This window comes from Rhinoderma darwinii, chromosome 8, assembly GCF_050947455.1.
Source record: "Rhinoderma darwinii isolate aRhiDar2 chromosome 8, aRhiDar2.hap1, whole genome shotgun sequence".
Lineage (NCBI taxonomy): Eukaryota > Metazoa > Chordata > Amphibia > Anura > Rhinodermatidae > Rhinoderma > Rhinoderma darwinii.
Window position 1 is genome coordinate 61,911,169 of NC_134694.1, and position 62,758 is coordinate 61,973,926.

Genomic DNA, 62,758 nt, shown 5'->3' on the forward strand with positions numbered 1-62,758 from the left:
TTGCAGCATTGGTTGTTGCCAACTGTGCCGACCATGCAAAATGTAATGAACCAATTGAAACAATGTTTACACATAGAAAGATTAGAAGCAGAACGTATGAAAACCAAGCACACTAAGAAATTTTTCACGAAGTGGAAAGCATTTATGGTGAAACACTTATCTGATTCAGAACTTAAACAGGCAGTGTCTCCCTTCATGCTAACTGAATTGTACTTGTTGGAAGCTTTGAAAGATACACTGGGTCATCTACAGCTTATGAGTTATATACAATTTCTTACAGTTGTTGCTCATGACTCTTTCCCGGGAGGGGGGGGGGTTCTTTTCCTTTTTTTCTTATTTCATGTTATGGGAATATACAAATGTGTAATTTCCTGGATTTCTGTATTATTTTCTGATATGTTATTGTTTTGGGTCTGTGTGCCCATATCTGTTGTATGATTTTGAATAACTTGACAAAAAGAAATAAAAAAACTTGTTTAAAAAAAAACAAGCCGTAAAATCCAACCTTCCTTCTGTAAAGGATCTGCCAGGCACTGCTTCGGGGTTAATTCCCAGAATTAATCAGTCAACACCTGAGTGTACATCCCTGAGACAGACACCAGCTTCCTCCACTCAGGCTGGCAGGCTTAGGAGTGGGAGAGCCTATCGCAACCTGGCCAGACTCAGCTAGCTCCCGCCCTCGGTCTATTTAAGCCTGCTCTTCCTGTCCATCTGTGCTTGTGAATTCTTTCCTTGAGGTTTCCTGGCCCAGCTACAGCTCCTGCTACTTTTTGATCCTGCTCCATACAGACCCCGGCTTACCGACTACTCTTCTGCTTTTCGCTTTGTACCTCGCACTCTCCTGGCTTGACTCGGCTCGTTCACTACTCTGTGGCTCACGGTGTTTCCGCGAGCAACTGCCCATTTCCCTTGCTTGTATTCCCTTGTTTGTTTGTCGTGTTTGTCATGCACTTACTGAGCGCAGGGACCGCCGCCCAGTTGTACCCCGTCGCCTAGGGCGGGTCGTTGCAAGTAGGCAGGGACAGAGTGGCGGGTAGATTAGGGCTCACTTGTCCGTTTCCCTACCCCCCCCACCATTACAAATTCACAAGCCCTATACCTAGTCTACCCTGGTCCCTGACACCATTATGGAACCCCGTGAAACCCTGGCTCAGCAAATGCAGGGTCTCTCCCTACAGGTCCAGGCCCTGGCTCAGAGGGTCAACCAGCCTGATGCTACCTTGGTAGTTCCCCTCACCGCACCCCTTGAACCCCACCTCAAGTTGCCCGACCGGTTCTCAGGTGACCGGAGGGCTTTTCTCTCCTTTCGGGAGAGTTGTAGGCTTTACTTTCGCTTAAAGCCTCACTCCTCAGGTTCTGAGAGCCAGCGGGTGGGTATAATTATGTCCCGGCTCCAGGAAGGGCCCCAAGAGTGGGCCTTCTCCTTGGCTCCTGGCGCCCCTGAACTTTCCTCCGTTGATTGTTTCTTTTCTGCCCTCGGACTCATTTATGACGAGACTGACAGAACTGCCTTTGCCGAGAGTCAGCTGGTGACCTTACGTCAGGGTAAGAGACCTGTTGAGGAGTATTGCTCTGACTTTAGGAAGTGGTGCGTAGCTTCTCGGTGGAATGACCCTGCCTTAAGGTGCCAGTTTAGGTTGGGTCTGTCGAATGCCCTGAAAGACCTGCTAGTTAGTTATCCCTCTTCTGACTCCTTAGACCAGGTTATGGCTTTAGTGGTACGACTTGACCGACGTCTCAGGGAACGACAACGTGAACGTTTATGTGTTTTTTCCTCTGACTCCCCCATGATGCCTCCCGAAGTCCCGTTGCTTCGTTTCTCCCCTAAAGACTCAGAAATACCTATGCAACTCGGGGCCTCCGTGTCCCCTCAACAACGTAGAGAATTCCGCAGGAAGAATGGTCTCTGCTTCTACTGTGGGGATGTCAAGCATCAAGTAAACAACTGTCCCAAGCGTAAGAATGCTGTCAGAGAGCTCCCGCGTCTAAGTGATCATCGGGGAGGTCACTTGGGCGCACAGGTATTTCCCGTAAATATGAAACGTACTAAGATATTGCTTCCCTTTCAGGTCTCTTTTGGTGGTAGGTCTGCTACCGGCAGTGCCTTCGTGGATTCAGGGTCCTCTACTAATATCATGTCTGTGGAATTTGCTATGTCTCTCGCTATGCCTCTGATTGATTTGCCTAAACCTGTTCCGGTAGTGGGTATCGACTCCACTCCTCTTGCTAATGGTTATTTTACACAGCATACCCCTGTTTTTGAACTCCTTGTTGGCTCCATGCATTTGGAGCAATGCTCTGTACTATTGATGCAGGGATTATCGTACGATTTGGTTCTAGGTCTTCCCTGGTTGCAGTTGCATAATCCTACGTTTGACTGGAATACTGGGGAGCTAACCAAATGGGGTAATGAATGTTGTACGTCATGTTTTTCTGTTAATTCTATTTCTCCCCCTAAGGAGGTGAATACGCTACCCGAGTTTGTTCAGGACTTCGCTGATGTTTTCTCTAAAGAGGCCTCCGAAGTATTACCGCCTCATAGAGAATACGATTGCGCTATCGAATTGGTACCAGGAGCTAAGCTTCCTAAGGGTAGGATATTTAACCTTTCTTGTCCCGAACGTGAAGCCATGAGGGAGTATATCCAGGAATCCCTGGCCAAGGGTTACATTCGTCCCTCTTCTTCTCCGGTAGGTGCTGGCTTCTTCTTCGTAGGGAAGAAGGATGGGGGTCTTAGGCCATGCATTGACTACCGTGGCCTGAATAAGGTCACGGTAAGGAACCAGTATCCCCTTCCTTTGATTCCTGATCTCTTTAATCAGGTTCAGGGGGCCCAATGGTTCTCTAAATTGGATCTACGGGGGGCGTATAACCTTATTCGCATCAAAGAGGGGGATGAGTGGAAGACTGCGTTTAACACGCCCGAAGGCCATTTCGAATACCTCGTCATGCCCTTTGGGTTGTGCAATGCCCCTGCGGTCTTCCAGAACTTCATAAATGAGATTTTGAGAAATTACCTGGGGATATTTCTTGTAGTGTACCTTGATGACATATTGGTGTTTTCCAGGGACTGGTCCTCCCACATAGAGCATGTCAGGAAAGTGCTCCAGGTCCTTCGAGAAAACAAACTGTTTGCCAAAATCGAAAAATGTGTATTTGGGGTACAGGAGATACCATTTTTAGGTCAAATCCTCACTCCTCATGAATTCCGCATGGACCCTGCCAAGGTTCAGGCTGTGGCTGAATGGGTCCAACCTGCCTCCCTGAAAGCGCTACAGTGTTTTTTGGGGTTCGCTAACTATTACAGGAGATTTATTGCTAACTTCTCGGTCGTCGCTAAGCCTCTTACGGACCTCACTCGCAAGGGTGCTGATGTCCTCCATTGGCCCCCTGAGGCCGTCCAGGCTTTTGAGACCCTCAAGAAGTGCTTTATCTCGGCCCCCGTGCTGGTTCAGCCCAACCAAAGGCAGCCATTTATTGTGGAGGTTGACGCGTCCGAGGTGGGAGTGGGGGCCGTCTTGTCCCAGGGTACCAGCTCCCTCACCCATCTCCGCCCCTGTGCTTACTTTTCTAGGAAGTTTTCGCCCACGGAGTGTAACTATGATATTGGCAACCGCGAACTTTTAGCCATTAAATGGGCATTTGAAGAGTGGCGCCACTTCCTGGAGGGGGCTAGGCACCAGGTAACGGTCCTTACCGACCACAAGAATCTGGTTTTCCTAGAATCTGCCCGGAGGCTAAACCCGAGACAAGCTCGATGGGCGTTGTTTTTTACCAGATTCAATTTTTTGGTTACCTATAGGGCCGGGTCTAAAAATATTAAGGCGGATGCACTGTCGCGTAGCTTCATGGCCAGCCCTCCTTCGGAGGAAGATCCTGTTTGTATTTTGCCTCCAGGTATAGTCATTTCCTCTATCGAGTCCGATTTAGTCTCTGAAATTGCTGCTGATCAAGGTTCAGCTCCTGGGAACCTTCCTGAGAACAAGCTGTTTGTTCCCCTGCAATTCCGGCTAAGGGTACTTAGGGAAAATCACGACTCCGCACTATCTGGCCATCCAGGCATCCTGGGTACCAAACACCTCATTACCAGAAATTATTGGTGGCCTGGTTTGCCTAAAGACGTTAAGGCCTACGTCGCCGCCTGTGAGGTTTGTGCCAGGTCCAAGACTCCCAGGTCCCGACCAGCGGGCTTACTGCGTTCGTTGCCCATTCCCCAGAGACCTTGGACACATATCTCCATGGATTTTATCACCGATTTGCCTCCATCCCAAGGCAAGTCGGTGGTGTGGGTGGTGGTAGACCGCTTCAGTAAAATGTGCCACTTTGTGCCCCTCAAGAAACTACCCAACGCCAAGACGTTGGCTACCTTGTTTATCAAACACATCCTGCGTCTCCATGGGGTCCCCGTCAATATTGTTTCTGACAGAGGGGTACAATTTGTTTCATTGTTTTGGAGAGCCTTCTGTAATAAGTTGGGGATTGATCTGTCCTTCTCCTCTGCTTTCCATCCTGAAACCAATGGCCAAACGGAGAGGACTAATCAGTCTCTAGAACAATACTTAAGATGTTTTGTCTCTGACTGTCAATCTGATTGGGTTTCTTTCATTCCCCTCGCCGAATTTTCCCTTAATAACCGGGTCAGTAACTCGTCAGGGGTCTCTCCCTTTTTCTGTAATTTTGGGTTTAATCCACGGTTCTCCTCCGTTTCACCTGGTTGTTCCAACAATCCCGAGGTGGAGGTCGTTCATCGGGATCTGTGCACAGTCTGGGCCCAGGTTCAGAAGAACCTAGAGGCGTCCCAGAGCATACAGAAGGCTCAGGCCGATAGAAGACGTTCTGCTAACCCCCTGTTTGTGGTCGGGGATCTGGTGTGGTTGTCATCCAGGAACTTGCGTCTCAAGGTTCCGTCCAAAAAGTTTGCTCCCCGGTTTATTGGGCCGTATAAGGTCATTGAGGTCCTCAGTCCTGTCTCTTTCCGGCTGGAGTTACCCCCGTCTTTTCGTATACACAACGTGTTTCATGCCTCCCTCCTGAAACGCTGCTCCCCGTCCTTGGCCCCCTCGAGGAAACCTCCTGTTCCCGTCCTCACCCCTGAGGGGGTGGAATTTGAGGTGGCCAGGATCGTGGACAGCAAGATGGTCCAAGGCTCCCTCCAGTACCTGGTCCATTGGAGAGGATACGGGCCTGAGGAGAGGACTTGGGTACCCGCCCGGGATGTTCACGCTGGGGTATTGGTCAGGAGGTTCCACCTGCGTTTCCCCAGTAAGCCAGGTCCACTTAGAAAGGGTCCGGTGGCCCCTCATAAAAGGGGGGGTACTGTAAAGGATCTGCCAGGCACTGCTTCGGGGTTAATTCCCAGAATTAATCAGTCAACACCTGAGTGTACATCCCTGAGACAGACACCAGCTTCCTCCACTCAGGCTGGCAGGCTTAGGAGTGGGAGAGCCTATCGCAACCTGGCCAGACTCAGCTAGCTCCCGCCCTCGGTCTATTTAAGCCTGCTCTTCCTGTCCATCTGTGCTTGTGAATTCTTTCCTTGAGGTTTCCTGGCCCAGCTACAGCTCCTGCTACTTTTTGATCCTGCTCCATACAGACCCCGGCTTACCGACTACTCTTCTGCTTTTCGCTTTGTACCTCGCACTCTCCTGGCTTGACTCGGCTCGTTCACTACTCTGTGGCTCACGGTGTTTCCGCGAGCAACTGCCCATTTCCCTTGCTTGTATTCCCTTGTTTGTTTGTCGTGTTTGTCATGCACTTACTGAGCGCAGGGACCGCCGCCCAGTTGTACCCCGTCGCCTAGGGCGGGTCGTTGCAAGTAGGCAGGGACAGAGTGGCGGGTAGATTAGGGCTCACTTGTCCGTTTCCCTACCCCCCCCACCATTACACCTTCGAACTATAATAATCGAGTGGGGGAAGTTTTTTCATAATTTAAAAGATTGGATTTTGTTTATTTATGTATACTTTTAACAAAATGTGCTAAATTGCATTTTATTTATTTATTTTTAATGGAACAAAACGGCTTTTATATATATCCGATTTTTTCGCGGTTTTTATATACATTTTGTAGGAAATAGAGGAGAAGCATGGAATATATACAGTAATTTTTAATATGGTAGCTACATAATGTCAGTATGATAATGAGATAGAAATGTTAAATGACTGATTCAAAACATGCATGCAGCCAACCTCTATTATCATAGAGAGGGCTACCACTATACAGCTACCACTATACACTGCTGGATTTTCCACACTAACATTTGATGTCAGCTAATTGGGAAATCCTCACTCCTCCCTTCTTTTTCAAACTGAAGTATAACTGTCATCCGAGAAAAACGATTCCTTGTTGACATCAGGGGCTTCTCTAGGAGCAGAATTCCCGGCCGTAGTGTTGGCAAAGCTCTGCCCGGGGATTCCGGTCCCGGAGGAGCCCCTAACGTCAATGTCCATATATGGACAGGGACATCAGGGGCTCCCTCTAGGAGCAGAATCTCCAGCCACAGCGTTGGCAATGCTCTAGCCATGGATTCTAGTCCAGGAGGAGCACCTGACGTCCCTGTACATATATGAACAGGGACGTCAGGGGCTTCCTCTAGGAGCGGAATCTCCAGCCAGAGCGTCGGCAGTGACACTTGCCTGGATTCGCCCAATGCTGACGCCGGCCCTGCTTGCATTTCCTCTCCTTTCCCATTTACCAAAAACGTATTCCTAATTATACTGATTGAAGAGGAGAAACGAGGACCGCACATCTACAATATTAATCAATGAACATGAGGTTTTTAGTTAACATTTTGATCAAATTATATAAGCTCACTTGCCACTTCACGACAACCTCCGATAATTGGATCTCTACTCTATTAGTAGCAGCACCGCATGGTGGCGCCCGCCACCAAATACGCAGCGTAAATAGAGTACCAGCAAAGTAAATTAGATTTTAAGTAATCTCATCTACATGTTGCGGAATTTATCCGCACGTAAATTGCAGAAAGTAGGGTTGTAGGGTTGTCAGGACCTGGGCCCATGAGTGTTTCCTCTGATTCTTTGGTGAGCCAGTTCAACTCTGGTGACCTATATATCTTAAATAGCTAGAGTGGGCATGATCTTAGAGTTTTATTCACTTTATTAGAACACAGAGAAGACAAATAAAACAAGGTACCATATAATGTAAGTGATCACTCACATAAGACAGATGGCAAATGCCCCACTGACAGATTCACTCTGACGCACAATAAAGGCTCCATCTCGTCCATCTCGGATCAACAGCTGTTCAGCAAAAATTTGGCTTAATTCGGCATGGTACCAACATTCACACATGCTCTTTATGTGCTTTAAGAAAATATTTGAAAAAGTTATAAAATATATTAACTATAAACTATTATAAAACATGTTCTAAATAGTTTTTCTGAATGCTGCATCCCATGAAGGTTAAATTCAGGCATGGTTTAAGAACCCAGGTGTCATATATACATTTCTTTCACTTATTCTGGATGATTATTTCAATGTTTTCACTGATTATAACATTTATGTAAAATGTTATAATCAGTGAAAACATTGAAATAATCAACTGCTCTGAAATTCTCATGTCTCATTAGATGTGACTTAGATGTGATCGATTACAGGTGGATCCTGCTTATCAAACACGCAGGACCCACTGTCAATGAAGACGCCAGTCCTGCTGATCTGACAGATTTGGGTTTCAGTGCAAGATACAGCTGCTCTGTATACACGGTACATAGAAGCTGTATCTCAAAAAGTAAAAACATTTTTTAATAAAAAACAGCTAAAAAGTTGCATTAAACAATATAATACACTGTTTTAGCAAAAGAAAAAGTCTTTAACGTTTTCAATATCCTTGAACCCAAATCAGTGACATTTTCCAACCAATTATTATCACTGACAAAGAGGTTATATACTTTGGGGGATCTCTGACTCCCTTAGGGCACGGCCAGATGTGGCAGAATTGCTCTGGAATTCCGCTGCGGACATTTTCTCCATTGGTTTCCACACCTTTTTAGTTAGGTTCGTGCAGACGTGGCGGAAAACTCCGCTGCGTACTATAGGCTTCGGTGCGGAATTTGGTGTCCGCAGCATACACTGGCTGTTGTAGACTTGTTGCGGAACTTCTCCATTGACTTCAATGGAGATTCAAAATTCCGCAATGACATCCGCAGATGTTATGTGTATTGCATTGCGGATTGGTTTTACGAACAGGATATTTCTTCATTCTGGCTGGACCTATATGTTTTGAGGTCTATAGCCAGACTGAGATGAAATGTTTTAAAAGACAGCAGGATGTACTCTTCACCTAAATACGCAACGGCTAATCCGCATCAATTTACTTCACATTTTAAGCAAAGCCGCAATGGAATCTGCAACGCAGATTATGTGTGGCATTGATGCGGACAGTGTCTGCAGAAATACGCCACGTTTGGCCATGCCCTTACTGTATACCGTAACAATTCCTCTATCGTTGAAAAATAGGTACTCTAAAACTAAACTTTTATTAGTTATTATTAAACAATAATAACTTAATATAAGGAAAATCTTTAAAAAATATTGCTCAGCAGAATGCAGGGCTATGAGGTAGAAATAGGTAACAGTGATTTCACTAGAAAAAGCCTCTATGGAGCTCAAGGTCATTTTCTTTGTCACAGTGATGATCGCTGCCAAGAAGTACTAACCATAAAGAGACTTTGTATGCGATCACCCCTTCTATTCACAAAAGGACCCTAGTTAGGATTGGCAGACCTTGGTCAATAAAGGTACGACCAATTTAGGAGCATAAGGGTCCAGGTAGGTATATTAGGGAAAAAAGAAAAATGGTAACAACAGGGTTCAGGTATAGCTGAGTAGTCACACTCCACTAAGAGCATTAGATGGAGTCTATATTTCAATTTAGATCTATATTTCAATATAAATCCATTTTTCAATTTAGATCGCTATCCAGAGTGTACCAGCTTCAGGGCTGGTACACTGTGGTAGACATCTAAATTGAAATATTGACTCCATCTGCTGCTCTTAGGGGGGGATTGAATATGTAGGGGGATCATATACTAATGCCCCTTTCAGAGGGTGGTGCACATTGGTAGCAATTATCACTGTGACAAAGAAAATTATCTAGAGCTGAATAGAGTTTTTTTCTTGTGAAATCCTTGTTACCTATTTCTACTCTATAGCCCTTCATTCTGCCGAGCGTTCATTTTGCATTCCAAATTTGCTCTACATTAATTTATTATTGAATTGTTACAGTCAAAGGAATTACATTTTTAATGGTACAAAGTAAACTCTTTCTTTTCTTATAATAAAGATACCTTGAGCTGTATATGATAGATATGATGGATATTTCCAAACAATGTATTACACTGTTGTTCTGTTTTCAGGGTTCTCTGAATCCAGGCATGAAATAATGGAAAAGTGTAATGTTTACTTCGATTATTCGAATTATCTAACTTCATCCAAAACTATTTTTATTTTTGGGCATAGACTGACTTTAAGAAAAAAAAATGAGTAACTTAGTAAGATAATTAATAAATACATATATAAATCAATCAATTATTTTAATAATTATTTCCAAGATCTATGCAAGATAATGATATTGCTCTTATTTGGTTCAGGCCTTTCAGTACTGAAACGTTCTAATGTAACTTTAGTGAAAAATCCATACAACAAAGATTATGGACATGCTGTGTACATAGACTACAATGTAGTATAGCCCACTGGAGGATACTCTGGTATTCTGGTGGGCCAGTCTGACCCTGTGGAATTTTCCATTCAACACAGTCTCCAAGATCTTAGCTCGGAGACCAAATTTCCACTAAATGTACTGAACATTACAAAGTCTTAGCACTGAAAGTCCTGAATCAAATAAGAGCTATTCCTCAAACCCCTATAAGCCATCCCAATTCTTGTCTCCAAAGACACATTTCTATTTTTGCAAGCTCATCTTGAACACTAGTTATTTAGTAAATATACTGTAGAAAGCTGCAATGAGATCTCCATAGTATAACTAAGATGAATGCCTGCCCACAGCTCTACTACAACCACCAGGTTCTGCAGCAGCCGCTATGGTTGGAAGATGATGGTGTAGTCATTGCACTAATAGCTGTAAGCAGTAATTTCCCAATTAATAATTTGAGAGCTCCATTGCAGAGGAATGTATTATTGTGGAACATCAAGGGGATTTAACCTGTCTCTCTATAATACTGTACACTGCTGGGTTTTCTCCTATTTTCATACAACTGTAATAACACACTATACACATTCATTACATGGTTCACATCATTGTTTAGTTTATGTAAAGAAAATGTTGGCATACTGCCTGCTTCTATGGAAATTCCCATAGAAGGATGATGTTGCATATGTTTAGATTTAGGCTTACGTTAGTTTATATGGTCTCTGAGCAAAAATAACTCCACTTGATGAATACATGGCCTCGGTTACATTACACAGGATGAAAAATTCTAAACATACTGTATATCTTATAACATGAAATATTTGGGGAATGTAGATAATTATTTATTATTTTCATCATCATCCTTATTATTATTATTATTACTACAATTTTTACAATGATGTAAGCTATTATTATTGTGTCCATAACTAGTTTATCCATATTTTAAAGTAGCGATAGCATGTGAATGTACACCGTTGTGAGGGAATAAAGTCTATTTTCTGTATGCCTTCTTCAATCGTGTTGCCCGTTTACCAGAAATTACTGAAATCCCATTTTCTTGATGTGTTTTACATTTTTGGCCACTTTTCTTACTGTTACTCCAGACCTTAAAGGGGTTTCCCCATCTCATAAAGTTATTGCTAGGACTTGCCATGAATGTCTGATATTTAGGGGGTCTCGCTACTGATTAGAAAATGATGGCAAATTATATAAGTACCATAACTTTATGAGATGTGAAAACTCCTTTAAGAAAAAATTGTAGTACAACATCCATAAACCTGTTAAGCCACATCAAAGCTTTACATCCAGGTAGCAAAGGATTTACTGTTTTGCCCAAAAAAAAATATATATTGCTCTGGTTTCCATTGCTGATATTTTAGGTGGCTAATTACTTTGTCAATACACAAGGAACATCACCATGACACAATAAATCCAAGGGCAAACTTAGCCTCTATTCTTTAATATATATTTTAGTGCAGAGCACATACATCCCCTCCCTCTTTCGGAGTGACAGTCCCTACTTTTGACATAAATCCCTCTTTGACCTGATAAATTGATTTAATTGAACAAATCTGCTGCAATGCTGCAGAAAGCATCTGTCTGGTTGCATATTAGAATTATATATATATATATATATATATATATATATATATATATATATATATATATATATATTCCTACATGCTTCATTATAGCAGGGGAAGAGAGAAGAAAACTGTGATATACTGCACCACAGATGGGCACAAATAATTGAATCAAAATATGAATTAATAGTTGGCCACTAATTCTAATAGATCATAGACTTATTAAGTAATAATAATTGCATGTGATGTTTGCAGTTTGCTTCTGCCCTCTCCTTGTATTTGCAAGCATGAAACACTGCACTGCCACAACTAATGCTAATGCTGTTACATTTAATGCTAACTTATCCTATTTATGTAACATCACAAACAAGAATCATGCACGTGTTTTATATTAGAACGTACGTAGATGTGTGTTCAGAACAATTAATTGTACATATCATTGTCTAGGTATATAAATGGCTGCCACTAATGTAATACTGGAGAGTTTGGAGAAATGCTCACCTGCTATGGTATTGATTTACAGCTGTAAATGTACTCACCCCACTGCTTGTTCTGCAGTAAAGGCATGGTATTAAGGAGGATTGAGTCGGAAGGAAATCATGAGGCGTTTCATAACCCACAGACCTGTGGCTTTAGCTGAAGCATTAAGACTGTGCAGCACGACAGCTCTTAGATAAGACAAGGCAAATTGGCACAAGTAGAGAATAAACTGGTACACAGCAGACTAATGATGAAGATGCAGCAATACAGTTTTGCCTATAGAAATTCCGATTTCTGCAGCTGATTTGCCACCGGATTCGCATGCGAATTAACCCCATTGTAATTCAATGGAGATAGTCCATGGCATTTTTTCGGCGCATTTGAATGGGGTATATAACAGTAAGAATGTTAGTGGATTCTGTCAGGATTAAGGTGCGGAATCCGCTTCTAAATCCTGATAGAATTCCTGTGAACATAGCCTTAAAGGGTTTTTCTAAGAGTGGTAAAAATCTGGCCAAATAGGGGAAACACCTTAAAACAATAAAAGACCCATTACTTACCTGCCTGATAAACCTCCCGGTGTGCCAGCGCAGCCTCTCCGCTGATCCCCGCCACTCTCTGTTTACTGTGCTGCAGTGATGACATGCCTGTATATATATATATATATATATATATATATATATATTTATACATATATATATACATACACATTTATTAAATTTGATTTGAATTTTTAAAAATAAAATATGACATAAACCACAATGTTCATATATTTACGCTCCCCCCGCCCCTCAGCCACTGATTGACAATTCTGCCTATTACTGTACAGGGGACGAGGTGGGGCAAGCATGAATATATGAATATACTTGGACTCATACGTGCACCGCCGGCCGCACACCACAAGTCTAAGTTCTAAAAATTCCTAAACTAATTAACATTACCTAATAAGTGACAGCAGTGGTCTGTCACTTTTTTATGCTTTCCTCAGACAGGACAACATAAATATCTGACCAATGCATTTTAAATACAGATATAAAAATTAGCTCTCCAACAGAAGAAGGAACTCCATCTCTCTCTAGTGCCATCTTTCACAGGTAGCTTCCCTGTAAGTCGATTTCCGACCCAAAGAAGAACCTTGAAATATAACTAGGAATTTTGTTACTACACTCCTGCTCATACATTGACCCTTATCTTGTATCAACAATCACCTTAAAGGGGCCTATACTTTTTTAGGACCATGGCTCTGTTAAAAGGGTTTTCCAGGCATTTTATATAGATGGCCTATCCGTAGGATAGCTCATCGATATCATGTCGGTGGGAGTTCGACTCCTGGCACCCTCTACGATCAGCTGATTAATGGGGCCACTGCTTTCATTGCCGCGGCCTTTTCCCAGTTTACAGGCACAACACCATACACTTTCGTAGCGGCTGTGCCTGGGATTGCAGTTACTGTCCCATTCACGTGAATGGAACTGAGCTGCAATCCCAGGCACAGCCGCTACGGAAGTGTATGGCGCTGTGCCTGGTAAACACTGAAGAGGCCGTGGCGATGAATGCCGCACCCCTTCAATCAGCTGATCAGTGGGGGCGCTGGGAATAAAAAAGAGAGAAGTAGAATTATTTTCTTTATGTTATTCCCTCCTTTTGGATCCACTCCTGACATTTGCTAAACACAAAAAAATAATTTAAATGGCATTTGTGAATCCAGCCTTATATTTATTAAACAGAAATATTTATTAAACAGAAAATAAATGGATGCATAAGTAAATTGCCTTCTTTAAGTTAGTATTTAGCAGTGACATCTTTGGCAGTAATGCGTCTAGTAGTGACACCTTTGGCATTAATAAATCTGTATGGATAGGTCTCATTTTGGAAACTTGCAAATGTGGCTATTGGAACTTTTACTAATTATTCTTTGTAAAACTGTTCAAGTGAACAAATATTTTACAGAAAACTCTCAATTGAATTGATGTCTTTTCTTTTTTGTTAAAAGCTCAGTTTTGGTCTTATCAAACAACAGTAAAAGTTTTTTACTCACTTTTTATTTGTCCCATAAAGTTGCAACTGGTAAAGCCCTGGAGGGTCTCTTCCATCCCAATCACAGAAGCTCCTTGTATCATCACACAGTTTTTGAGGGTGAGCTGATTTACAGCTCTGCCATATTCTTTCTATTTTTTAATGATTTGCCTAAATCCCATGAACCATTTTCATACCAAAGTCCAGAAATTATGTTAATAGCTGTTTTAATGTATTCTGCAGTGTTTCTAGCATTTAAAAATAAATCACTTTCTCATCTTTTTTTGCTTCCCTGTGTCCCCCTTGGTGCTGCTGCTAATCTGTGCTGCTGGGGGTGGGCTCTGAGCAGAATCAGTCTCCTTTCCCCTGAGGCAGCAGACAATATAGTCCCTTCTTACCTCCCCTACAGATAGGTAGCATTGGATCCAAAGTATTCAAGATATATATACTGTATAAAATCCACAGTATGAACTCCCTTAGAAACTAATTAAAATAAAATAATAAATACTAAGTGGTCATGTGCAGCTTCTATATCAGCTGTCAGAATGCAGAGCTATACAGTCCTAACAAGCAGAGATGAAGAAGCCTCCTCATCTATACTGCCATGCGCCTGCAGAGGCTTTGCTTCTTACCTGACAAGAAGGACAGAAGGCTATTTCTATTAGCTATTCGGCAGTAAACAGAGAATCACTCTGCTGTGGGGAAAGTGATTGAATGCAGTGTCCACAAGCACTGCATTCAGAGAAGTCTGACAATCATTAAGGGCCCACTGGACAAGGCAATAACAGATGTAGAATGGTTGTCTCAGGTTGGGGAGAACAAGTGATGATAAAGGGATCGACCAGACATCTGGTTCCACATTATGTTTGAATGTAGCAGTTCAATGACTGTCGGACGGTAAATAGTGGAGCAAGGGCACTACATATGGTCTGAATCTTGAAAAATACAGCCAATAAATATTTATATGCCATTATATATTTGGGGCTTCCAAAACAGGCTTATTTGGAAGGTCCGAGTCTGGAGAAATAAGTTGACTGAAAATCCCTGATCCAAAATGTGAAGACCTTTGGGCATTCCCACTATACGTTTCGGCATACCTATATTTAGACATAACCTCTACTAACTATACATTTTTCATGTTTTATGTTACTACACATGGTAACCTTATTCAAGTACAAGTACAATTTTAAAAAAACCAAGAAACTGTAAAAACAATATTAGAAAATGATCAATAATTACCTTACAGTTAAAGAGCATTAGGTTTGCAAATAAAACTCTAGTGATGCATATATTAGGTTCCAGCTAATAAAATAGAGACTAACTACCTTTAATTCTCATCATTTTATCATAAGTTGAATTTTGTGGATGGATGAAGTGTTTTTCTACATGAACTAACCACCACAACAATGCCTTTGTGACCATATAATTCTTGATAGCTGATGCCAATATGTTCACCTCTAGACTAAAGGTTAAGTCGTGTTCCTCCCCCCTCATCCTGTAATCCCCTGAAGCTTAAGCGCCTTCAGAAATTTATTTATAAGTTATTGTTACTACTTACTACTGCTTCCTAGGATTCGTCAGCTAATAGGATTCAGAATACCCATCCCATTCTCAAAGATTGCAGATCAGAAGTATATAAAGGGAAGAGGGGTAAGATCTTAGTAGCAGATAATATCCAGGAAACCGGCAAACACACTATCAATCCAATTTCAGGTAACAAGTGAACATTTTATTTTCTTCTATGAGTGAGTAGTATATGTATATGTATATATATATATATTGTACCAGAATCTGAGGTTGCTATACATGTTATAGGTTTGTATGTGTTAATTATAACTGTCAGATAATTTTTTCCTGTGTTGGATTTTGCATTATATGGCACTAACACAGGAAGCATATGAGGAATAGATGCAGTATAGCCTACTAAAGGTCTTCTATATTGGTGACAAATGTCCTTAGACAGTGCAAGTGTAGAAACCGTTCACACTTTGTAATATACATGATGTCAAAATGATGCCACCAAGAGCAGATCCAAGACATTGGCTTTGCTGGTTGGTAGAGAAAGAGCTTTAGCTGCGGAAGCCTCTTCTCTGCCTCCTGAATGTATTGAAGACACTCTCACAATTCATTATTCGTGAGATAAAATCCATCTTTGTTGATGCTGATTATTCTTTATTTTCAACTGTCCTCAGTAGAATTGTCTTTTCCATTTAATTAGATCTTCGCATAATATGTCCAAAATAGAGAACTTCAGTCTGGTTAGATGCGTTTCAGTTGAATGACTAGCCTTTATATAAGCAAGGATCCACTACTTTGCGTCCTTGGCATCTTCTATACTTTCAAAATGTAGAGAAGCATCAATTCTTCTCATGTGCCTCATCTTCACTGTCTAGCTTTCATATCTGTAAAGAACCACAGTGACCTTTATTTTTCTACAAACATTATCATACATATAAACATCATTACATTTGAAGATCTTTTCTAGGTCTTTCAACCGTGCGCTACAGAGTACTTGTCTGTCACATTTCATTGGTACCCTGAATTGATTCAATTCAAAGACTCATCTGAGCATCTTGAAACTCAAATTATACAATATATACGCTTTATAAATACTATATACTACACTGTCCACCATGCAATCTTATAACATTCTTCCATGACCAAGATGTTCTTGTTTATTTCCCTGACAACCATTTTTAAAGCAGCAGGATTTGTGTAATACATGTAGTCAGGCTGCCCTGGGCTTTTTGTAAAATACTTCAAAACCTCTCAGACAGAAGTTGAAAAGAATCGTCTATAGCAAAATTACTGAAAATGTGGTTCTTATGGTTTTCTGCAAGTTTTCTGTAGACTTCCTGGGTCGTAGATTTGATCTCAATATTACATTTATTAAATATGTTTCTTTTCTTGAATTGTTCGGCTACTTCAGGTTGGAGGAATGATATACTGAATCTGGCTACACAGCGAAATTAGGCGATAGTGGAATAGTGGGACTCCAGATTTGTTGCTTTGGATTGACCTAGTATAGCTAGAGAGGATTTGATTTGCATTCTATTGACCTGCAAAAAGATGAGTCCACATTGTCTTTAAATGAGAGTAACACTGTGCTGTGGACCATGTTGGCATGCAGTGTTGTCATGTGTTGACAATGCACCCCGACAGGGGCATCACTAGAGTTCAAAGAGCCCCAAAGCAAAATCAGAGCTGAGCCCCTCCACATACACCTTGTTAAAAGAAAACTGAACTACAGTAAAGCAAACAGCAGCATAACTACTTGCCATATATCACACTTTCAGTACAATGTGAAACCTCATGAATGTGCCTCCCTGATGTATAGTATGCCAAAGGAACACTCTTTTGGCATACGCTGGGTCAATGGGACGCTATGCAGTGAGAACATAGCCTACTCTGGCATTACTCTGGAAGTTTTACTTGCCCTCAAAGGACGAGGCCGTTCTGGAGATCCCCCACTGTCCTTTGCCTGATCACAGCTGAACCCTGAGACAATGGAGCAGTGCTGTCATGAGCCACTTCGAGACACTATAGCAAATACTTCAACTGTGAACTGCAGAGTGATAACGGTGATAAAGGTGCAGAGCTCATGAGGTATCGGGAAGATTCTATAAGAAATATATACGGCGGGGGGGGGGATCTACAGAACATGCAGAAAGGAATATAAGGAGTATATGCTCAGGAGTGGTGTAAGGTATATGGTATTGTTATTATGTTAAAGAAGAGTCGTTTCGCAAGTGAAATTAGAGTTTAAGGTGGTCTTTGGCCCAAATATCATGCTCTAATAGACCATGAAAGCAGATCCATTTATTCCACTAGTGACTGTCCACAGCCTTCTCCCCCCCCCCCCTACAACCACCTCCAACAGAAACTACTCATACCAGTCAGTAACACCTTATACAATCACTACATACATCTTACAAAACAGAACAATTCAGACTACAACTATGATTCAACCACTTACCCTTCAAACTTCAGAACGTCAACCATATTGTCCTCTTCCTGTTAGAATGCGTGCTCTGAGTTTGGTGGGTGCAACAAGCTCCTCAGATGAAAATAAAGAACAAGATTTTGTTATGCCAGCTTTTCTTTTTATTTTGTTAGGAATAAGGGAAGGACCAAAAGATCACCTGTCCATTATTGCTTAAAAAGTCTAATAGTGATTATCCTAGGTGCCATCAGTGGCCTTCTGTTTTGTTTTTTTTCTAACTAGCTTGACCTGAAACCGTCAATGATGTTTTGATTTAATATGGGGCCATATAACCTGGGCCACCCAATTATGTTGAACGTCAGTCCAAATTATTAGAAAAAAAAAGTGTACAGCCTGGGCTCTTACTTTTTTTCACAAGACTATAAAATCTATACAGTGGTACTTTCTTGATCCCGCAGCACTCTGTGTTTCAAGGGTGCGTGAGTAGGCTTCCACGCCAACGTATAAAAATGAGGAACTCAGCATTCCAAGATATTATGCAGTAAGTGATATTTTATTTCACATATAGGGAAAAGTAGTAATCCAAAAATAGGGTTTTTAATGTTTCAGTCTATAAATTCGACTTTCTTCAGACACGGATTACGACCGTGTTTAAGGATATGCGGCGCTTGCCACCTCGGTCGCTGTTAGGTATTACCTAACAGCGACCGAGGTCGCAAGCGCCTCACATCCTTATCCACGGTCATAATTCGTGTCTGAAGAAGGTCGAATGTATAGACCAAAACGTTAAAAACCTATTTTTGGATTACTACTTTTCACTATATTTGAAATAAAATATCACTTATTGCATAATACTTTGGAGTGCCGAGTTCCCATTTTTATAAAATCTACACAAACATAAGCTGTTACTTTCCATACCAAATGGGCCAAAGGGTGTAGAGCCCCCATACTATAAAAAAAAAAAAAACAGCCTAAATTCAGAACCCCGGGACCAAATTAACGTAGACAAGATTACCAAATAAGGGGTTCGGTAGAGGGTAATTTTAACACATCCTTAGTTGTGGTGAACCAGACCTTGCCCTCTGCTGCCAGTCAGTTTCTGTTCACACATACGTTTGGTGTGTGTAGTGCTGAATGTATGTGCTAGACAAATGCAAATGTATGCCAATAAAGGTACATACAACTGCCAAAGGCTTCTATTGTCCAAAAAAATTTATACTATCATCATATTGGGATGAAATCCTTATTACTATTATTCCTGATTGTCTTATACAGTGATCTATGTTTTATATAAAGATTACAATTCGAATCACTAGGGTATTACTGCTGCAATGCTAAAGGACATATTCTGTAGCTAAGTTTATGGGACAGGTGACTGGATGGCACGTTGAGGGTTGTAACTGCGTATAAAGTTATTCAAATTTCATGTTCTGTTAATGTCCTCGCAGTTTGTGACAGGTTACTAACATATTTTGCAGCTAGTTGAACTCTACTGGTAAATTTGTAATGTCTTTCCACATCAAGATCTATTGGTAGATCTTTGACAGGTCCTGAGTAGATTACTGAGACACTGTTCACATCTCGTTTTTCCCAACGTCCAGATTGTAAGTTAGGAACGCTCCCGGCAAACACGCTAGACTTGCCAATTAAGCTCCATTAACCCGACGGAGGCCAAAAGAGTGTGCCAGCGTCAGGCTGGTAAATGTTGGTATACCTTTTTTATTTTAAGTATGGAATAGCTTAGAAGACTACGCTATTCGATCTCATGAGATCTCGCAAAAAAGTATACCGTGCAGTATAGTTTTTTATAACATGGGATCTTATGGGTGACGTATGCCACTTTATGGCATACATCACAGGCATCTGTTTAACGTATATGTCCTGGCAGGGCCGGGTCCAGGTTTATGTGGGCCCTTGGGCGAAACAGACTAAGTGGGCCCATTTGCGGGGGAAACTCACGGCGGCAGTAAAATGGCAGAAAACGTCATTTTGTGGCCCCATATAGAAGTTAGGTCCTGTTTATGCCCCCATAAAGAAGTTAGGCACCCAGTTTGTACCCCCATAAATTTAGTGCGCACTGTAGATAGTGCCCTGTGGATAGTGCCACACAGCCCCCCTTCCAGGTAGTGCTACACAGCCCCCTCCCTGGTAGTGCCACACAGCCCCCGCCCTGGTAGTGCCACAAAGGCTGTCCTCCCACGAAGTGCCACACAGCCCCTCCTCCCAGGTAGTGCCATACAGCCCCTCCTCCCATGAAGTGCCACACAGCCCCCCTCCCTGGTAGTGCCACGCAGCCCCCTCCCTGTAGGTAGCGCAATTGTGGCTCTCCCTAGGAGTGGAATCCCCAACAAGGGAATTCTCAAAGCTCTGGCCGGGGATTCCGCTTCAGGTGGAGCCCCTGACGTCACTGTCCATATATGGACAGTGATGTCAGGGGCAACCACAGAGCCATAGTCCCGGGCAGAGCACTACTAGCACTCTACCTGGGACTCCTGTTCTGCTCCTGACATCACTGTCCATATATGGATAGTGATGTCCGGAGCAGAGCTGAAGTCCCAGGCAGAGCGCTAGTAAAGGCTCTGCTCCAGTGCTCCGGCTCTGGGGAAGCCCATAACATCACTGTCCATATATGGACAGTGATGTCAGGGGCTTCCCCAGAGATGGTGTCCCGGAGCAGAGCCGCTTCTAGCGCTCTGCCTGGGACTCCTCCTGGCATTACTGTCCATATGTGGACAGTGATGTCAGGGGCAACCCCAGTGCCAAAGTCCCGGGCATAGCGCTACTAGCACTCTGCCTGGGAGTCTGTAGCATAGTAAATGGCAGAGTAGGGAGCTACCTCCCTGCTCTGCCATAGCGTCGCTACTTCTGTAGCAGACATAGCGGCTGCTAGCGGGGCCACTTCGGCAACACTCTGGCTGGGGATTTCACTCCTGGAGGAGCCATGATGGCAGCATCAGCACCCGGCGGCCGAGTGGGCCCCCCGAAGGGTAGTGGGCCCCGGCACTTGCCCGGGTCCGCCGGGTGATGACACCGGCCTTTCGTCCTGGGCTATGTAATAGCTTTTCATGACATATGTTAAACAGTCTATGAGTGACAAATGCCTATGATGGATGACTAACAGTGGCTTCCGTCACCTATAGGCTATATTGGTATCTGTTGAATGTATATGTCAATAGCGACCGCAGCATCTAAACGGTTAGCCGTATGTGTGTGTTTTTTATGTACATGTGTACATTTACCATGCAAGTATGGATGTGTACCCCCACTTTACCGAATTGGAATGCCCCAGTATATACATATATATATATATATATATATATATATACATATACAGGGTGGGCCATTTATATGGATACACCTAAATAAAATGGGAATGGTTGGTGATATTAACTTCCTGCTTGTGGCACATTAGTATGTGGGAGGGGGGAAACTTTTCAAGCTGGGTGTTGACCATGGTGGCCATTTTGAAGTCGGCCATTTTGTATCCAACTTTAGTTTTTTCAATTGGAAGAGGGTCATGTGACACATCAAACTTATCGAGAATTTCACAAGAAAAACAATGGTGTGCTTGGTTTTAACGTTACTTTATTCTTTCACGAGTTATTTACAAGTTTGTGACCACTTATAAAATGTGTTCAAAGTGCTGCCCATTGTGTTGGATTGTCAATGCAACCCTCTTCTCCCACTCTTCACACACTGATAGCAACACCGCAGAAGAAATGCTAGCACAGGCTTCCAGTATCCGTAGTTTCAGTTGCTGCACATCTCGTATCTTCACAGCATAGACAATTGCCTTCAGATGACCCCAAAGATAAAAGTCTAAGGGGGTCAGATCGGGAGGCATTTCTTCTGCGGTGTTGCTATCAGTGTGTGAAGAGTGGGAGAAGAGGGTTGCATTGACAATCCAACACAATGGGCAGCACTTTGAACACATTTTATAAGTGGTCACAAACTTGTAAATAACTCGTGAAAGAATAAAGTAACGTTAAAACCAAGCACACCATTGTTTTTCTTGTGAAATTCTCGATAAGTTTGATGTGTCACATGACCCTCTTCCCATTGAAAAAACGAAAGTTGGATACAAAATGGCCGACTTCAAAATGGCCGCCATGGTCAACACCCAGCTTGAAAAGTTTCCCCCCTCCCATATACTAATGTGCCACAAACAGGAAGTTAATATCACCAACCATTCCCATTTTATTTAGGTGTATCCATATAAATGGCCCACCCTGTGTATATAAATACACACATACACACACACACACACATGTGCATCAATACAATCACATAATAATTTTAGGCTGCAATATGTCATATGGTGCAAAAAAACAGTATAAAAAATTGAAATATAAACTATATACATGTATCAAACTATACTTTTTTATTAACAATCTGTGATTGTTACTTGTCATATTAATGTATATTAATCTGCTTTACTTCATGCATGAATATGATCCAAATGCCTGTCATTAGTTTTGTCATTACTTTTTTATCACAGCATTAGGCCTTATTCACACGAACGTGTGCGTTTTGCGCGTGCAAAAAATGAAGCGTTTTGCGCTTTGCAGTTCCGGGTGTCATCAGTGAATGGTGCGTGGCTGCGTGATTTTCACGCATATGCCATCCTTATGACACGCAGTTTTGATGTTTAGAAAAAGAAATGAAGGAAGTGCTTTTATTTTTTCCTTCAATTCTTTATCTACGGTTGTGCGAGTCACGCGCGACACACGGAAGTGCTTCCGTGTGCCGTGCGCGATTTTCACGCACCCATTGACTTCAATGGGTGCGTCATGCGTGAAAAACGACCAAGTATAGGACATGTCGTGAGTTTTACACAGCGGACATACGCTGCGTAAAATTCATGGACTGTCTGAATGGCCCCATTGACTAACATAGGTCCGTGCGACGCGCGTGATTTTCACGCGCGTATCACGGACGTTAAACACGTTCGTGTGAATAAGGCCTTAGGGTGTATTCACATTTTGTGAAAATCCCAACGTGTCAATGTACCCCTAAGCTAACTCCTAAACACTTTACCCATAAAGTAGCCTAATCTCATCCTTCAAACATGCAGTAGCAATGGCGTATGCATCATAGAGGCAGACCACACCACTACTAGGCCGAGTTTACACATTGCGTAAATACTGTGGTTTTTCCACAACGTATTTTGTTGCGGAAAATCCGCATGCATAATACAGTAGCAGCAAAGTGGATAAGATATGAACAAATCTCATCCACACGCTGTGTAAATGATAAGCAGGAAAAAAAACGCTCAGTAATTGACCTGCGGTGTGTTTTTTGCGTAATCGCTGTTTTTTTGTTGCAGGCTTTCCCCATTGAGTTCAATGGAGAGGTAAAACCCGCAACTAATACCAGATATTGCGATTTTTGCGGCAGAAAAAAAATCTCAACTCAGGAAAATCTCAACACAGGAAAAAAAAAATCTTATACTTACCCAGAGTTCTGTGCTTCTTTATCCAGGCTGGCCTCCGGGGATGACGCTTCATCCCATGTGACAACTGCAGCCAATCACAGGCTGTAGTGGTCACAAATGATTTGACATTGTTTGGTGCAGTTTTTCGCCCGGAATTCCGTGCAGGCAACAGAGCGGATACAATGTGTACCTTTACGCAGCGTATCCATCCTGTGTGAATTTACCCCTATGGGCTTGCGACAAGATGGGGGCCCGGCACTGAACTTCTCAAGCTTACAGACACAGAGCAACAGCTTTTTCTTGTAGAGACAACTAAGAGGAGCTCAATGCATAAAGATATTTAGGAGCTTACATTGAGTTGTAGCTGTAAAGATTCATAGGCTCTGAGCTCCCCCTAGTGGTGGTTGCAGGCAGACAATTTTATCCTGTACTGTGTGAAGGTAAGGCCCCCTGCAGACGGCCATGCCCGTAATCACGGTCCGCGATTACGGGCACGGCCGGCCGCTGCGGACATCCACCCGCATTTTCGGCCCGTGCTCCCATACAAAGTATGGGAGCACTGTCCGTAAAAAGCAAAATATAGGACATGTCCTATCTTTTCCGGAGGCTTTCTACGGCCCGGACACCTTCCTGCAAATATACGGGAAGGTGTCTGTGGTCAATAGAAGTGAATTGTTCCATAATTGCGGACCGTAATTACGGTCCACAATTACGAACAAATTCTACGGTCGTGTGCATAGGACCTAAGCATGCAATTTATAGCTGTATAGGGGAGATTTATCAATCTAGCAATGTATTTACATTAGTTGTTTGGTTTAAATACATTGAAAAATATTGGGGCGGATTTACTTTGGCTTTTCATACGTCAGTCTTAATCCAAACTACGCCTCTTAATAAATTTGGCGCATCTTTGACTGACCGCGCACCAGATTTGTGTTATTTACATTTATTATAGTAATTATCTTGAGCTGATTGTGGCCTTGCCACCATCCGTCTAACCCTTTTTTACCTCAGATGAGTGAAAAGTCACAAATTTTTCGCATGGTGCAGCAGTATTATAGAACCTCCCCTATGTCTAAAACCAGAGCCTCAACATCTCTAAAGATCTGTTATCAAATTACCGTAAACATTAACTTAATGAGGTCGTATATCAGGAACATGAGAGCCACATGCAAGCCACCAGTTGTGAGACCAAATGATACTGCATCCTAAAATTTCATATTTGTTTCCCTAAACTACAATCTTGTGAATCTCTCCCACTTCTAGATCAGCCATCTTTTTTGGAGACCATACACATAAGATAGAAATAAGTCTCAATTCTGAATTGTAACTTTTGTTGCACGATGGTTTTCGATACATATCATGTCAACAACCTTTCATGATAAAAGATTTTCCTCTCAGGAATTAGGTTTTTTTTGGCCTGTTCGGCAATTAAATGACTTGTGTATAACCCTGGTGGTCGTAAATCTTGCATTGCTCTTTATTTTTAAGCACAAATTTATTTTTCTTCTGCTATCTATCACAGGTCTGAATCAATATGGCAGATGGTTCCAAGTAAGTTAAACGTCTACTTCGACTCTAGCTGAAGATATAGTCAGTGGACTCTTAAAGGGGTTATCTGGTGAAATAAAATTTCCTCAGGATAGGCCATCAATATCTGATCGGTGGGGGTACGACACTTGAATGGGAGGAAGCAGTAATACTATAAACTGCCGCTACAAATGTGTTGGCATTTTACAATATAAAGCAGCGTACGCGAAGAAGGGGATAAAGGGGAAGCAGCGCTCACCGGAGCCTTTGGCCCCTTCAAACAGGTGATGAAAGGAGGTGCTGAGAGCGGACCGCCACCAATCAGATATTGATGGCCTATAAATTATATGGTGAATTTTATTTCAACGTATAACCCCTTTAATTTCTATCTTCAATTTAAGACAGACCAGGGGCGCAGCAGTTGTGCAGAGGTAGCAATTGCACCAGGACCCTGGAGCCTGAGGGGCCCAAAGGTTCCTATACTATATAAGAAGCCACCAATATTTAAAATTACACATAGTAGGTGGAGGCCCCTGTTATGGATTTTGCACTGGGGCCCAGGAGCTTCACGTTACTCCTCTGTCACAGACTCATCAAATGGAATGATAAATACATTTGTAAGTATAGAATATATAAAAATACAGACTAACAAGTCTTACAATCTGAGATTCCCCATCACCTAACTAAATAATGTTAACCCCCCTACCCAATTAGAAAACATTCACATGGCATTTGCTAGTAAGAGGAGCAGATTCACAGCTATAGCTGGTTGTTTCCTTCTCCATCTTATCTGGGATTCTTACATTTATTCGCAGAGTTTTCAAGAAAACCTGTCCTGATGGAAAGGTGAGAACAAGTTTTAAAATAAAGTTAAAATCAGCTTTTGATTTTTCATAAATAATATTCTATAATAGCATATGATAACCAAGCTGACTGTTTCCCTACTCTTCTAGTTATCGATCTATCTTGGAAAACGGGACTTTGTGGATCATGTGGAGTTTGTAGAGCCTGTTGGTCAGTGGCTATACATCCCTCGTATTATTACTAAAAGTAAATTCCATATTGTCTCCCTCACCTATTTATCCCCATTTTCCAACAGATGGAGTCATGCTAATTGATCCAGAGTTTCAAAAGGATAAGAAAGGTAAAATGAATGTTCTAGGTGATTTGGCCCAGAGTTCGGACATGACACTATTTTGTAGAATATGTAGTAGAAATACATGCAGTCACATACCGGGTTATTGATCTACTATAGTTTCTATGCCAATAGCAGTTCTATGTGCAGAGAACAATTTTACATTCGTTCCTCTGACTTTTTGGACCAATGCAAACATTTTTGTTCTCATTCCAGTCATTTTGCTGCCATTCATTGGCAAAGTAAAAATCATTCAGAAATCACAATATCGGCGCTGAATTAGCTGTATGCTTGTGGTTTGCTTCATAAATATGGCATAGCATTTTATTTTGGCTTTCTAAACTTTGTAGTTTAATATTTCCCTTTTTCTGTACATGCCTTGTATAATAATTCTCCCATTCCCTATTTCTTCCAGTGTTTGTGGTGCTGACCTGTGCTTTCCGCTATGGTCGGGACGACATGGAGCTCATTGGTTTGAGTTTCAGAAAGGATCTGTATGTTTTGTCTTGCCAAGTGTACCCCCCATTGCCTGAGGACAAGAAGCCTCTAACACCGTTACAAGAGAAACTGCGTGCAAAGTTGGGGGTTAATGCTTTTCCTTTCTCCTTCAATGTAAGTAACTAATGACTGTTAACAGGAAGAGTCATAACTTGACAACAAACCTTATTTTATCTTTCTTATTGCACAATTTTCAGATGGCCAAGAACTTGCCATGTTCTGTGACACTGCAACCAGGGCCAGAAGATAGTGGGAAGGTAAGGATTGAAATGGAGAAAGTATGGTTTTTCTGCTCTTACTTTCATTCATAAATGTATTATTTGTTCGATTTTTCTTTACCTGGGACATTACTGAAGAGTTTCACATGTGCCAGAGTTTTCTGTTTTTTCCACCCACAACAAAGTGCAGTATTTAGAAATCCCATTCACATGCTATGCAAAAATCCAAGCAGATTTAAAGACATATCGCAGAAATGGTGAATTTCTTGCAAATTTTGCTGCTTATATACCCCTATATTAAGAGGGATGAAATCCACGGAAAGATCTAATTAATTGGTTAAAAAATGCGTAATGACTTTTCAGAATACTAATGTAGAAAAAAATTTGAATTAATCCTCATAAAATGGAATTGGAATTGTTGCAATTTTCTTTGTTTACTTTCCATAGAATTGCTATATTACATTATGTAGTGCACATCTGCCAACAATAGTCTGTTCATGCACCAGTCTCATGATAAAACTTATCCTTATAAATATCATAACGGCATTACAATACCCGTTGCTACATTTGTGGACATGAAACCTAGGACAAGCTGATTATTTGTAATATCCTTTTTTCTATCTGTATAGAGTGACAGCTCCCCATTGTTTTCCATAGATCAGAAAAATAATCTGATATTCTTTCGATATCAGGATGTTAATTTGAAAAAAAACAATTTAACCCCTTCACATATCGCTCTGTTGTGGGGAGCGAGTAGTTCTCACACCACAACGTACTAATAGGCGCAAGGATGGTGCAGGCTCAGGAGCTTTGCCCGCACCATCTGCAGCGTGTGTCAGCTGTAAAATACAGCTGACACCCTGCTGCAATGGCTAGGATAAGAGTTGACTCCTATCTCGGGCTTTTAACCCCCTAAGATGCTAAAAAATGATTTTCCATCTCCCAAAAAAAAGAACGTTTTTCATACATCATATGTATGAACCCCAAAGTGGTGCTATTGAAAAAAATACTCTCATACTGCAACAGAACATTTGTCTACATCGACGGAAAAATAAAAAAGTTATGGCTTACGGAATGCGGAAATAAAAAATAAAAATATCGGTACATCCTTAGTCGGGGTATTCCCAACTTAGACATTTATGGCATAAATGTACTAGCTCTGGGACCACCACCTATATCGAGAACGGGTGTCAGATTCCAGATGGAGACTAGTGGAGAGGGGGCCGCTCATGCGCGTGGCTCACTCCATTCTGTTCTAGAGGAGTTAGGGAAGCCAAGCAGCGCTGTAGATATGCTATAAAGTTGGGAAAAACCCTTTAAGGCCCAAACTAGGCCGGGTTGTTAAGGGGTTAAATGCTATTGAAACCTTTGTATGCCTTTGAAAGCCTACAAAGGTGTACATAGCTTTAAAATTTGTTCCAGTGGTAGAAAACTAGTGTGTAACAATTTCAATTCTGCAATTCTTGACCTACATGGGAACTTCTAGTTTCTAGGAGTGATTTTAGACAATAACAGAAAAACAAACATGGAATAATCCACTTGCTGTACCTTTTTTTTAGCACTAGTCTCTATGTCATGGTATATGTTCTTTTCCTGTAGCCCTGTGGAGTGGATTTTGAAGTGAAAGGTTTCTGTGCAGAAAATGCAGAGGAGAAAGTCCACAATAAGTAAGAATATCTTTTTTTCTGTGTAATGTCTAGATTTGACTTCACCCTGTTGCTTTTAAAGTGTAGCTAAACGTTTGACAAACTTCTGACATGTCATAGTGACATGTCAGATGTTTGTATTGGTGGGGGTCCGAGCACGGAGACCCCACCAATCGCTAGAACGAAGCAGCTGAAGAGTTTGTGTGAGCGCTCAGCGGCTTCGTCTCTGTTCGGCTTTTTCCGGAAATAAATGTATCGGTGTACAGACTCAATAGAAAGTCTATGAGCCCATACTCTGATACATTAGCTTTACGGAAAAAGCCGAACGGACACGAAGCGGCTGAGTGCTCACACGAGCGCTTCAGCTGCTTCGTTCTAGCTATTGGTGGGGGTCTCATTGCTCGGACCCCCGCCAATCCATACTTCTGACATGTCACTATGACATGTCAGAAGTTTGTCAAACGTTTAGCTACACTTTAATTACAATAATACAGACAACTTCACAGGTAAACCGTATTAGAATGAATGAATCACCATTAGCTATAGAAAAATCTGACAATTAGCACTTAGTTGTCTCATGTTTTTTTCAAAACTCACATTTCTAACAGAATTTCAAAAAGGCCAAAGAGTTGAGGCCAAACTGCAGGTTCATCATTTACAAATGCAACCAATTATAACATCAACACTGACAAGAGAAAGCCATGGCCAAAAGTTCATGTTCACCTAGCAAGATTAGGTGGGAATAACACGTGGCGTATTTGCACAGCATAAAAATACACTGTGGCAAACTGTGGCAAATATTCCGTAACTCGATTTCTCACATTGCACAATATTTTTCCCATAGACGTACATTGTAAAATACAAGGTATGTACGCCACATGTGACTGCACCCTTAGGCCGGGTTCCCACGGGTCAAATATGCTGCGTAAAAACTGTGCAGCGTATCCAAACTGGGACCTGCAGCACATTTTGTCTGAAAAACCACACTACATTGTAGTGCGGTTTTTCGGCCAGAATTTCCGATGCGAAAAGCATCATAGAAGAATAAAAGTTCAAACTTACCCTGGCCGTTGTCCTGGTGATGCGTACCTCTTTTGCCGTCCGGTCTCCCTGGATGACGCTGCAGCCCATATCACCACTGCAGCGGTCTCATGGGATGAAACGTCAACCCAGGAGGCCGAACTGGAAGAAGAAGCAGGGAGTTCTGGGTAAGTATGGTTGATTTTTTTCCGCCACAAAAGTTGCAACACTCTCTGTTGCGTGTTTTGCATCCCAATTTAATTCAATGGGGAAAACCCGCAAAAGAAAAGCAACAAAACCGCAGCATAAATTGACAAGCTGTGGATTTAACATTTTCGCTGCATATTTTTTTCCACAACGTGGGCATGAGATTTTATAAATCTCATGCACTTTGCTGCTACTGTAAATGCTGCGGAATTTCCGCACAGAATTCTGTTGCGGAAATTCTGCAGCGTTTACACTACGTGAGAGCCCGACCTTAAAGAACCTCATCATTATTTTACTGAACACTAATGTTGTACTATTTTGTTATTTACTCGTTCATCTAGATAGAGCTTCATGTATGCCACTCTCTGCATAGTACAAGCCTTGTACAAGCAGAGTACATCCAGTTCTGTTTATACAGCTCATTTGCATTAAAGTGTACCTGTAAAGATAAAAAACTGTTTTATATGTGTTCCTTTTAACATAATAAAAAACTTTTCAAGATATTATATTTACCTTACAGCAAGCGTTAGCCTGCTATGCTGTAGTCTTCTTCCCTGTCTTGCTGCTCCTCCGTCTCTTATACTTCTGCAGTCCCCGCTCGTTCTCAATTGGAATCCGTAGCCAGCAACATCAGACGCTGGCTACGGATTTTATGCAGAACAGAGGCTGAGGGGGAGGCACCATGTTGACGTGCGCCCTCCCTAGCCTCCTCACTCTAGGCCCCATTCACAACGCTGCTCCCAACATCACTGTTCATATATGAATCGTGATGTCCGGAGCAGAGCTGAAGTACCGGGCAGAGCGCTAGTAGAGGCTCTGCTCTGGCATACTGGCTCTGGGGAAGCCTCTAACATCACTGTCCATACATAGACTGTGATGTCCGGAGCAGAACTGAAGTCCCGGGCAAAGCGCTAGTAGATACTTTGCTCCGGTACACTAGCTCTTTGGAAGCCTCTAACATCACTGTCCATATATAGACAGTGATGTCAGGGGCAACCCCAGAGCCGGAGTCCCAGGCAGAGCGCTATTAGCACTCTGCCTGGGACTCCTGCTCTGCTTCTGACATCACTGTCCATATATGGACAGTGATGTCAGGGGCTACCCCAGAGCCAGAGTCCCGTGCAGAGCCACTTCAAGCGCTCTGCCTGGTACTACTGCTCTGCTCCTAACATCACTGTCCATATATGGACAGTGATGTCAGGGGCTTTCCTATAGCCAGAGTCCCAGGTAGAGCCGCTTCAAGCGCTCTGCCTGGGACTCCTTCTGACATCACTGTCCATATATGGACAGTGATCTCTAAGGAAACCCCAGAGCCGAAGTCCCGGGCAGAGCGTCCTCTGCCTGGGACTCCTGCTCTGCTCCTGACATCACTGTCCATATATGGACAGTGATGTCACGAGGAGAGGAGTCCCAGGCAGAGCGCTTGAAGCAACTCTGTTTCGGGACTCCGGCAATGTGGAAGCCTCTAACATCACTGTCCATATATAGACAGTGATGTTAGGGGCAACCCCAGAGCCGGAGTCCCAGGCTCTGCCTGGGACTCCTGCTCTGCTCCTAACATCACTGTCCATATATGGACAGCGAAGTCAGGAATTTCCCCATTGCCAGAGTCCCGAAACAGAGCCGCTTCAAGCGCTCTGCCTGGGACTCCTTCTCTCCTTCTGACATCACTGTCCATATATGGACAGAGATGTCAGGGGCAACCCCAGAGCCGGAGTCACGGACAAAGCATGCTCTGCCTGGGACTCCTGCACTGCTCCTGACGTCACTGTCCATATATACCTGTGACGGATGCCATACAGTGACATCCGTCACCCATAGCCTCTCATGTTAAAAAAAACGTATACTGTGTGGTATGTGTTTTTTTTATTGGATCCCTCAGGATGGATTAGCGTAGTCTACTACGCTATTCCATCCTTTTTTTAGTACTAATTTTTTTTTTATTTTTTTTTTTGCAGGTTTGGTTGTTGGACTACCTCGGATTCGAGGACTACTTCAATGACGGCTTTTCTTTTCTTTAATAAAATGGTTAACGAGGGCTGAGTGGGGGTGTTTTATTTCAATAAAATATATTTTTTTATGTGCCTGTTTTTTTTTTTAACTTTATTCCCACTGCCTTAGTAATGGCCAATGTCTGATTGACAGCGTCCATTACTAAGGCGGATCTTAGTGTTAGCAGGTGAAAATGCTAACACTAACTCGCCATTATTCCCCCTATGCCCACCGCCACCAGTGGTACCGGGAAGAGTCGGGTACAATCCAGTACCAGATCGTCTGGAGTGATGGTCGGAAACTGGGGTGGCCACAGGATGGTATTATTAGGCTGGGAAGGTCCAAATACCGTGGTCCTCTCCATCCTGATAATGCTATCCTGCTGCTGCTATGTTGTATCTGGCTGGTTATGAAAAATAGTTGTTTTTTTTAGTCATTTATTTTTATTTTTTTTAAATGACGTGGGGTCTCCCCCATTTTTCATAACCAGCCAGATACAACATAGCAGCAGCAGGCTGGCATTACCAGGGCGGGAAGGCCCACAGTTTTTGGGCTTTCCCAGCCTAACAACACCAGCCTGTGGCCGCCCCATTGCACGTCCATCACTACAGATGGTCGGGTACTGGATCGTGCCAGGCTCTTCCCGATACCCCTGGGTACTGGGGTAATAATGGAGCGGTTAGCGTAAGCCTTTCCACCGGCTAACACTAAGCACCTCCTTAGTTATGGACACTGTCAATAAGACAGCGGCCATTGCTAAGGCAGTAATAATAAAGTTTTTAAAAAAAACACAGACACAGAAAAAATATTTTATTGAAATAAAACCCCCCACACAATCCTAGTTAACCATTTTATTAAAAATAAAAAATAAAACGCTTTCATCAAAGCAAACCTTAAATCAGAAGTAGTCCAAACAACCGAACCAGTAAAAAAATCAAACACAAAAAAATAAAACATCAGTAACACATAAAAAACTTTTAACACCCTAGCAACACCCCTGGTGTGTGTGCGTGTGCGTGTGCGTATACGTATATATATATATATATATATATAAATCAAGGATAGGAGCAGCACTGTGATTCCACGCCTGGTAAGGCCGGTGCTATGCTTCAAACCAAGGAGTGACCTCTCCTTGTATAATGTACGTCAAAGAAGAGAAAGAGCGAAGCAGCACTAAAAAAAAACTTGGGTTTATTCATCCTACATCCACTACAGCGCTTCACCCTCTCTATGAAGGCTTTTTCAAGTCATTGTAACGTTGTAGATGAATGTTGTTGTGTTGTGGATGTTGGATGAACAAACCCAAGTTTTTTTTGAGTGCTGCTTCACTCTTTCTCTTCTTTGAGATATATATATATATATAGAGAGAGAGAGAGAGAGAGAGAGAGAGAGAGAGAGAGAGAGAGAAATAAACATAGAACACAGTAACGGCACCAGGACTTCAAGGTAGATGAAAGCAGGGTGGATTTATTCACCTCAAGACAGCAACGTTTCGGTTCAACAGGAACCTTTCTCAAGCTTACACTACCGTTCAAAAGTTTGGGGTCACCCAGACAATTTAGTGTTTTCCATGAAAACTCACACTTATATTTATCAAATGAGTTGCAAAATGACTAAAAAATATAGTCAAGACATTGACAAGGTTAGAAATAATGATTTTTATTTGAAATAATAATTTTCTCTTTCAAACTTTGCTTTCGTCAAAGAATGCTCCATTTGCAGCAATTACAGCATGGCAGACCTTTGGCATTCTAGCTGTTAATTTGCTGAGGTAATCGGGAGAAATTTCACCCCATGCTTCCAGAAGGCCCTCCCACAAGTTGGATTGGCTTGATGGGCACTTCTTGCGTACCATACGGTCAAGCTGCTCCCACAACAGCTCTATGGGGCTGAGATCTGGTGACTGCGCTAGCCACTCCATTACAGATAGAATACCAGCTGCCTGCTTCTTCCCTAAATAGTTCTTACATAATTTGGAGGTGTGCTTTGGGCCATTGTCCTGTTGTAGAATGAAATTGGCTCCAATCAAGCGCTGTCCACAGGGTATGGCATGGCATTGCAAAATGGGGTGATAGCCTTCCTTATTCAAAATCCCTTTTACTTTGTACAAATCTCCCACTTTACCAGCACCAAAGCAACGACAGACCATCACATTACCTCCACCATGCTTGATAGATGGTGTCAGGCACTCTTCCAGCATCTTTTCAGTTGTTCTGCGTCTCACAAATGTTCTTCTGTGTGATCCAAACACCTCAAACTTCGATTCGTCGGTCCATAACACTTTTTACTATTTACTATTTAATGAAGCTGCCAGTTGAGAACCTGTGAGGCGTCTATTTCTCAAACTAGAGACTCTAATGTACTTGTCTTGTTGCTCAGTTGTGCAGCGGGGCCTCCCACTTCTCTTTCTACTCTGGTTAAAGCCTGTTTGTGCTGTTCTCTGAAGGGAGTAGTACACACCGTTGTAGGAAATCTTTAGTTTCTTGGCAATTTCTCGCATGGAATAGCCTTCATTTCTAAGAACAAGAATAGACTGTCGAATTTCACATGAAAGCTCTCTTTCTCTAGCCATTTTGAGAGTTTAATCGAACCCACAAATGTAATGCTCCAGATTCTCAACTAGCTCAAAGGAAAGTCAGTTTTATAGCTCCTCTAAACAGCAAAACTGTTTACAGCGGTGCTAACATAATTGCACAAGGGTTTTCAAGTGTTTTCTAATCATCCATTAGCCTTCTAACACAGTTAGCAAACACAATGTACCATTAGAACACTGGAGTGATGGTTGCTGGAAATGGGCCTCTATACACCTATGTAGATATTGCATTAAAAACCAGACGTTTGCAGCTAGAATAGTCATTTAGCACATTAACAATGTATAGAGTGTATTTCTGATTAATTTAATGTTATCTTCATTGAAAAAAACTGTGCTTTTCTTTCAAAAATAAGGAAATTTCTAAGTGACCCTAAACTTTTGAACGGTAGTGTATATATAAAGAAAGGCAGCAGCACTCAATTCCAGGCAAGAAGTCCTTAAGTAAACGGGTGCCAGCAAGAAGTCTCGATCCGAAAGACCATACAAATATCCAAGAAATAAATCCTGCAGCACTCCAGTAATCAAGCATGATAAAGGTGTGTGTATATATAGGCTGGGCCCTTTCCCTAGAACAAGCGTATCGTCTGGGTGTTATAGACGTCACTTCAGCGCGATCCCGCTCGTTTAACCTGTTAAATGCCGCAGTAAATAGCAGACGCGGCATTTAAATGACTAGAAACGGGGGCAGCCCCCTGTAACTTTCCAACGGCCCCCCCAAGTAACACAATTTTGGGGTGCCGTTGGTTGGCATGGTAGCCTAGGGGCCTGATGAAGGCCCATAGGTCCGCCATCTTTCTACTCTTATGAAGCCCTGCCGGAGGCAGGGTTTCATAGGAGACTGTCAGTATCACGAGATACTGCAATACATTGGTCTTGCAGTATATCTTGCAAGTGATCTAACGATCGCTGGTTCATCCCCTAAGGGAACAAGTAACAGTAAAATAACTTTTTAAATAAAAATAAAATAATTTAAAGTTCAAGAAAACACAGGTTTTCCCATTTTCCGCTCAAGCACAATGTAAAAAAAAGATAAAAAATGAACATAACTGGTATCGATGCGTCCGTAAATGTCTGAACTATTACAATATATCGTTATTTTCCTCTGCACGGATGGTCACTTTATCTCTCACAAACAATCGAATAGAATGTGATTAAGAAGTCTCATGTACCCCAAAATGGTACCAATAGAAACTACATCTCGCCCCGCAAAAACTAAGCTCTCACACCGCTCAATTGACGGAAAAGTAAGAAAGTTATTCCTGTTAGAATGTGGCGACAAAACTAAAATTTTATTTTTAACAATCAGTTTTCTCATTGTAAAAGTTATAAAACATAAAAAAAACTTTATAAATTGGGTATCGCTGTAATCGTATTGACCCGCAGAATAAAGTTAACATGCAGTTTTTACCGCACAGTGAACGCGGTATAAACAATACCACCCAAAAGATTGAGGAATTGCTGTTTTTTTTCCTATTTTACTACACAAATATTTTTATTGCAGTTTCCCACTACATTATATGGTACAATAAATTGTGCCGTGAAAATCGTCAATTCATCCAGCAAAAAACAAGCCCTTATACGGCAATATTGACGGAAAAATAAAAAAGTTATGACTTTTGGAATGTGGGGATGAAAAAAATGAAAGTGAAAATCCGAAAAATGGCTGCGGCGGGAAAGTGTGTGCACACACACACACGCACGCACCCACGCACGCACACACACACACACACACACACATACCTCCCAACCATCCCGGATCTAGTGGGACAGTCCCGATTTCTCACCGCTGTCCCGCCGTCCCGGCCGGTCTGCAGAATGTCCCGCTGGGCGCTGCAGCTGTATCAAAACAGCTGATCGCTGCTGACAGGCGCCCTGCATGCCAGACGTCTGCAGCAGTGAACAAAAGAAGGCCTGAGTCTTGCGGCGGTGTTCTCACTGGGATTGATGCCGGCACGGGAGTGGACCAGTCCAGTCACCTGACCTGTCAGCTGACCTCACCGGTCAGGTGACAAGTCAGGTGACTGGACTGGTCCACTCCCGGGCCGGCATCGACACCAGTGAGAACGCCGCCGCAAGACTCCTGCCTTCTTCTGATGGGGAGTGAAAGCAAAGCGGAGAGTGGCAGCAGTAGGGCCGGTTACCTCTTATAAGGTGGTTGTGTTGCGCTACCTACAGGGAGCTATCTACAGGGGGGGCTGTGTCTGGCGCTATGTAAAGGGGGGCTGTGTGGAGCAATCTACAGGGGGGGCTGTATCTGGCGCTATGTACATGGGGCTGTGTGTGGCGCTATCTACAGGGGGCTGTGTGTGGCGGTATGTACATGGGGCTGTGTGTGGCGCTATCTACAGGGGGCTGTTTGTGGCGCTATCTAAAGGGGGGCTGTGTGTGGAGCTATCTACAGGGGGGCTGTGTGTGGAGCTATCTACAGGGGGGGCTGTGTGTGGCGCTATGTACAGGGGAGCTGTGTGTGGAGCTATCTACAGGGGGGCTGTGTGTGGAGCTATCTACAGGGGGGCTGTGTCTGTCGCTATGTACAGGGGGGCTGTGTATGGTGCTATGTACAGGGAGCTGTGTGTGGAGCAATCTACAGGGGGCTGTGTGTGGATCTATCTAGAGGGGGGCTGTATCTGTAGCTATCTACAGGGGGGCTGCGTCTGGCGCTAAGAACAGGGGGCTGTTTGTGGAGCAATCTACAGGGGGGCTGTGTGTGGAGAGATCTACAGGGGGCTGTGTGTGGAGCGATCTACAGGGGGGCTGTGTCTGGCGCTATGTACAGGGGGCTGTGTGTGGAGCAATCTACAGGGGGGCTCTGGTGGATGATTTTTCCTTTGACCGGTAGCAGAGTTACACAACTGGAAAAAAAATCCCCATCATGTAACTCTGCTAACTGTCAATTGAAAAGTCATCAACCACAGGGTCTCCCTCTTAAGGGCTGATTCAGACTAACGTGTTTTGCGTCCGTGCCGGCCGCGTGGTTTTCACGCGGCTCGCGCAGACGTAGAGAAGTCTATGGGGCAGTGCAGACAGTCCGTGAGTTTTGCGCAGCGTTAGTCCGCTGCGTAAAACTCGCGACATGCTTTATGTGTCTGCGTTTTTCGCGCATCACGCACCCATTGCAGTCAATGGGTGCGTGAAAATCACGCATGCCCCACGGAAGCACTTCCGTGGGACAAGCGTTATTCGCGCAATAACAGTAAAAGAATGAATGTAAACAGAAAAGCACCACGTGCTTTTCTGTTTACAAACATCCAAACGAAGTGTCATATTGATGGCGGCTGCGCGAAAAGCACGCAGCCACGCATCCATATGAACAGGGCACACGGAGCTGTCAAGTGCCTTTTGCGCGTGCAAAACGCAGCGTATTTTGCGCGCGCAAAAACGTCACGTTCGTCTGAATCAGCCCTAACTTTCATCGTTCTCAGCCTTTTGGTTTGTCCTGCAGCTGCTGCCGCCGTGATGAGCAAATGTTATACCCAAGATAGGAAAAGTAACATAAAGATGACATAACCGGATCCATAATATCGGTGATATCCAGACAGTCTAGAAATCCGCAGTGAGAATGTGCGCTTGTTATTTGCAGAAGGCTCTGGCCGTGATTTGATGTGTTGATGCGAGATACTGGGCGTGGTTAGGGGCGTGGCTTAAAATGTCCCTCTTTTCCAAATTCAAAAGTTGGGAGGTATGCACACACACACCAAAGCAATCTGGGATATAAGGGCACAAGCTCTGGCTTCAATTCCCTTAGCTGATGTCACAATCAGGAAGTGCCCGCCCATTTCATGAAGCAGCAAGAGAAGATTTTACATTTACTGTCTGAAAATTATAATGGCTGGATCTCGGGCTAGGAAGTAGCTATCTACATAATATAGGTATCGTTGGAATTGTACTGAAAGGCTCTATTCAGCTGTGCAAAAAATTATTTTTAGGCAATGTCATTGGAGGTACGATTTAACCAAAAATTTTTACCCCATGAATAATTCTTAAAAGCACTCAGAAATGGATCTGCGGTTCGGAATTTTATTCTGCAGCATGTCAATTGTCTTTACGTAAACGCTGCTTATATGTTGCAGAATTTCCCCATTTAATTCAATGGGGATGTAAATCCCTCATCAAATAGCAGTTGTTCCGATTTTTGTTGCGGGTTCGCAGTGATCCCGCCGCAAAAACCGGAACTCAGTAATAAAAAAAAAAGATATATATTAAACTTACCTAGGAGTCTGTGTTTCATCCTCCTGGGATGACGCTTCATCCCATGTGACCGCTGCAGCAGCAAATCACAGGCTGCAGTGGTCTCCTAGGATGAGACGTCATCCCAGGAGGGCTGCCTGCTAGCATGCGGGCTAAGCAAGTGCTGCAGTTTTTCACAGCGGACATTCCCGGGCGAAAAACTGCACCACAGTTTGGTGTTCTTTTTTTGCCCGGAATTCCGTGCGGTGCACAGGGCAGATGCGTTGCGTGCTATTACGCAGTGTATCCGCCCCTTGTGAACTCATCCTTATTGTTACACATTAAAATAAATTGTCAGTAAAGCCACCTTCACACGGCAGTATTTTGGTCAGTATTTTGCATCAGTATTTGGACGCCAAAACCAGGAGTGGAACCTACAAAGAGAAAAAGTATAATGGAAAGATTTGTACCTCTTCTGTATTTTGGACTTATTCCAAATACTGAAGCAAAATACTGACCACAATACTGCCGTGTGACAGTGGTCCTATAACCCATTATATACTAGCTTGGATACATGCAGGATTATATACACTAATACAATGCAGATAGCAGTAAAAATCGGGCTGTGTCCCCAGTATATACTTATGTTCATGATCAGAACTGCCGCACTAATATTTATATTTTTAGCAGTTAGTGTTACTACATACTCTACAGTATTATCGATTATAGAAAGCAAGTTGAGGACACCATAGTTAGTACAGATTTGTCTATGTGATTTTTTTTTTGTCAGGTTACTCAATTGTAGCAACACTGGGAGGAATTTATTGAACACTGGACACCAGTATTCTGGCAAAAAAAAGTTGCAAATTTTGGCACATGCCTATTTTTTTGCGCAACATTGTTTGACTTTTTTAACTTTTACGCCGTGCCCGGCATTTTAAAAAAAAGCTGCCGTGGCTTTGCGAAAGGGGCGAGCCATCTGAGGCCCATCAAATTTACCATGATTTATGCAAATAACTGCAGCAATTTATGGAGCAAATGTACGCAAGCTCGTTGCTGGCATAGAATTTCCGGTCTGTGCACGGGTTGCCAGAGATGCGCCTAATTCAGTTCCCCACCTGAAGGGTGGAGCTAAATACTGGATACAAGATTTTTATTTATCTGTCCCTGGTGGCATAGATATCTATCCCTAGTCTCCCACCAGATCCACATCCTGAGCCTTGCTCAGCTTCTATTGTGCATCCACTTTTATGTTTGCAGCTCATTCACATTAGTTATTTAAACAGGTAAAAAACAAAATATTAAAACGAGCACTAAATGTAAAGAACATATAATCCAAAAATCCTAAAATACAGCCTTAATAGTTACTAAGAACTGAATAAGCATATATGTGATCCACTTGCAATAAGGGCTTATTCAGACGACCGTTTAAGGGCATGGCCAGACGTGGCGGAATTGCTCTGGAATTCTGCTGCGGAAATCCGCAGCGGACATTTTCTCCATTGGTTGCCACACCTTTTTAGTTAGGTTCGTGCACACGTGGCGGAAAACTCTCCTGCGGACCATAGGCTGCGGTGCGGAATTTGGTGTCCGCAGCATACACTGCCTGTTGCGGACGTGTAGTGGACTTGTTGCGGACTCATTGCGGAATTTCTCCATTGATTTCAATGGATATTCAAAATTCCGCAATGAAATCCGCAGATGTTATGTGTATTGCGTTGCGTATTGGTTTTAAGAAAAGGATATTTCTTCATTCTGGCTGGACCGATGTATTTCTAGGTCTACAGCCAGACTGAGATGAAATGTTTTAAAAGACAGCAGGAAGTACTCTTCACCTGAATCCGCAACGACTAATCCGCAGAATTTTACTGCACATTTTAGGCAAAGCCGCAACAGAATCTGCAACGCAGATTATGTGCGGCATTTATGCGGACAGTGTCGGCAGAAATACGCCACGTCTGGCCATGCCCTAATACGACCGTGCAACGCGCGTGATTTTCACGCGCCTCGCACGGACCTATGTTAGTCAATGGGGCCGTTCAGACAGTCCATGATTTTCACGCTGCGTAAAACTCACGACATGTCCTATATTTGTGCATGTTTCGCGCATCACGCACCCATTGAATTCAATGGGTGCGTGAAAATCACGCGCAGCACACGGAAGCACTTCCGTGTGACGCGCGTGATTCGCACAACAACAGTAAAAACTATGAATGAAAACAGAAAAGCACCACGTGCTTGTCTGGTTACAAACATACACTCAGATTGTCTTAATGATGGCGGCTGCGCGAAAATCACACAGCCACGCATCATACGCTGCTGACACACGGAGCTGTTAAGTGCCTTTTGTGCGCGCAAAACGCACACGCTCGTGTGAATCCGGCCTAAATGTTACATTATATTCTACAATGGAAACTTATGGCAGAGCTGCCATTTAGAGATCACTTGCATCCAAGGTCAGTGCATAAAGGTGCAAACCATGGAGTAAAGAGCCTACACCTGGACTTGAATATGATGTGATGAAGCATAAGTCTATGGCCTTATTTACACGAGCGTTGCGCATCTCGGATGTGAAAAACTGCAGTTTTTTACGTCCGAGGTGCATCCATGCTCTGCTAGAGTCTATGGAGGGATGCGTGAAGCGTGGAAAAATAGGATATGTCCTATTTCCTCACGGACACTTCGTGGTCCGTTGAAACAACGGCCGTGTGAACGGCCACAATGAATTATATAGGTCTGTGTGACGGGCGTTGTTTCAACGTTTAACACGGCCTAAGACCTCATGCACACAAACGTATTTTTTTCCTTTCGTAAATACGGGTCCGGTGTCACCAGTATTCCACCCGTATTTACGGGCACGTTTTCGCTGCAAAATTGCACTGCACTAATCGGCAGCCCTTCTCTCTATCAGTGCAGTTACTGACGATCGTTTAACTCTTTCAGCACCCTGGACAGTGACTATCCCCCTAACGTCGCCTAGCAACGCTCCCGTAATTACGGGTGCACACACGTAGTCACCCGTCATTACGGGAGCCCCATAGACTTCTATGGGCGTGCCCGTGCCGTAATTACGGCCTAAAATAGGACATGTTCTATATTTTACAACAGCCCAGGCACCTTCCCGTAAGCATACGGGGAGGTACCCGTGGCCAATAGAAGTCTAAGGGCCCGTAATTATGGGCTGTAATTACGGCCCTTGATTACGGGCGTTTTTACGTTCGTGTGCATGGGGCCTAAGGCTGGGTTCACACTGTGAATTTTTGTTGAGATTTTAACATGCGTTTTTTTGTTATGGTTGATGAACGCGTGTTAAAAACGCAACAAATATGCCCAGTGTGAACCCAGCCTTAGTCCAGGTTACCACACAGCTTAAACACTGAGGAATTTTCCCAATAGAATTCTGTGCTCAATTCTGAAGCATAAGGCTGGGTTCACACGAACTCTTTTCAGACGTAATGGAGGTGTTTTACGCCTCGAATTACACCTAAAAACACGGCTTAAATATATCGGCAAACATCTGCCCATTCATTTCAATGGGTTTGCCGATGTACTGTGCCGATGACCTGTAATATTACGCGTCAATGTCAAAAGACGGCGTGTAAAATAACAGCCTTATCAAAGAAGTGCAGGACACTTCTTTGGACGTAATTGGAGCCGTTTTTCATTGAATCCAATGTAGAACAGCTCCAAATTACATCCGTAAAAGATGCCTCGCAAAACGCGAGTACGAGCAATTACGTCTGAAATTCAGGAGCTGTTTTGTCCTGAAAACAGCTCCGTAATTTCAGACGTAAATGCAGTTATCGTGTGCACATACCCTAAAGCAGCAGCAAAGTGGATGAGATTTTGAAAATCTCAAGCCCACACTGCGTTGCAGAAAAGTCATGCAGAAAGTATTCTGTGGTGCAACTTTCAAATCCGCAGCATGTCAACTTAGGCTGGGTTCACACACACACTATTTACGGACGTAATTCGGACGTTTTAGCCCCGAATTACGTCCAAAAATGCGGCTCAAAAGCGTCCATTCATTTGAACGGGTCTTACGATGTTCTGTGCCGACGGTCATTTTTTTTACGCGCCGCTGTCAAAAAAGACGCCCGCGTCAAAGAAGTGCCTGTCACTTCTTCAGACGTAAATGGAGCCGTTTTCCATTGACTCCATAGAAAAACAGCTCCAATTACGTCCGTAATGGACGCAGGGAAAGACGCCTGCACATGCCATTACGGCTGAAATTACGGAGCTGTTTTCTCCTGAAAACAGCACCGTAATTTCAGCTGTAACGGACGCTGCCGTGTGAACATACCCTTATGCTGCTTATTCTGTGTAAAAGCTGCACAAAATCCACAGGTGCTCAAAAGCTTGCTATAATCAATGCTTCACCCTAAGGGCAGATTCACACGAGCGTTGCGTTTTTGCGCGCGCAAACAACGCGGCGTTTTGCGAGCGCAAAAACCATTTGACAGCTGCGTGTGTCATGCGTGTCTGATGCGCGGCTGCGTGATTTTCGCGCAGCCGCCATCATAGAGATGAGGCTTGTCGACGCCCGTCACTGTCCAAGGTGCTGAAAGAGCTAACTCTTTCAGCACCCTCGACAGTGAATGCCGAACACAACAGCGAAAAACCTGTAAAAAAAAAAGATAAAGTTCCTACTTACCGAGAACTTCCTGGCCGTTGCCTTGGTGACGCGTCCTTGGTGACGCGTCCTTGGTGACGCGCCTCTCTTGACATCGGGCCCCACCTCCCTGGATGACGCGGCAGTCCAAGTGACCGCTGCAGCCTGTGATTGGCTGCAGCCTGTGCTTGGCCTGTGATTGGCTGGAGCTGTCACTTGAACTGAAGTGTCATCCCGGGAGGTCGGACTGCAGGAAGGAGACAGGAGTAATCGGTAAGTTAGAACTTCGGTTTTTTTTACAGGTTCATGTATTTTGGGATCTCAAGTCACTGTCCATGGTGCTGAAACAGTTTAACTCTTTCAGCACCATGCACAGTGAATCTCTCCCGACGTCGCGGACCGGAATTTTTTTTGCAGGGTTCGGCCAAAACGAGTTTGGCCGAACCCGGTGAAGTTTGCCTCGGTTGTCGGGGTTCGCTCCTCGCAAAGACACTCCGTTTGGATGCTTGGAAACAGAAAAGCACGTGGTGCTTTTCTGTTTCCATTCATCCTTTTGACAGCTGTTGCGCAAACACGCAGTTCGCACGGAAGAGCTTCCGTGCGACCTGCCTGGTTTTCACGCACCCATTGACTTCAATGGGTGCGTGATGCATGAAATACGCAGAGTTATTGAACCTGTCGCGTATTTTGCGCAGCGAACAAACGCTGCGCAAAATACACGGACTGTGTGTACTGCCCCATAGACTTCTATAGGGCATTGCGTGCCGCGCGAAAACCACGCGCCCTACACGCTGCCAAATCACGCTCGTGTGAATCCCCCCTAAGGCCGGATTCACACGAACGTGTGCGTTTTTCGTGCGCAAAAAACACGGCATTTGCGCGCACAAAAGGTACTTAACTGCTCCGTGTGTCATCCCCATATGATGCGCGGCTGCGTGATTTTCGCACAGCCGCCATCATTATGACATTCCGTTTGGATGTTTGTAAACAGAAAAGCACATGGTGCTTTTCTGTTTACATTCATAGTTTGACAGCTGTTGCGCGAATCACGCTCGTCCCACGGAAGTGCTTCCGTGTGGTGCGCGTGATTTTCACGCACCCATTGACTTCAATGGGTGCGTGATGCGCGAAATACGCACAAAGAACGGACATGTCGTGAGTTTTTCGCAGCGGACTCACGCTGCGTAAAAATCCCGCAACTGTCTGCACGGCCCCATAGACTAATATAGGTCCGTGTGACGCGCGTGAATAAGCCCTAAATCCGCAGGAAAACCACTGAAGAAAATCCACAGCATTTCCGCAGCAATATGCGCAACAATGACACAGTAAGGGCAGATTCAGACGAACGTTGCGTTTTTGCGCGAGCAAACAACGCAGCGTTTTGCACGCGCAAAAACCACTTGACAGCTGCGTGTGTCATCCGTGTATTTTGCGCGGCTGCGTGATTTTCGCGCAGCCGCCATCATAGAGATGAGGCTAGTCGACGCCCGTCACTGTCCAAGGTGCTGAAAGAGCTAACTGATCGGCAGTAACTCTTTCAGCACCCTCGACAGTGAATGGCGAACACAATATCGAGAAACCTGTTAAAAAAAAAGAAAAAGTTCGTACTTACCGAGAACTTCCCTCCCGGCCGTTGCCTTGGTGACGCGTCCTTGGTGACGCGCCTCTCTTGACATCGGGCCCCACCTCCCTGGATGACGCGGCAGTCCATGTGACCGCTGCAGCCTGTGCTTGGCCTGTGATTGGCTTGAGCTGTCACTTGGACTGAATTGTCATCCCGGGAGGTCAGACTGGAGGAAGAAGCCGGGAGTTATCGGTAAGTCAGAACTTCGTTTTTTTTTTACAGGTATATTGGGATCGGAAGTCACTGTCCATGGTGCTGAAACAGTTTAACTCTTTCAGCACCCTGGACAGTGACTTTCTCGTACCGGAAATGTTTTTGCCGGGTTCGGCCAAAACGAGTTCGGCCGAACCCGGTGAAGTTCGGTTCGGTTGTCCGGGTACGCTCATCTCAAAGACACTCCGTTTGGATGTTTGGAAACAGAAAAGCACGTGGTGCTTTTCTGTTTACATTCATCCTTTTGACAGCTGGTGCGCTGTTTCAGTCGGTTCGCATGGAAGTGCTTCCGTGCGACCTGCGTGGTTTTCACGCACCCATTGACTTCAATGGGTGCGTGATGCGCGAAATACGCGGAGATATTGAGCATGTCACGCTTTTTGCGCAGCTGACAAACGCTGCGCAAAAAGCACGGACTGTCTGTACTGCCCCATAGACTTGTATTGGTCTGTGCGTGGCGCGTGAAAACCACGCGGCCCGCACGGACCGAATACACGTTCGTGTGAATCCCCCCTAAAGCAGATTTGCTGCATATTTTGCATGTGTTTTTTAAGCCAAAACGAGAATTGGATCCAAGAGAGCAAACCTATAACGCCTTCTTTTATATATTTCTTCTGTTTAGGTTCTGATCCTGGTTTTGGTTTAAAAATTACCTGCAAAATCTGCAGAAAATATGCACTGTGTGAACAAGGCCTTTGCTGCTGATTCCTGTGACTGATTTACCTGCATTTTTTTGAGATTCCATTGCAGATTTTCTGTTGCAGCGTTTTCTACTTGAGGAAACATATGCTAAGGCTTTGCTCACACAGATTTTGCAGGCAGATTTTATGCCAAAACCAAAATTAAATCTAGGAGAGCAGACCTATAAGGCCTACCTTTATATATTTCATCTGTTTAGGTACCATTCCTGGTTTTGGCTTAAAAAATACTTGCAAAATCTGCAGCAAATCTGCATTGTCTGAACAAGGCCTAATGATAGGTTTCTTGGTCATTTAGAATAAAAGATGGATCTACAGGATGCTTAGAACTTATTACAGCTTGACAATTAGCAATTGGAGTCAAGAAGTAATGCTCTGTATACTTATCTATCTTTGTATTAACCTCATATTCCCTTACCGCAACTAGGAACTCCGTGCGTCTTATCATCCGTAAAGTCCAGTATGCCCCAGAAGTCACAGGACCAGCCCCGCGTGCAGAAATCACACGTCAGTTCATGTTGTCAGACAAGCCACTGCAACTGGAGGCCTCATTAGATAAGGAGGTAACATCTCTCATTGTTTATGTCTTGCTTCTCTTTGATGTATATACAGCTGTAGCAATATTTAACTTGACACTTAAGGCTACATGCACACATTGTGTATTTTGCTGTGGAAAATACGCACCAAAACCTTTTGGCTTTTGGCTGTATTGGATAAATATTAGGGTATGTTCACACGGAGTGCTTTCAGGCGTATTTCGGGGCATTTACGCCTCGAAAAACGCCTGAAAAAACTGAAGCAGAACGCCTACAATCATATGCCCGTTGATTTCAATGGGAAATACGGCATTCTGTTCCCATGGGGCATTTTTTTATGCCTCATTTTCGAAAAACGGCGCGTAAAAAGACGCCCATGAAAAAGAAGTGCATCTCACTTCTTGAGCCGTTTTTCATTGAATAACAGCTCCAAAAACGGCCGTAAAAAAGGCAGCGAAAAACGCGAGTAGCTTAAAAAACTTATGAAAATCAGGAGCTGTTTTCCCTTGAAAACAGCTCCGTATTTTCAGACGTTTTTGATTTTGTGTGTGCACATACCCTAAGACCGCAACAAAACATATAACAGAATGCTAGTGAAGGCCCAGGTCCACAGATTTATTTATTTTACATTTGTATCTATAGATATCGCTATCTTTTCTTATTTCTTTACTTTTCTGTTTGTAGATGTATTATCATGGTGAACCAATCACACTCAATGTGAAAATCAACAATTCAACCAGTAAAATTGTGAAAAAGATCAAGATCGCAGGTATGTTTATAAAGAAAAGAGCAAAGGTGCCCAAACACATTAGGCCTTATTTACACGAGCGTATTTCACGTCCGTGATACGCGTGTGAAATTCACGCACGTCGCACGGACCTATGCAAGTCAATGGGGCCATTCAGACATTCCGTGTTTTTCACGCAGCGTGTGTCCGCTGCGTGAAACTCACTGCATGTCCTGTACTTGAGCGTTTTTAGCGCATCACACACCCATTAAAGTCAATGGGTGCGTGAAAATCACGGACAGCACACGGACGCACATCCGTGTGCTGTGCGTGATTCGCGCAGCAGTTGCTCAAGAAATGATGGGAAAAAGAAAACCACCTCCTTCATTTCATTTTGTAAACGTCAAAACGGTGTGACATAAGGATGGCATACGCGCGAAAATAACGCAGACACGCACCAAACACTAATGACACACGGAACTGCAACGCGCGCAAAATGCTGTGTTTTTTTACGCGTGCAAAACGGATACGTTCGTGTGAATAAGGCCTTAGACAGAGCTTGTCCAAACCCACCAATTTCAGTGGAATTGACTGACGATCTAATATGTTTGGGAGCGATCTCCCCCGACTGCAGATGTTGGAGGGAAAGAAGGTTCGGGTATGATCGTTTTCAAGATGCCCAATACTTTGTTCCCACTGGAAATAAGCCACTACTAGAGGTGTCTGCCTGTGACTGTGACTGTCCATTTAGTCCCTAAGTCAAGTCTTCAGGGACATGTATGGACTGTATATTTTTTGTTTATACAGACATAAACTTTAAAAGGGTTGTCCCCTATATATGTAAAAGGTCCAATTATGATGTGCTGCTCACAGGGGGTGCTGCTGTCAGTGTCATCTGTTATTGCCAGTCTAGGAGGCCAGCAGGTGCTCATTCCTTCAGTGATGCTGCAGAGGAGATGGAGCATTACATGGCAGCCATTGAAACAAATCAGAAGAGTCCCCCAAAGGAAGGGCTGCTCTTTGAAGCGGTTGTCCACCCTGGCTAATAAAGTGGGGTCATGAAAGGATCCCCTCTATTACATCCATATGCCCTAATAGAAGTGTCTAAAGCAGAGGATACCCACAGAGCATGCCCACAGAATCACTGCGTGAAGTTACAAGTGGAAAGAAAGACAAGCAATGTGGTCTCCGACAACCCCTTCAAGCATTTTGTTCATGCTTATCCTGACTTGCAAAAACTTTTTAAAGAAATTTCCAAAAAAACAAAACTTGGTAAATAAAACAAAACTTAGGCTTTCTAGGACATTAAGGCCTTGTTCACACAGAGTTTTGAGGCGGAAATCACTTCGGAATCAGCACTAAAAAAATCTCTGAAATCGCCACCCATTGGCTTCGATGGGAGGCAGAAGCGTTTTTTTTCCCGGGTGGCTTTTAGCCGATCGCGGGATAAAGAAGTGGCATGTCCTTTATTGCCGTGGTTCCGCCTCTGACCTCCAATTGAAATCAACAGGAGGCAGAAAAAACCCACGGTGCTCGTTTCCGAGCATTTTTCGCAGTGTTTTTTACCTGTGGTATTGATTTAGCTTCAATGGCCGCGGGCGAAAAACGCAGCAAAAAAGCGCAGGCACGTCAAAATCTGCCTCAAAATTCTTGAATCTACAACCAGCCCACTATATACAATCCGACCTTCCTTTTTATATATTTGTTTGTTTTCTAAAATACTTACTTGTATTGTTCCTGCACATAACATTGTAAAACTATTCATCATCTTGTCCTATGTCTCCAGTGGAGCAGGTGACAGATGTGGTGCTGTATTCACTGGACAAATACGCAAAGATTGTTTGCAGCGAGGAGATGAAGTGAGTAAACTATGAACGCTGCAGGGTCCACCATCTTCTTCTGCTTATGACATTGAAATGTAATGGAACATTTTCTGAGTTGTTTGAGTGACCAATAAAAAGTTTCTTGGACTATTAGTTTAGTCCATTTCTAAAGATGGATACAATAAATTAATAAATACAATTATAGCCACTTTACGTGCCAACAATACTGTGCGGATTTAGTCGATCTAATGTATGATTATTTGTATTAGTCCTATTATGACAATTATTACAATGATTCCTCACTTTACAATATTAGGTTGTTTTAAAGCCACCGCTGTGAACAGGTGAAAAAAGTAAAAGTATTCTAAACTGAAACCATAACCCCATAAATAACTGATAATTCATTGCGAAGCAAAACATGACAAAAATTCATTCTAAGGCCTTATTTACACCAGCGTGTTGAAACAACGGCCGTCCCACGGACCTTTGTAATTCAATGTGGCCGTTCACACGGATGTTGTTTCAACGGACCGTGTGAAGGGTCCGTGATAAAATAGGACACATCCTATTTTTTCACGCATCACGCATCCCTCCATAGACTCAAATCTATGGTGGATACGTGACATTGCGTTTTTCACGTCCAAGATGTGCAACGCTCGTGTGAATCCGGCCTAAAAAACACAAAATACAAATGAGGAAGGCAGTAATGAGATACAGTACCACAGACAGAGACACTAATAGCATGAACCGGTTCTGCACCCCACATAGTGGAGGATTGCTGTAAAATACCCAGTTTTAGGGCTCGTTTACACGAGCGTGATATACGTCCGTGCAACGCGCGTGATTTTCACGCATGTTGTACGGACCTATGTTAGTCTATGGGGCCCTGCAGACAGTCTGTGATTTTTGCGCAGCGTGTGTCCGCTGCGAAAAACTCACGACATGTCCTATATTTGTGCATTGTTCGTGCATCACGCACCCATTGAAGTCAATGGGTGCGTGAAAATCACGCATGCCTCACGGAAGCACTTCCGTGGGAAGAGCGTGATTCGCGCAACAGCTGTCAAACTTTGAATGTAAACAGAAAAGCACCACGTGCTTTTCTGTTTACAAACATCCAAACAGAGTGTCATCATGATGGCGGCCTGCGCGAAAATCACGCAGCCGCGCATCATATGGGGATGACACACGGAGCTGTTAAGTGCCTTTTGCGCACGCAAAACGCCACGTTTTTTTTGCGTGCGCAAAACGCACCTGCTCGTGTAAACGAGCCCTTACTGTAACTAGTCACAGCTGCTTTATAACACATTAAAAAGATGACAATAGATTGACATCGGGTTATTTCATGAAGACATCTGTCATGTCTCCTATGTTGCCCTATTTGAAGGTAACATATATAAGAGGAGGAGATGCTGATGTCCGGGATATATCATTTTCTATCATTTGATTTGAAGCTGTTAAAATGCAGCCAGGACACATAGATAAAGCATTGCCCTCGCCCACACCCATACAGTGCACTGAGACGCAGTTCTCTTTGGTTATTGAATGTCAGTATTGTGTGGGAAATTTGTTGGCAGTGTTATGTGGGCACTATATGGTAGTCTTATATGGATCCTGTATGGAGGTATTACTTAGGCTGGGTTCACACGACCTATTTTCAGACGTAAACGAGGTGTATTATGCCTCGTTTTACATCTGAAAATAGGGCTACAATACGTCGGCAAACATCTGCCCATTCATTTGAATGGGTTTGCCGACGTACTGTGCAGACGACCTGTCATTTACGCGTCGTCGTTTGACAGCTGTCAAACGACGACGCGTAAAATGACTGCCTCGGCAAAGAAGTGCAGGATACTTCTTTGCAACGTAATTTGAGCCGTTCTTCATTGAAGTCAATGAAGAGCAGCTCAAGACTTACGAGCGTCAAAGACGCCTCGCATAATGCGAGGAGGAGCTTTTACGTCTGAAACGAGGCAACTTCTCGTGTGCACATACCCTTAGGCATTATATGGCAGTATTATTTGGGCACTCAATGGTTGTATTGTTGGGAACATTGTATGGCACTATTTCTGTCTAAACATTCTATTAAAAAGTGCATATGTATCTGTGAGATAAATAGATAGTTAACATAGATAGATAGACAGATACAGATAGACAGACAGACAGAGACAGACAGACAGACAGAGACAGATTGACAGAGACAGATAGACAGACAGAGACAGATAGACATAGACAGAGACAGATAGACATAGACAGAGACAGATAGACAGACAGAGACAGATAGACAGAGACAGAGACAGATAGACAGAGACAGATAGACAGACAGAGAGGGACAGACAGACAGATGATAGATACAGCTTTCGAAATCACTAGGAAAAAAGTCTAAACTACTAGTCAAAGGTCCTACTTTGTGTGTTGCCAATCATCATATCCACATTGTTCTCCTGATCTTCTGTAGTGATACTGTAGCAGCAAATTCTGCATTCTCACAATCCTATTCAGTGACTCCGCTACTGGCAAATAACCGTGAGAAACGTGGTCTGGCACTGGACGGCAAACTGAAGCATGGAGACACTAACTTGGCATCATCAACAATGTAAATATACACCTAATTATCCACATTAGTACTTTATTGATATTTGCTTTGACCAGTAAGTCCGTATGTCGGCCGGATTTCCCGGACTCAACACACTCCAGAGAGCCGGGCTCCTAGCATCATAGTTATGTATGCCACTAGGAGTCCCTGCCTCGCCCGCGGGAAAACTGTGATGTACTGTAATCATGTTTTCAGTACGGGACAGTAGTTCCGTGGGGAGACAGGGACACCTAGCATCATGGATAACTGTGATGCTAGGAGCCCGGCTCCCTGCAGTGTGTTCGGTCCAGGATATGCGGCCGACATACGGACTGTATATCACGGACCGACCACGCTCGTGTGAATCCGGCCTCAGGCTATGTTCCCATGATCAGGATCTGCCAGAGACAAATCCAACGTGAATTTTTAAAGGAATCTGCAGCAGAAATTCGAGGCTGACACTCGCATTCTGCCACGGATGTGCCAGTGAGTGCGCACATGCATTAATCCAATTGTAATTCAATTAGGCTAATCTGCAGCTTTCTGTGCAGAATTCAAGCAAATAAGGCGCAAATTGTAGATTTTAACCCCTTCTCGCCACAGCCATTTTTCAGATTTTCAATTTCATTTTTTCCTCTCCACCTTCCAAAAGCCATAACTTTTTTATTTTTCTGCCGATATAGTCCTATGAGGACGAGCTGTAGTTTTTCATGGCAACAGTTATTGTAACAAATAATGTAGTAGGGAATGGGCAAAAATATTATTTGTGTGGTAGAAAATGGAAAAACTGAATCCTCCATGTTTTTTTGCGCTTCATTTTTACGACATTCACCATGCAATTAAAACAACATATTACCTTTATTCTGCGGGTCAATACGATTACGGTGATACCAAATATATATCGTTTTGTCTATATTTTACTACTTTTACAAGTAAAAAACTATCTGTGAAAAAATCTATATATATTTTGTGTCGGCAAATTCTGAGAGCCATAACTTTTTTTATTTTTCCGTCGATTAAGCGGTATGAGGGCTTATTATTTGAGGGATAAGCTGTCGTTTTTAATGGTACCATTTTAGGGTACATGCGAGGTTTTGATTACTTTAAATTCCATTTTTTGTGGGAGATGAGGTGACCAAAATACAGAGATTCTGGAGTTTTACAATTTTATTTTTTTTACGTGCGGGTTAAATAATGATATATTATAATAGTTCATACTTTTACAGACGTAGTGATACCAATTGGGTTTATTTTTTTACAATGCTTCAGGGGGGAAATGGTAAAAGGGGGGTTTTTTAACTTTTAATTTAAAAAAAAATTGTACAGAAAGAGAACTTTATTTAACTGATTTTTACTCCTTTTAGCAGTCCCCCAAGGGGACTTCAACCAGCGATCATTGGTTTGCTTGCACTCTATTCTGCAATACTAATGTATTGCAGTATATCATCTTTCTGACAGGCTTCTATTGAGCCCTGCAATAGGATCACAAAGATAGCTGGGGGTCTTCAATAGGCCCCCCGGCTGTCATAGCAACCATTGGCATCCTGCGACCGCATCGCAGGGGGGGTGATGAGTTGTTAGGGGTCGCCCCTCTCTTTCTAACTATTTAAATGCTGCAGTCGCTATTGACCGCGGCATTTAATGGGTTAAACGATCGGGATCACGCTTGAGTATGATCCCACTCGTTACTTTGAAACATCGGCTGTAACAGACAGCCGACACTCGCATTGTATGGAGCAGGCTTAGCTGGTGAGACCGCTCAATACTTCCCCTACCCGGCAATGACGTAGCCATACGTCAAATGTCGGGAAGAGGTAAAAATCCACTGATCAGTCAATATTCCGAGCAGATTTTTTTTCAGCTGCATGTAAATGGAATATAAAACACCCCATTTACTTGCCTAAATCCTCATCAAATCCTGAACGTGTGAACATGGTCTAATACAGTTTTCTATACTAATTCTCTCCTTCATAACATAACCTACTCTTAATAATTTATAACCTACTCTTAATAATTACTTTATAATATAAACATATCACATATTAAAATTTTCAAAATGTTAAATTATTCTTTTGCTATTTCCTTTTTCTTCTCCTAGTTTGCGCCCAGGAATGGACAAGGAGGTTCTGGGCATGCTGGTGTCTTACAAAGTCAGAATACATTTGATGGTATCTAGAGGCGGGTACGTGAACTAACCTAATAAGTTCTCATTTAATGTAAAGGGCTGCATGGATGTGCTGGGTCATCCGGGAGAAGAGACACCTCTGTAGCTTCCTTTCACTCTGGCTAATATATTAGGATCCTGAACCAGGCAACCCCATTAATTAACTTAGAATTCCATAAAGGGGTATTCCGGTTTCAGCAACTTAATTTAGTTTTTTGTATAATTAAGTTATACAATTTTCCAATAATCTTTCTGTATTAATTCCTCGCTGTTTTTAAGATCTCTACTTGTTATTATTCAGTAGGAATATTCATTGTTTACTTCAGCAGATACAATTCTGTCCATGGTCATGTGATGGACACACAGGTGCTGGGATCTTTAGAGGACACAGCTCTGATGCAGATACTGTAACGAGCTGTGCACCTTTGTGTCCATCACATAACCATGTAACGAGGCCGTCACCTGTGTGATCATCACATGACCATGGACCGAATTGTATTTACTGGACGAAGAGCAATAATGTTCCTACAGAATGACAACAAGCAGACATCTTTGAAAACAATGAGGAATTAATACAGAAAGTATATTGGAAAGAGTTTAAAACTTTTACCTATACAAAAAAATGGCATTCGTTTTCAGGAACTGGACAACCCCTTTAATCGAATTAGACAACTCCTTTAAGCCAGCCATAAACATTCGATCATTATCCGTTGTTATTATTATTGAACAACAGTTTTTTGTGCCGACCGTTTAACGTGCATGGGGTCAGCTCAATAGTTCCCATGGATTTCAGTATGTTTGATCCTTTGTTCCTTCAGGGAATAGGTGATGCCAGTGGTTTCTAGTAGCTGCTTATCTTCCTTTGCCTTCTGAAATAAACATGCATGTCTGGATCACTGTTAGGGTATGTTCACACGGCCCAAAAAACAGCTGCAAAATCGGAAGCAGAACGCCTCCAAACATCTGCCCATTGATTTCAATGGGAAAAACAGCATTCTGTTCCGAAGGGGCCGGTTTTTTACGCGGGCGTTTAAAAAAACGGCCGTGAAAAAGAAGTGCAGGTCAAAAACGCGAGTTGCTCAAAAAACGTCTGATAATCTCATACGTTTTTGAGTTTGCGTGTGAACATACCCTCAGAAGCAATGCAGCGCAATGTTCCTGTGATGTAAAGTCAATTAATATATATTTTTTTAATTTTCAGCATACTTGGAGATCTTACATCAAGGTAATGCCACAATCACATTTTTTTAATATACATGTTATTAAATCTTACACTAACCATAAAAAAAGTAACTTGCAATTTTTGCACATTTTATATCAAATAAAAAACTACATCGTTATGCAGTTCCATACAATGGAGACTAAGACACACACACACACACACACACACACACACAATGGAGACTAAAATACACACACACACACATACACACACACATACACATACACACACACACACTATCCATACAGTGGCTGTCCCTTTCAGCTCCGTTAGCAAATTGTTGGCAGCCTTTAGCAGTTTCATCGCTCAGTTAACTGAACATTATTTGCTGAAAGTATTAAACCCTTAAGTATTCGTTATAAACTTGTTCCGTCATCAACTCAAAATACTAACCTCCCCATCTTCTCGTGTTTGCTGTCAGTTCTGATTCTAAAATAAACCTCTTATTCTCTAGTGATGTTGCAGTTGAACTGCCTCTTATTCTGATGCACCCAAAACCATCTGAAGGTAAGTCTAGATATAGGTTATTAATTCTTTAAAATATATAATTTAGTTACAATTAAAATAAGAAAAAAAAAAAAAAAGTAAGATGGAATGGTCTACTAGGGACATTAGACCTAATTTATTTTTACTCAGATGGGTTAAATATGATCACTGCAGTGGAATTGAATTCTGATTCCAATAGTATGTGTATATGCAATTCTCCAGTTTCATATCTACATATATATAAAAGTGAATGAACATAAGAGAAATTGAATCAATATTTAGTGTGACCACCCTTTGCCTTCAAAACAGCCTCAATTCTTCTAGGTACACTTGCACGCAGTCTTGGAAGGAACCCGGTAGGGAGGTTGTCCCAAACATCTTGGAGAACAATATGGGCATGAAAACAAAACAAAAAAATGTTTTTTGCAAATTTGGTGTTCAGTTTGGTCATATATATATATATTCCTACTGAATTCCTTTACCAATTTACCTATTAATAGTTTTGGGTTGTTTCCACTATCCCTAATTCCATTTATACCTCAAAGAGGCTTGGTAAACGGGCAAGTAAACATTCTACAATTCTTGCCTTGCACTATATTCTGGTTCAGATGTGTTGACTGTTTTGCTAAGCATCATAAACGTGCATTACAATTTAGAAATCCCAAAATGAAAGATGATTCACTCTTTCTATACACTGCACTTGTAATGTTTCTCCAGATGTTATTAGGTTCTTGTGATATTCAGCTAAAGAAAACCCCCTTTCATATACAAATTGTTGTCACCTATAGGAGGCAGAAGAGAGACAATTTTCTTCCTTTTGGAAGAGAGCTATTTTGTATACAATGGGGGGAATTTATTATCAGTTTTGCGCCACTTTTGTGGTATAAAAAAAGACGCACCATATTTGTGCTAAAGTTTGCAAACTCTTTTCTCGCCACTTTAGAAAGTAGTGGTGATAAATGTAGGCGGGCTTAACTAGGAGGGCAGGGCCAGCAAATTAATTTTTGCGCCTCTTAATAAATTCGGCGCATCTCACTCTGATGTATAAAACGCCAGTCTTAATAAATTCCCCTCATTGTGTTCACAAGGACTTGGCTTACTTTAGTTTTATAAATATTATCCATTATCACTATGAAGTCTGGAGAACAACAAGTCCCAGCAACATAAGTGACATGCCAGAAACTGATGAGTTGGTCACATTGGACTGGAGACCAATGACAGGCAGAGAAGAATGAGAGAGAGCAATCTTAGTCGGTCACTGTAAATTAAACAGTCTGCGACAGACGACACTATGAGGTACCAGCACAGCAGATAGATGGTTAATTTCAGTACATGAAGGTGTCAGAGGAAGGCAATATTAGAGGTCAGGGCGGTCACAGTCACAAAAGTCAGGACATTACTTATACCAAGAGAAGTGCCACTAAAGCACGATCATAGCCATGCTAATGGCGTCTGTGATCCACGTAAATAAAGTATCCCACTATTTCACTGGAAAGGCAAGAAAATGTGTACAACCCGGCAGTTTATTATACAGCAATGGCCACTGTGAATAACTAAAACCACAATGGTCGCAGTTCAGGTGTATGGATGGTGCTGGAGCAGTGAGGTACATATTCAAAATATATGTGAAATACATGGGAGAATTTATTCAGATGGAGATGTTGATCATTTCCGAGATCTGGTATGGACCTATATATCTTGATCCTAATTTAGCGAAGGAAACACCTGAACTACCAGACCTTTTCTAGCCGCACATGATCTGTATCTATTCTGTGGAGAAGTTTTTGTTGTTTTTTTTATAAGAGGCTCTGCATAAATTCCTTTGACTTTTAGACAGGGTTACATTTGAAAAGCAAGGGTCTAAGGTCACTTTGCCACTTAAACGTTATAATGGTAAGATCACAGGCCGTTCGCAATGCCATGCTACTGCACATGCACTGCCAGACAGTCAACTAAGCAGCGACTGTTGTTTTGTCTTAAAGAGGTCGCTGAAATTTAGAAATGTAAGTTTGTCACAGTACTAAACTACTGGGGTCACATGTCATGACTTTTTATTGGCTTGAATATTATACCACTGGATCGGTTGTGGCTAGCCAGTGGACAGCTGTTATGTTTATTGTTATAAGAAGTTCAGGATCAACCCATATGTGACCAACACAGAAAAATTGGACTATAAATGTGGGATACATACCATATGATAAACAAGGGTACTCAATGAACGGTGAAATCCTTTATTCCATCATCCAACAGTAATATAGAATTTCACAGTACCAGAAACAGAAGACAAAGCAGAGCGAACCAAATAGTGAATTCCCTAATACAAAATACATGCATTCTTAGCTTGGATATGGTGCTAAGTGGCCCCTTTACCAAGCGGAACAGAGTCGGGGGGACAGGGGCTAGGCCCAGAGGTAGAACCTACATGTATCAGACATTTATGGCATATCCTGTGGATATACCAGAAATGACCAAGATGGGAATATGCAATTAAGTGTTAAGATTCTATTTTAAGCTGCATTTCTTTACCCTTAAAAGTGAGTTTTATAACCTTTTATATGATCGTTTGATAATCTAGAACATAGGTTCTCAACCTGTGGCATGTGTGTGAAGGGGGTACACATCAGATCTAAAGTGGTACTCGCACTGTCCTCTTGCTGTGCTTTTAGTTGGTGCAGCACAGTGTATGATTATAGCCTCGGGGGTACTTTGATGTAATTTATTTGAGTAGAGGGTACTTGGGTTAGAAATGCTGAGGAAGACTGATCCAGACTATCTGATAATCCAGCACCAATCGGATCCAATTGATGCCAGATTAGATTAATTCTACTGTAAATTGAACTGTGCACAGAAGTAATAACTCTTTTTATGTGTTTCTCTTCTTCTCTATTTATCTTGGACACCTGCAGTAACAACAAGGTAAGAGGAATATATATAACATTGCATTACTGGGTATACATCTACTTAGTATGTGACCATTGATGTGAATGATGATAAATCCCTTTGACAACATTGAACAACCACAGCACAGAAGAGAAGTTATTGTTATGGGGAAAATGTGCTGACAACAGGGTCAATGTCAAACCGACTACTAGACTTGATGCCTGGGTTAGAGGCTCCTTTTTCATCGCATCAATGTTCTGTAATAGCTCAAAATGCAAACTTTTCTGACTGCTCACGGCCACCAATAGTGCAGGGTGCTCAGGCACAGCCCCATTCATTTGAGCGCCATTGTTCAAGGAGATACCGTGAAGAGGATGCAGCTCTAAATCAGTGCTGCAGCCCCTTCGTTCTCACGATCAGTCAGTGTCCGGCCCCCACCGATCAGAAAGTGATCGCAGAGATTAGATGGCAAGGTTACTGCATAAATAATTGCAGAGTATTATCAAGTCAAAAGAAATGTCTGACCTGGGAAAAGCAGTGAATTGAATCTTCGGCCATTTTCGTTCTCATCACCGTAGTTTCAGAGCTTTGCTATGACAATTGTCTATTCTTTTCACATACGTCTAATCTTGTGCTGTCATTCAATTCTAGTGCAGAGGATGTGGTGATCGAGGAGTTTGCAAGGCAAAAGCTGCAAGGCGAACAAGAAGATGAAGATGAAAAGGAAGAAGCAGAAAAAAGTTGACATGCTGCCTCTTACTTGTTGAAAACAGTCTACTGCACATATTGTCCCCTTCAGTCAAATCATCTGGTGATCAGGACCTTGTAGTCATCGTTTACATTAGGATTAATTAGTATTAACTGTCTTTCTATATGTTCATATCAATCAGAAGTTGCAAAAAAAAAGAATAAAATAAAATGTGACTTTCTGCCTATTTTTCTTCATGGTCTGCATGAAGATAACAAAGCTTTACCTCTGTATACGTCACACTAGTTAGGCCGTACAGTTTTGGGGTCTTGTGCACATCAAGCTTATTGAGTGTATGTGAGGTTTTACATTCTAAAGAACAATTTATGATTAATGCTACATTATTGCACATCATTATAAAGGGTACAAGACATCTACAGGGTCCAGTACTTAGTAACATACAGTATATAAGGCTGAAAATAGGCATAAATCCATCCAGTTCAGCATATTCCCCTGCAATGTTAATCCAGAAGAAGGCTAAAAAAATCATTAGGAAAAAAACAATTTTCTCTTCTTAGTGAAAAAAAATGTTCCCGACTCCAATATAGCAATCAGAATAAATCCCTGGATCAATGACCCCTCGCCAGTAATCTAGTAACCATTACATATTACACTCATGAAAGACACCCAGGCCTCTTTTGAACTCTTCCTCTGGTAGAGAGTTCCATAGTCTTACTGCTCGTACAGTAAAGAATCCTCTTCTATGTTGGTGTAGAAACCTTCTCTCCTCTAGATGTAGTAGATGGCTCCTTGTGTCTTTTTCCATCTTCCTTCATCATCCATTCAGTTTGAAAATAAATTAATGGATGAAAGCTGAAGAATAAACAGATCACACAATACAAATAAGGATAGAAGGATTTGTAACAAGTAGATGATTTGTAGTGTCACAGCAGTAAAGATATCAAATCATCTATTCAGGATAGCTGATATCTAAAATATTGAAAAAGTTATTCAGTATCCGGCTCTGGTCACATTTCCATTATTTTTCATCAGGTTGATGGTCACAAAAGCTGCAGGACACTATCTAAAAACAAAAGAAATCAGATAAGACTTATTTAAAGTCATTGAGATCCATCAGTAGTAACTGTTCCAACAGTAACCATTAAGGCTGTGTTCTCAGATTTGTCAAAAAATGCCGGAAAAAATAGCGCATTAAAGTCAATGAGGTCTGTCAGGTGTGACGGATCCGTTTCAGCATAAAATTCCATTTTTATTATATGACGGAATAGTAAAACGGAATTCCTAGCACAGATGTGAACATAGCCCGACCTGCGTTGAAACAAGAAAATGAGTGATTTCTGCTTTTAAAGGACAAATCCTGGGCAAATGCTGCAGACAGTCGCCACTAGGGGCAGCTAGCCGCTTATATATTTACACTGTTCCATTTGTCTTCAATGGAAGCTATATAAATATGTATCTAGTTAGCTGCCCCTAGTGATGACTACAGGCAGCCAAAATGTGATTATTGAACTCTATGAGCAAAGGTAGACACTATGGCTGTTGTAATCGGGGCCAGGCCTGGATTTATGGCCTCCCTGAAAATAATTCTTGAAAGTAGTCCAGTATGAAGTAAATACATCAACAATAGTCTGAGACTGACTTGTTACTATGTAGTTTGATAATCTCATAGAAAATGCTTTTGTCCCCAGCAACCAGTTGGTCTCAAATGCCCCGCCTGTTCAGGCCGGAGACAGATTGTGCTGACAGCAGAGAAGGGTTAAAAATCTTCCCACCAAACATACCATGCCCCAAAAAATATTTTTGTGCTTGTTTCTGAAATTGCATGCGCTGTTATGTGATTGTGAAGTCATAAGATGTACTGCAATCGTTGTTTTGCCTTTTTTGTGAGAGGGCAGGTTTTCAAGTTAAAATAATATAAAAATGCATATAAAACTTGCAAACTATATTACATTACACATTGCATACTTGCCAACTGTCCCAAATCTATAGAGACAATCTTGGCAAATTCATGTCCCGGCAAACCCCGCCCCCTGTGAGGTAAAACTCTGCCCTGTAACGTCAGGGGGAGCCATAATTGCAGAGGCAGGCTGTGCCAGGGAACAGGCTGCCTTTTTTTAGCTAGCACAGAGGCGTGTTATAGCAGATGATAGGCACGCCTCTTTGACGTTGTACGCACCGCCAGACTGAGAGGAGCAGGAAGGCGGAGGCGCTCCACTGAGCCGAGTGGCGTCCGTCTGAAGAGCTTAGCTTCAAGACTTACACAAGGGCCGGCGGCGTGATTTTCGAGGTGTGTGCCAGGCAGGTGCATTAGTGTAAGGGTATGTGCACACACACTAATTACGTCCGTAATTTACGGACGTATTTCGGCCGCAAGTACCGGACCGAACTTAGTGCAGGGAGCCGGGCTCCTAGCATCATAGTTATATACGATGCTAGGAGTCCCTGCCTCTCTGCAGGACAACTGTCCCGTACTGTAATCATGTTTTCAGTACGGGACAGTAGTTCCACGGAGAGGCAGGGGCTCCTAGCATCGTACATAACTATGATGCTAGGAGCCCGGCTCCCTGCACTGAGTTCGGTCCGGGACTTGCGGCCGAAATACGTCCGTCAATTACGGACGTAATTAGTGTGTGTGCACATACCCTAAGAGAGTAAGCGCCGCTTACTGCGCTCATTCTCCTGCTGCCCGGCCCACTAAAGTGTTAAGGTATCGGCCGACCAATGCTGGGGGGGATTACTGCCATAGGGGTGGGGAACCTGACTATAACTAACTACAGAGAGCTCTATGGGGCAGGGGAAATAATCACCTTCATAGAGCCCTTAGTAGTTATTATACTGCAAGTGGGGGTCCATGGGGGACGCTCTGACCCTTCGCATAGAGCACACAGTCAGACGCTTTGCCCCCCCATATGGAACACTCAGCAATCAGTCAGATGCTCTGACCCCCTCCCTTGCAGTATAATAACTACTGAGGACTCTGGGGGGATTATCCACGCCTGTCCCATAGAGCTGAGTGCTCTATGGGGGGAGCAGAGAGTCTGAGTACACTATGGGGGGGGGGGGGTCAGAGCATCCCCCATAGAGCCCTTAGCAGTGTCAGACGCGCTGCCCCCCATAACTTAGATGAGATAGATTACAGGTGGATTCTGTGTGTCAGAGACACGCAGGACCCGCTTTCACTGAACCCGTCAGTCCCGCAGACCTGACGGCTTCAGGTTTCAGCACAGGGTACAGTTTCTATGTATTCAGGATTGAAAGCAGTTGTATCACAAAAAGTAAAGTAAATATGATAATAAAAACTAATTACAAAGATGCACAAAACACTCCTTTTTACTGGCTTAGGACTCATGCACACGACCGTAAAAACTCCCGTTATTACGGGTCGTAATTACGACCCGTAATAACGGGCTCATAGACTTCTATTGGCGACGGGTGCCTTCCCGTTTTCTCACGGGAAGGTGCCCGTGCCGTTGAAAAAGATAGAACATGTCCTATTTCAGGCCGTAATAACGGCACGGACAGTCCATAGAAGTCTATGGAGCTCTCGTAATGACGGGTGGCTACATGTGTGCACCCGTCATTACGGCAGCGTTGCTAAGCGACGTCAGTAAATAGTCACTGTCCAGGGAGCTGAAAGCGTTAACTGATCGGCAGTAACTCTTTCAGCACCCTGGACAGTGACTACCGATCAGAATAAACCTGTAAAAAATAAAAATAAAAGACGTTCATACTTACCGAGAACTTCCTGCTTCCTCCAGTCCGGTCTCCCGCCCGTTGCCTTGGTGACGCGTCCCTCTCAACATCCGGCCCGACGTCCTGGATGACGTTTCAGGCCATGTGACCGCTGCAGCCAATCACAGGTCAATCACAGGCTGCAGCGGTCACATGGACTGCCGCGTCATCCAGGGATGTCGGGCTGGATGTGAAGAGAGGGACGCGTCACCAAGACAACGGCCGGGTAAGTATGAATTTCTTTAACTTTTATTACAGAAAGGGCTGTCCCTTCTCTCTATCCTGCACTGATAGAGAGAAGGGGCTGCCGATTAGTGCAGTGCTATTTTGCCGCCAAAAACGTGCCCGTAAATACGGGTGGAATACGGGTGACACCGGACCCATATTTACGGGCACGGGTTCGTAAATACTGGTGCAAAACGGGTGGAATACGTGTGACACCGGACCCGTATTTACGCCAGTATTTACGGGTGGGAAAAAATACGGTCGTGTGCATGAGGCCTAACACTAAGCCCCACCTTAGTAATGGACGTCATCCAACAGACAACTGCCATTACTAAGGCGCTAATAAAGTATTAAAAAAACGTACAGAGACATAAGAAAATATTTGTTTATTGAAATAAAA

General features: G+C 42.9%; 2 protein-coding genes across 2 annotated transcripts in view; one reads left to right on the forward strand and one right to left on the reverse strand.

Moving 5' to 3' along the window:
* Positions 1-9,378, reverse strand: part of LOC142658684 (phosphatidylinositol 3,4,5-trisphosphate 5-phosphatase 2A-like) — a 155,877-nt gene extending 146,499 nt beyond the window's left edge. The window contains exons 1-2 of the mRNA XM_075834286.1: positions 9,309-9,378; positions 7,178-7,323 (exon numbers count right to left, since the gene is read on the reverse strand). Of these exons, the coding sequence (XP_075690401.1) occupies positions 7,178-7,311 (134 nt within the window). The 5' untranslated portion in view covers positions 7,312-7,323; positions 9,309-9,378. The remainder of the gene's footprint in view (positions 1-7,177; positions 7,324-9,308) is intronic.
* Positions 9,379-19,118: 9,740 nt separating this feature from the next.
* ARR3 (arrestin 3) lies at positions 19,119-58,616 on the forward strand. The gene is made up of 16 exons (XM_075834287.1): positions 19,119-19,187; positions 24,652-24,680; positions 25,472-25,502; positions 25,610-25,670; positions 25,756-25,800; positions 26,207-26,403; positions 26,487-26,546; positions 28,107-28,174; positions 45,707-45,842; positions 46,500-46,584; positions 48,329-48,401; positions 50,824-50,961; positions 53,039-53,122; positions 54,306-54,329; positions 54,781-54,849; positions 58,344-58,616. The coding sequence occupies exons 2-16, from the start codon at positions 24,664-24,666 to the stop codon at positions 58,435-58,437; spliced, it is 1,182 nt and encodes a 393-aa protein (XP_075690402.1). The 5' UTR covers positions 19,119-19,187; positions 24,652-24,663; the 3' UTR covers positions 58,438-58,616.
* The last annotated feature ends 4,142 nt before the right edge of the window (positions 58,617-62,758 follow it).

Bases quoted from the DNA above. Each gene is read 5' to 3' on its own strand.
- ARR3 (XM_075834287.1), top strand. The intron at 26,404-26,486 runs GTAAGTAACTAA...CACAATTTTCAG, and splicing joins CTTTTCCTTTCTCCTTCAAT to ATGGCCAAGAACTTGCCATG. The intron at 26,547-28,106 runs GTAAGGATTGAA...CTTTTCCTGTAG, and splicing joins GGCCAGAAGATAGTGGGAAG to CCCTGTGGAGTGGATTTTGA.